Consider the following 72,089-nt stretch of genomic DNA (forward strand, 5'->3'; position numbering starts at 1 on the left):
AATCTCAAGTAAAGGAGAGGTGCATATAGGTAGGAATTCAGAAAACGTTGTAGGTCCACCATGAAAATGTAGCCATACTGTGGAGCCATGCGGGTACCCATGGCTATGTCTGAAGTAGCTGTGGATGAGAACAAGCGTGCAGAGTTCAGTGGCAAGATCAGCTGTGGTCTTGTTGGGGATGATGTTTCTAATGGCTTGCAGTCCATCCTGATGGGGGATGTTGATGTACAAGGACTCAACATCCATGGTGGCTAGAATGCTATTTTCTGGAAGATAGTCAATGGACAGCAGTTTTCTCAGGAAGTGTGTGGTATCAGGGACATAGCTGGGGGTAGTGATAACGTATGATCTCAGGATGGAGTCCATATCCCAGTACTTCTTCAGTGATGGTGCCTATGCTCAAGACAATGGGATGTCCAGGGTTGCCAGGTTTGTGTATATTTGGCAAAAGGTAGAAGGTGCCCAGTCAAGGTTGCCTGGGTGTATCCATATAAACTTGTTTCTGTATGTATGTTGGGACTTCATGATTTTGTTGCATTTCGCTGAGTTCAAAAGGAGATTAGAAATATCTCCTTTTGAGTTCCCTTAGAGTTCAAAGGGAGATTAGAGAGACTGCTGAATTGCAACTGATACTGAAGCTCAAGACAGTGCATTCCTCAGGATTGAATCGAGACCTAGGCTTCCCGTCTAATTACCAATGCTAATTTCTCCACACCCACTACCCCTCTGCATACCCCACCCTATCCAATCACACCTATTTTCATTCACTGGCTTTTGTCATTTACCTTCTATTGTCATTTGGCATCTGAAATCACTCCACTCACCAAGATATAAGGACAGATGGACTCACATTCTAGCTGTACCTAAAGAAGTGAGCTCATACCCTACTATAAATTTTGTTAGTGTTATAGGTGCTACTGGACTCATTTTTTTCTACACAGCATGATCAGGTATACATTGGGGATATTTTTCTACAAACCCCAGGGGAACCCCCCTCCCACATTTGAAGAAAGATCAGGACTCTGCTTTTTAACTAAAAAAAAGAATACAACAAAAATACCTATTGCTATCTTGCAATGGTTATCTCAGCTGCAACTTGGCTGTGAGTGGCTCAGAGGCAAATGTGGCCAGCACACTTCAGGCCCAGAAAAACACACTGTAACCAATTAATCAGTGGTGACTAGGGGTGGGAAGCATTTCAGCTTGAAGGACTAACAAATGGCATTGGCTTTGTCACTGGAGACTATCTAAAAGAGGTTCTCACTTTGGATTCACCAACCAACCCAAACATAGTTCATCAGTTAGTTAACCTTTCAGGGACTCAATGGAAGGATACAAACCATAGCTAGTAAGCTGTATTCATCTTGATAGATCAGATTTATGCAGTCTAAGATGTCTACATAAATTTGTCTAGTAGCCTCACAATATAAAAGAGAAAATGAGACAATACTTCACAATGATGCCATTACTACCTTATGGGGAGTCCCTCAAGAACAGTCCTAGAAATCCATAGTTACATCAAGGTGATGAAATTTGCTGCTATACATTTGGAAGGTATAAAGGAACACACAGTGAGCCCACAAAATAAAAATCAGAAAAAGTGCATTATGGGCATGCCCTGATTCGCATGCATGGTCAGACTTCTGCTGTGCATCAGTTTATTTGGGTTCCTTTACTCTAATAAACTTTTTTACTTTGCCAATATTTCTGCATTGGTTAGTTGGGGTGATGACTCTTGTTAAGCGGCCTCCCTCTATTGGGATACTGATGAGTCTCCTCTCATGTATATTAAAGCAGAAATCAGACTCACAGCCTCAAGGTTGCGGCATTTGGTCTCTGTTTTCCTCTTAAGAGCGATTCCAAATACTAAGCATCTGAACTAATTATGCCCCTTAGGCAGATGGCAACGAGGAGAGAGTGCATGGGAAAGAAGGCAGGTGAGAAAGAGAGAGATCAATAACTACCATTCCTGAGGTACAACAGAGAGCCAAGCACTGATGTTGGGGTCCAGACAGCATGTCATGCAAAAAGGCAAAGAGCAAGATGATATAATGTGCACCAAAAGGGCTCAAACAGCTCACAAAACACAGGTGGGTCTCAGGCCAAACAAAAGTGATGTGGGTTTTCCTGAAAATCTGATTCAAATTGAAATAATTTAAACGAAAGCAAAATATAAATAACTTTAGCAAAAGAAGGTAAATGGGATATGTACAAGCACTGAGGGTTGTCCATGCTTCATGCCCCACATTTAGTCCATCTAATATGATTGATTTGCATCACAACAACCCTGACAACTGTAGAGATTGTGTTTACACATGTAAGGCAGAACTTTGTCCATGGAAAAATTTAGCACCAGAAATTTTTTCAGCCCACATCACTGCCTCTTACATGACAAGCAAGCAGATCAAATAAGGAAATTATTCTTTCCCTTCTGACCTTGTAAACATATGGTGGGGAGGTAGTGACAAGGGCCAAGCATGCATTAAAACTGTACCAATACATGGAACTGGTCAATCTTTTTTTATTGTAGAAAAGTTAAAAGATAAAAGAAGGAAAATAAGACACAAAAACACAGCTACAAAGAGCCAACAGTGGACTACATATCAATCTAAAAAGTAAAAAAAAAGTAAACAACATAATAAGCATATTGTTAATCCATTATAGTTTTTCCCTACAACACTTCCTCCTTTAGTATCAATCAGCTTGTGGTATAATTTATATATCTTAATATCCCAAATCCTTATTCTTAAAAATCAAAACCACAAATCATTAATTCATTTTTCTTTGTCTCTCGCAGATAGTCCATAACTGGTCAGTCCTAAGAGGGAAGAAGCTAGGAGCAAACTAACATTGTAGGGAAGGTAGCTTGGAAATGTGGTTGGCCCAAACATAGGCATGGCATCCAGGTGATCTAATGGATACACCAGAATGAAGGCTTACTATTCAAAATGGAAACGGTGAAGTAACAAAGTAAAGTTGCCAGCTGAAAACTTGATAGTTCAGAGATAAAATAGATGGTAAAAGAGCCTTGTTGTAAATATAAAATATAAAATATAAAATATGAAGCAAAATTAAACAATTTATCAGGGAACCAGCTCATTAAGTTGCCTGATGTACTATGGAATCAAAGTGCAATTAGTCCAATATTAATATAGGACAAAATTGGTGTGTTCACAACACCAAGTTGAATCTTCTTCTGTATACCATACGTAGAGGTTTATATGAAAATATTATTTGGCTATAAACCATCTAGCACCACTGAAAATAGAATGAATAGGTACTCTGCATATTATGCCACTCTCAAACCAATGTAATTCACATTAAAAAATGAACCAAATTGCTACACGGTTAAACACTTTGTGTAGACTTGATCAAAAAGAATTCTCTTTATTAGAAATGTACACCTGTACAAATCAAGCTACAATTACCATAAAATTATATTCTTGGCATTTATGTTAAAAGTTTTGTTAAGAGATACAACAAAAATTCCTGCAAGACACAGTTCTGGCATATCTTGCTTGTATTTCTTTTTTCTTGCATTCAGAAACACTAAATGTAGAAATATAGAAGCTCAACAGCTGCTCTACTAAAGACCATGCCCACTGCAACTCTTTTCATGCCAGATGTTTGAGAGTTTTTCAGAATAGTACACTATACATGAATATAAAGTCATCAATTATGGTTTCAGTTATTTACATATTTTCCAGACCTGAAAAGAATCAGTCATAAACAGGATGTACATAAATGTAACTCTATGAAACTGTATACTTTACAACTTGTATAAATGAACATAAATAGCAAAATTACCCCAAATTTTAAAAAACGTAATGTACCAAGAATTAGCTGTATGACCCATATGGAAGGGGTTTATCTTTTGACTAAATTAAAGAAGAGTTCAGTATCTGCTGAAGATGGGCAGCTTCAGCCCATGGCATTTCATTATCTGCAGACAGTTACTTCGGTCAGACTAACACATTAAGTAAATCTCTTTTGAGCCTGCCACCTTCCATGCTTACAAACGTAACAAAACCAAGTAGTTCCTAGACAATCCTACTTTTAAAATGCAGATGGAAGAGTAGATGTGCTTACTTTGGATCTCAAGTTCTAGCCTAAAAATTTTATCTTAATTCCAGATTTTTGAAGGCAAAATTTCTACAACAGAATTTCTGAGAATAGGACACCGAATCAGCAAAAATTCACACTGGCATTCGTGAACTATGGAAGAAGGTATACTGATATTATAGTAATACATGCCAAATATTTTTCTACACAGTCCAAGTAATTTGGCTAAAAGTGGCCCAGTTTTACATAGATGGACACTTTATAAAATCTATACTGAAGGGAGAAAAAAACATGATTCAACCAGGCAACCAACCACCAGAAAGGTTTTTTAGTGTTATCCACTAGTTCTGGATTCACTAGTGAGTCTAGACTACTACATGGCTATATACTGAACAAGGATAATTAACTGCTCCAGGCAGAAAGAAATACGGTAGAAAAAAGTGAATTAAAATGGCATTATTGTATGCTGATTCTGAAGTTTGTCACCAGAAGTAAATACTGACCTTACACGTCCTCATATAAGGCTAAAAAATTAAAGGCAAAAGAGTGCACATATGCTTGTTGCATATAGCAACATCTGCACATTATATAAATACAAAGCAAAAAATTAGGTTGGCAAATTCAAATCACATAGCTTTTAAAAAACATAATCATTGGTAATTTTTAATGAAGGCATTGCCTCATTAACATTTTGATCTAAACGATGATATCCAACTGTTCTGGAGCAAAGTCCATCTCGCCATCTTCTACCCTGAACCAACAGAATGATCTGGAAAGGGAAAAGAAAAGATTTAGCTAAGAAATTCAAATGTAGTTAACAGTAGTAACAATCTTCCACATTAGTTTCCCAGTCTGCCAGCCGCCCACCTCCAACTATCACACAGTCATTGCCCCATTTTCTTGGTTGCCTCTACTGCGCAAAAACAGCATTTTACTTATGAATGACTGCATTTACCTTCAGACGTCAATGAGAGCCGCTCAGAAATCTGAAACACACTCAGTTGGGATCACTTTTAAAAAAAATCTTATCTCTGCCCATGACGTGGAAAGACCCTGTTACTCCAACAAGAAGCAACATGTTGTAATTCATTTCACTTCTAAAGGAGAGGAGACCACACTGCAGAGGAAAACCTGCTCAAGTTGTATGTGCATCAACCTCTTAAAGGTCCATACAAAATTATATCATGAGTTCATATAACACAGCTGCAACAACTGGACAATTGCCTGTTTTTCAACATGAAGTATAGCTCATTTTAAAGACTGCACTGTGCCTTCATGATCTCTAGTTAACAGTCTTGCAGGGAAGTCTCTTCCTGCATGTGCTGACTCCAGCAGCAGTGACTGTTCCAAACAGGCCAATCTGATTCATGGGATGGAATACTAGATTTGGACTTAGGATCTTTTTCAGATTGTAGAGCAAGACATAAGCTTTACAACTTTCCCCAGATAGGAAGGGAGAAATCTAAAAGACACAAGGAATTAGTATCACAAATTGACCACATTTATTACAGATCCACTGAAAACAAAGAAAAACAGTGACTAGAAAACAAAGCACATTTGCAAAGAAGGGATGGAGGAAAGGGATTTACACTTCTCAGAACATTAAGCTAAAAAGAAAAAAAACTATTTTTATTTAACTGCACTCTGCATCATAGCATACTAGCACAACTACTCCCCAGAGCTGTTTGTCAAGTATTACTTCATTCTTTTCAGCTTATTTACATTATCAAATCTTCTTTCCTACTTTTGCTCACATGCAAAAGTGCTAATTAACAATGGGTTATATTGTCGAAGGCTTTCACAGCCGGAGAACGATGGTTGCTGTATAGCCGTGGTCTTGGAATTGTAGTTCCTGACGTTTCACCAGCAGCTGTGACTGGCATCTTCAGAGGTGTAGCACCAAAAGACAGAGATCTCTCAGTGTCACAGTGTGGAAAAGAAGTTGGCAGGTAATTTATATCTACTCAGGAAGGTGGGTTTGGGCTGAGTCATGACACCTCTGAAGATGCCAGTCACAGCTGCTGGCGAAACATCAGGAACTACAATGCCAAGACCACGGCTATACAGCCCTGAAAATCCACAACAACCAACAATGGGTTAGATCTAAAGAACCATGAGAATTCCACTCACGGATCAGATATTTCCTGTTCTCCCTTACAGCTGCAGCCTCCACCACCACATCCATTTCCCAAATGTCAGTGCCCTTTGGGAATGGTATAGAAGATTGCAGAGAGAATGGTCAGAAACTGATCCTTCTCTTGCATGAGTAGTGCCCTTTTATTTGCAATGCAGGGGGGGGGGTGGATCCAACCCAATAAGTGATAAAGGGTTGGGTGGACAGAGTCACACATTCCAGATGTTAATTCAATTGTTTGTATTATTTATTGAAAACTTTTTTGACCTGCTTTATTTCCTGGACTCAAAAGCAATTGCTATATTGGTGGTGGCGGAAAATGCTGTCAAGCAGCAGCTGACTTATGGTGATCTATGAAGGGGTTTTCAAGACAAGAGAGTAAGAGAGATGGTTTGTCATTGCCTGCCTCTGTAGAACAACTCTGGTCTTCCTTGGTGGTTTCTGTAGAAGCCATTTTGCAATCTATTAAGGAGGGAGGAAGGAGGGGGGGAGTGAAAGTTGCATAGACAGCAGTATGAGAAAGTTTGAGATAAGCAGATGGATGGAGACCACATATGGTGTTGCTGTTTTCCCTTTCTGTGCCTCTCTAGTGACAAAGTATTAAAGATGCACATAAGCAGGCATCAGAAATGTATGCTGCCAGTTAAGTTTGCTGTATTGTGAATGAACTAACCATGTATAAACAAGATTTGCCTTCCTACTTTGATAAACTAATGACTACTACCTTCTTTATCCTGCAACTTAATAAAAGTTAACTGCACCATAAAACAGGGTTAACATACCTGTAACTTATGTTCATCGAGTTCTTCTGTGCTGACACACATGGGGACTGCGCAGGCGCAGGCCAGCCGCCGGAGAATTTTCTAGAGCTTCCATGGCTCCGAAGGGGCCGTTTGTCGCGCGCCTCAGCAACCGTTTTCCCGCCCAAACGGTCACGTGATCCTCCAGTGACCAACGGCCCCTTCCCTCAGTTCTCCCTTGCCGCCGCTTGACCAACACACTTCAGCCATAACACCTTAAAAACACCAATTTCCGTTACAGCCATCACCTTATCGTGCATTGGAGTTCACAGCGGGGTAGGAGGGAGGGTTGTGTGTCAGCACAGAAGAACTCGATGAACATAAGTTACAGGTATGTTAACCCTGTTTTCATCTTCGTTCTTCTGTGCCTCCACACATGGGAGTGTACCAAGCTTCACACAATAAGGAAGGCGGGGGTGAAGTCCAACACAATTTTATTGAACAAACAAGAACAACAACAATAGATATGCATATATACATCTATGCAAAAAAAACTGTGTAAGGACACATAAATACTCAATATTTACATATATATACACCCCAAAGTACACATATACACTCTATCACTCAAGGGTACCCAGCAGGTACGCCAAGAAAGTCATCCCAAGACTCCCTCAGGAAAAAAGGGAGTGTAGGACAGCCCTGGCCACAGATACATCCTGCTCCGCATTGACATCAACGGCGTAATGCCTGACAAAGGTGTCTGCAGAGGACCATGTGGCTGCTTTACAAATGTTAATCAGGGGCACCCCCCTGAGGAGTGCCGAAGAGGATGCTTGGGACCGCGTGGAGTGGGCCCTGACACGAAGCGGGCAAGCCACCCCTGCCAGGGAATAGGCCTTGCTAATGGCCGTCACAATCCACCTAGACAGGGTCTGTGAGGAAGCCCTGTTACCCTTGTCCTTGGCCCCAAAACATACAAACAGGTGAGGACTGGAGCGGAATCCCTTCGTCCTATCCAGGTAATAGGCTAGGGCCCTCTTCAAGTCTAGGGAATGAAGGGCCTTTTCCCCCTTAGAGGAAGGTTGAGGAAAGAATGCAGGCAGTGAGATATCCTGCGAGAGGTGGAAGGCGGACACCACCTTGGGCAGGAACCCGAGGCAGGGACGCAGGACCACCTTGTTGGGATGAAACACAAGAAAGGGAGGGTCAGACCGCAGTGCAGACAGCTCACTGACCCTTCTGGCCGATGTGACGGCCACCAAGAATGCTACCTTGTAGGATAGCATATCCAAGGGGCATGTAGCCATAGGTTCAAATGGAGGCAACATGAGACGTGAGAGCACCAAGGACAGTGACCACTGAGGCACTGGCGCCGACACAGGTGGGTAAAGATTGTACATGCCCTTAAGGAACTGGCGGGATTGTGGGTGAGAAAACACCGTAGCACCCCCAACTCGGGCGTGAACAGCCGATATCGCTGCCAGGTGGACCTTGAGGGAGGACACCTTCAAGCCCAGGCCACGCAAGTGGCACAAATACTCAAATACAACCCCCAAGGGACTGCTGTCAGGCACCACTCCTTTAGCAAGTGCCCAAAGTTCAAACCTGCGCCACTTGGCCGCATAAGCGCGCCTAGTGGATGGCCGACGAGCATTCAGGAGGACCCTCTGTACCTCGTCAGTAAAGCCTACCGGGGAGGAACGATCCGCCAAGCCGTTAGGTGCAGCTTCCTGGGATCGTGGTGGACTAGGCTCCCGTTTAGGAGAAGGTCTTGCCGAGGGGGCACACTCACACATGTCCGTTGGGACATCCGCAGGAGCTTCGGGAACCAAACCTGCCGTGGCCAGAAGGGGGCCACCAGGATGCAATCCGTCCCGTCCTCCTCTATCTTGCACAGGACCCTGGGAATCAAGGGGAATGGAGGAAACATGTAGTGCAAGCCCTGCGTCCACGTAAACTGGAAGGCATCCCCAATAGAGAGGGGGTCGCTCCCTGCCCTGGAACAGAACGTGTGGGCCTTGGTGGTCGCCGCAGTGGCGAACACGTCTATCACTGGATGACCCCACATCCGGAAGATCGGCCCAACGCACTCTACGTTCAGTTCCCACTCGTGGTCCAGCAAAGGGACCCTGCTGAGGGCATCCGCCCGGGCATTGTCTGACCCAGCCACGTGTATAGCACGAAGCGACACGCCGTTCCTGATAGCCCACTGCCAAGTGAGCGTGGCTTCCCGGCACAGGGCCATGGACACTGTGCCCCCCTGCTGATTCACGTAGTACATGGCAGTCGTGTTGTCCGTCTGCACCAAGACCTGACGATTTCTCAGCAGTGCTGTAAGAGACACAAGTGCGAAACGAATGGCCCTTAGTTCAAGCACATTGATATGGAGGGTCTTTTTGAGGGACGGAGGGTGCAGCAGAGCATCGTACCTCCGCACAAACCAGTTCTGGAGCGGACGCATACGCAGCCTAGCAAAGGGCACCACAGAGGTGGCCGCTGCCATATGCCCTAGTAAGCACTGGATAGTGCGCACAGACTGGAATCGGTTTCTTTTAAACATGGACACTAGACCCCTTAGGGACCGAGCCCTCTCCAAGGGGAGCAGGGCCTTACCCTCCACAGAGTCTAACAGTGCACCAATGTAGGACACCTTGCAGTTGGGCACCAGTTTGGATTTCTCAAAGTTCACCAGGAGCCCCAGGCGTTGGCAAGTGCTAAGTACCAAGCCAATGTCCTGCATCAGCCTAGACTCCGATTCAGCCACGATGAGCCAGTCATCGAGGTACGGAAAGATGGTACAGCCTTCTTCCCGCAGGAAGGAAACCACAGGGGCCACACATTTCGTGAACACTCGTGGGGCAGTGGACAGGCCAAAAGGGAGCACCTTATACCGGAAAACCCTTTGCCGGTAAACGAAGCTCAGGTATTTCCTGTGCTCCTCCCGTATCCCCACGTGAAAATATGCGTCCTTTAAGTCAAGAACCGCAAACCAATCCCCTTGTTTCAGCAAGGCGATCACAGCCGCCAATGTAACCATTTTGAATTTGGTCACCTTGAGGAAGGCATTAAGGCCCCTCAGATCTAAAATGGGACGTAAGCCCCCATCCTTCTTAGGGACCAGGAAGAACCTAGAGAAGAATCCCTTCACAGAGTCCTCATAGGGCAATTCTTCCACAGCACCCTTGGCCAAGAGCGACACGATCTCCGCATCCAGCTCGGCCATAGTGTTATTGACAGCTGTCAGGGGTGAACTGCATCTAGGCAGTTCAACGAACTCCAGCCCGTATCCCAGTTCAACAATAGTTAAGACCCATGAGTCAGATGTTATTGACTCCCACTCAGAGAGGAGTGGACTCAGTCTGTCTGAAAAGTTCGGGGATACGGCTGGCGTGACCCGTCAGTACTGCCTCCCGGTGCCCTGCTGATCCCTCTGCTGGGCCGGTTGTTGTGCCGGACGAGGCTTGAAGGGCCGACGCCTCCTTTGCTGTTGTGCGGGAGGGTAAGGCCGCTGCTGGTAGGCAGGATACTGTTGGTAGCCCGGCCGCTGCTGTTGGTATCTGCCCTGGTAGTGGTAAGGGCTGGATCGGGGAGCGTACCGTGGCCTGGAGGAGGGCTTGTCTGCAGGAGCCAGACCCAAGGATCGCGCCATCTGCCTGTCCTCTTTTTTCTTTTTCAGGGTCTCGTCGGTGGACTTGGAGAACAGCGAGTCCCCTTCAAAGGGCATGCTCTCCACCCTGGAACGCACCTCCTGAGACAGGGCGGTCGACCGCAACCAGGAATGGCGCCTGAGGACCACCGCCGAAGCCATCCCCCGAGCGGCAGTGTCGGCAGCATGGCTCCCAGCATTCATTTGCTGTTTAGACAGCCTGACAGCCTCCGTTTGTAGTAGGGACACCACAGCCTTCTGCTCAGGTGGGAGGTCTCGGGTATAGGACGCCAACTTCTCCCAGAGGTACAGTTGGTACCCTGCCATGATGGTCTGGTAGTTGGCAATCCTCAGACCCAGCGAAGCGACGATGTACTGGCGCCTGCCCATGGCATCAAGCTTTCTGCCCTCTTTATCGGCAGGCACCGAGGAGTGACCCGATCGTCGGGGGTTGAATTCCTCCGTGACCAAGGAGGAAGGTGGAGGGTGCTTCACCAACGCCGGCCAGGTGCCCTGCTTGATTTTGTAAAGCTGCTCAATCCTCTTAGATGTTGGAGGCTGGTCACAGGGCACCTTCCACACCTTCTCCACGATCTCCTCAATACCCTCGAGCATGGGGAAGCCAATGGACGCCGGGTTGTCACCGTATATCCGCTTGAGCAGCTTGTCTTTGGTCTGTGGGGTCGCTGAGGAGATGTCCATCTCGAGGGCCTGGGCCATCCTCGCCATCTGGTCGGCGTAGATGCGGAGGTCCTCGAATGGGGAGCCCGTAGATGGCACCAGATCATCAGCCGGCGATGGTTCAGACCAGGATTCCGACTGGTACTCGGCCAGGCTCTCAACTTCTCCCTCCTCGGACCCGAGCTGGGAGTCCTCACCCTGGACTGGAGGGGGAAACCACGTTCGCCTCGACGTCGATGGCCCCGGTTCCGACTCGGAGAAACCAGCAGGTGCCCCTTCCCACTGGCAACGGTATGGCGAGGGAAGGTAGGAGGCTTGACGATGCCGGGATGCAGTGGATCGGGCAGATCGAATGCTGTCCCCGGAACGGCGTCGCTCACGACCGACCGCAGGTGGAGATGGACGGGCAGGAGATGGACGGCTCCGACGAGGAGACGGGCTTGGTTCCAACCTCGGCGACCGAAGGGCAGGTGATGGTCGGCTCCGACGGCGCGGGCTGGGCTCCGGCCCCGACGAAAACTCTGCTGGCACCATTTCGAAGGCCATCGGATCCGGCACCGGCACGGAGAGTTCCTCTGGTTCGGGGGAACCCAGATGAGGGGAAGGCGTGTGAGGAAGCACGATGACCTCCTCCTGGGGAGCGGGATGCGGCGACCGATGATGTTTAGTCTTCTTCTTCTTCTTTGCCGGTTCCGAAGAAGACCTCGGAACCGACGCACTCCTCGCCTTCGAAGGGGACCTCGGTTTCGACCTCTTAGACTTTATTGGAATTTAGCCGGTCGTCGGTTCCGACCGGGGACTCGGTACCAGGATCCTCGGTCCCGATGTCGGTCTCGGATCCGACCTGGTGGATGACGCGCTACGGGGCGGCCACGCCGGTCCCTGCGCTGGGGAGGCCACTCTCGACGCCGAGGTACTCGGGGGACGCGGTTTCGACCCCAACCTCGCGGAGGCCACAGAGCCAGCTCTTGAGCGCCTTTCGGCAGAGGGGCTAGGGCCGGCCTTAGGTAACAGGGTCCCCTCGGACATGACCGACTGCCACAAAGATGAATTCAGTCGGGCCCTCCGATCCTGCCGGGCCTTGTTGGTGAAGCCCTGGCAGATCTTGCAGGCCGACACGTTATGGGTCTCCCCCAAACAAAACAGGCACAGTTCATGGCCATCGGTCTTGGCCATCTTGGTGTGGCATTGGAGGCAATGCTTGAAGAGAGCCGTTGAGGCCATCTTCAGGGGCACGCGAAAGAAGGGTCAAAAACAGTCCGAGTCAAATTACCGAGTCCACGTCAAAGTCCAAAGCGAGATCCGAAGAATAGTCGAGGTCACGAAGTCCGAAGTCAAAAGCCAAGCAATCAGTTAGAGAAAGGCACGAAGCACAAAAGCACAGAGCAACGAAGCTCACGTTCTCTCCAAGCGGCGGCAAGAAGAGAACTGAGGGAAGGGGCCGTTGGTCGCTGGAGGATCACGTGACCGTTTGGGCGGGAAAACGGTCGCTGAGGCGTGCGACAAATGGCCCCTTCGGAGCCATGGAAGCTCTAGAAAATTCTCCGGCGGCTGGCCTGCGCCTGCGCAGTCCCCATGTGTGGAGGCACAGAAGAACGAAGATGAACTGAAGGTCTCTATTTTGGTAGAACAACAGCTGCTTAAATAAAGCTTTTTAGCTTCTTTTAACCTGGATTGAGTGATTATTTGCCACAACATCTCCCATCCAATTACTAACCAAGGCTAACTTTGCTTAGCTTTCAAGATCTGATGGATCAGGCTATCCCAGGCATAAATCAACAAAATTAAACAAATTAAAATTCACAATTAACCAATTTAAAAGCATTCAGACTTAATACACTCCAGAGTAAAATACATACAAGAATAACAAAGTCATACCACAACAAAGTCATACCCAGATTTGTTGGAAAAGTTCACCTGCTACCAAATGCTTGCTGGAAAAGGACTATCTACCTAAACGTAGCAAGGGAAGTTGTTCCAAAGGACTAGGCCCACCACAGAAAAGGCCTGTGATCTTGGTGTGGCTATGTGAACAGTCTTAAGGGAGAGGCTCCTCCTTAAAGTGCTATTTGAACAGCATATAATCTGTAGCCTGGAGCCCATATTAATCTGAGATTTTCTAATCTTTGCAAGCCTACATTTCATAATTCAGCTCTCCCTTGGTCTTCCATTAATCACTAAGAAAATTATAGAGCATTTTAATGCTAGTCAAATTAGTAGCTTTGCATATGATCAAATACAAAACAAAATTCAAGTGCCAATGTGTAATGAAAGGTAGAAATATATTACTTCTTCATGTAGCTATAACGTGTTTCAATTTTAAAAATTTTGATAAAATACCACAGCCAGATAGTTTAAAATGCTCAACTTACCTTTCTTTTATTATGATACATGATGTAAACCACAGCTACCAAAAAGGCAACAACCACCAGATGGAAAAAGAAATGACTATCTTCTTCTAGCCCTGAGATAGAGTCCTTCATCTCGTCAGCAAATTGCTTTCCATAGCTGTGTGTGCTTGCCCAATCTGCTTCTTCATCTTGGGAATTCAATACCACTTCAATTTGATTGTCATCTTCTTGAGAATCACCAGGATCTACAGTTTCTTTTGCAGTAGATAGTGAATTTGGCAATAAGTTATCTACAATGTCATCATCAATATCATCATCATCAGTGTCTTCACCAATATCAGTATTAAATATGAAAGACACTGGCGTAGGAGATGTGGCTGATTTATCCTCTGCTACAGTCAGGTCAGGTACAACAGAAGGATCCACTTCCAAAGTTGCTGAGAGGATTTCACTTTTTGTTGAAATCTTTGTAGTGATCTGGCTGGCTGCTGAAATTATGGGTGGTGAATTAGTGTTTTGTAGCAAAGTAGTTCTCTTCTGAGATGGCTCTCTCTGAAGGGCAGTATCTAGAAGACAATTAAAACCATGGTTATCTAAGGTTTAAAACAAATATTCATTCTCATATGAACTTTGATTTTATACAGAGAGCCATTAAATATTTTCTTATTTAAGAACACTGTATACTGCCTCAAAGTCAATGTGTTCAAGGTGGTTGAAAACAACAAAGAAATCAGTAGCAGACCAAATACAGTATAACTACCATGAAAGCATGATTCACCAAAATTATTATTTAAAAGGATTCAGCAAATAATGTAATTATGGGGATAAAGCAAAACTACTATTTGTTATTACATGAAATTTCAGAATTTTGTTTGCTATTATTCATTAAAAGCAGGTACCCTTCGGAACTCACATGGGAAGTGGTCATTTCATTCCCCACACACACACCCAAACCGGTTTCCTCACCTCTTCCCCCACTCCTCTTCTCTCTTTCTCTCTCTCCCCCTCCCTCCCCACTTCTCTCACAGTCTTCCTCTTTCCCACTTAGGTCCACGCTTCGAGGGTGGGGCTGGCTCCTTGTCAGCCTGTCTACAGCCTCCAATCAGGATGCAGTGGCAGATGAACATGGTGGATGCCACATCACCTCCCTGACCTGCCCACCTGGCTCCAGTAGGAAAACCTGATGTGATGGAAACCAGGTGGTTTCCATCACAGTACTTCTCCTCTTTTGCTTGCCATCAGTCAGGGAAAGTGCCAGCTCCTCCCATCTGCTTCCCTTCATCAATCAGCCAGAATGTTGCAAGGGCTCCTGCTCTTCCCCCACCTGCCTGAAGCAGAGCTATCCAGGGGGACAGTGGCAGCTCCTGCTTCTGTACCCCCTGTCCACCTTGAGCAGAGAGGTGACAGTCCCTGAGTCAGCACCTCTGCTGTGACTGGGTGCAGGATTGGCTGACTTCTTCCCTCCCATCTCATGGTAAATGAATGTTGTCTGCAGAAGCATAGAAAATGGTCCTCCATTTATGGGGGATTTAACCTCCCCTTCCTTTTCAGATTTTTCTGCAAAACCTAGTCTGTACCTCATTCCCATCCATGGTTTTAAGAATCCTCAAATAAGGCCACATTGATTATTAGATATATTGATTATGAAATTAAGAGAATCTTGGTGATCAATGGTCATCTAGTCCAACCCTCTGCACAATGCAGGAAATTCATAGCTATGTCCCCATCTCACACCCCAGTGACTCCTGCTCTATGGCCAGAGGAAGGCAAACAAATTTACAGGATCCCTGACCAATCTGGCCTGGAGGAAAATTCCTTACTGACCCCAAAGTGGCAATCGGCATTATCATGGGCATCTGTGAAAGAGCTACAAGAGCCTAGCACCATCTCATCCCTTCATGCCCTCCTTCTCCCAATCTGCATACCATTGTATTGAGTCATAGAATCATCATTGCTGACAGTGGTGGCCATCTAGTCTCTCCTTAAATACCTCCAAGGAAGGAGAGTGCATCACCTCCCAAGGAAGCCTGTTCCACTGAGGAACTGCTCTGTCAGGAAGTTCTTAATATTTAACCCAACACTTTTTTGCTTTAATTTTAACCTACGGTTTGTGGTCTGACCCCGCTCCATCCTCTATGTAACAGTCCTTCAAGTAGTTGAAGGATTATCATATCACCTCTCAGTCACCTCTTCTCCAAACTAAACATACACAGCTCTTTCAACCTTTCTTCACAGGTCTTGGTCTCCAGACCCCTCACCATCTTTGTTGCCCTCCTTTAGACATATTCTAGCTTGTCAACATCCTTCTTCAACTGTGCCCAAAACTGAACACAGTACTCCAAGTGAGGTCTAACCAGAGCAATGTGATAACATTACTTCACATGATCTGGACACTATCCTTTTGTTGATACTGCTTAAAATCACATTTGTCTTTTTAGCCACCACATCACACTGCTGACTCATGTTCAGTGTTTGATCTACTAAGACCCTAGATTCTTTTCACATGTACTACTGCCAAGACAAGTCTCCCCCATCTTATAATTATGCCTTTGATTTTTCCTAGCTAAATGCAAAGCTTTACATTTATTTCTGCTGAAATTCATTTTGTTAATTTTAGGTCAGTCTGTCTTAACAAGAAGTCACTGAATAGGGACTGTAGTTAATATGTGATAGAGTCAAGCATGACTACAGATAAAATCTTTCTCTATTAAGTTAACTGTGCAGAATTAGATCAGAAACTAACACGCCACATGGATAACAATGTTTCTATATCTTTCATCATGACTGTCATATGAAATATCATGGTCAATAAACAACTCCTTTGCCTGGCCAGCATGCTACAGCAGATCATGACCACAGCTTGGATATAATCCTTGTTTTCTGCTGGGTGTGTGTGTCCGCAATTTTTGGCAGTCTCCCCTGCAAAATATGGAACACCCCCCCACACACACAGTGCACCCACCACTGCTTGGAGGGGTCTGCTGACCACTTGATGTCGTTTTTTGGGGGGGGGGGATAATATATTCTTCTTGCTGAGCTCCCCTTGTGATACATTACATCCAAGTCTATCTAAGAAGCAGTAATTTACAGACTCTGAGAGGAACTGAAGAACAGCAATCATGACATGAACTGGAGAAATCTCAAGAGATGCATACATTCTTAAAAACAACTGATGCTGAAATTTAGAATTTTAGTTTCAGTTTAATGCCCAATTAACACTTAAAAGATAGGTGCTGACTTTTACTCTCATAAGAGATTCTCCATTTCAGGTAGTAAGGTGACAATCCAATTTAGCAACAGTATGTTCATTTCTGTAATAAGGAAAACAGTATATAATTAGAAACACTGCTCATATGAATTATAAAATGAGAGCAAAAAAGTCACAAGAATGCAATACAGTATGAGCAGAAACTGTAAGGTCTTCTTTATCACAACTTTGGCCTAGCTAATCAATTTGTGATGACATTAACAAAATAAAAACTAAATTTAAGAAACTTTTTCCCATTGCACTACTCAAAATAAAATTGATGTTAAAGAAAACAGTATTTGACATACCAAAACATGATTTTAAAATGGGGTAACACTACCACTAGTAATAGCAGCTCTGTACCGTAATTATGGGAGGAAGCATTTCAGACTGAAAAATGATTAAGGCTAGCACTCCAAATATCGGAGTCGTACACAGAAAAACATTCACTTGATTCCAGCTACTCATGGAATAAAAAAAGTTAAATCAGTCAAGCCATTCATTGTGTCATGGCCATGTAGAAGAAAGTAACAGCCTAACAGACTATTCCTTGTTCATATAGCAGATATTTTTCCCTAAAATAAACAGACATTAGAATTTAAAACACAACTAAAAATACATCTAGTTTGATTTATCAGAATATAATATAATCTTCCAAATCCCCAAATAAGTTTATATCACAGATATAGAATTCTGCCTGAAGATCACTATTTAATAACAAAGTTATTTTAACTACTTGGTTAGGGCAGTGGCTTTAGACAGAAAAAATGGTGTACAACTCTCTTGTAGGCAGGTTGTGAGGTCAGATAAAGGAAAGAAGAACAGGGTGACCTGTATAAGAATATGTTAAGTTTTGTACTTAACAGTTGTTATGGTACAATGACAACAAAATTACTTTACAATATATTGTTTTCATCTTTCAGTCACCTGTCACTAAGTTTTGTTTTGCCTGTAAATGATACAGTAATTGCATATAAAACTTAATATAGAATTCTGGCATCTAGTAGACTGGGAGAAACATATGGTTAACACTAGGATAAAGCAATACCTCATTAAATTAGGCTATTAAGTAAAGCAATAGGCCAACCAGATGATCATTAAATAGAGCTTCTGGCTCTCTGCTACAGAATATAGTCAGTTTGGAAAGTTTGCAAGCATAAGTTTTGAAGAGATTCTCAAATGATTTGCCAAGACAGCAGTGCAATATATTTTTATGATGTGTTTTAAAACTGCATTCAAAGAAACTATTTTTGAATTTAAAAAACCCTTTGGCTGCTGCATTATATAAGAAACGCAATGGGAACCTCCATGAATACAATTGTTCCACCATCAGACTGACCTATAGAAATCATTTGTAATCCCTTTTAAAATATTGTCTTTCTAAAAAACAATGAGCGTCTCATTATGGAACAGAATTCAAACAATTTTACTATTGGCAATATTGGGAGACCCAAGTAGAAACCCCCACTCGGCCATGGAAGCTCACTGAGTGACCTTGGGCTAGTCACACACACATGCAGCTTAACTTACCTCACAAGGTTGCTGTGAGGATAAAGTGGAGGAGGGGAGAACATTATAAGCCACTTTGGGGGCCCTCTGGGGTAAAGTAGATAAATAATAAGGTTAGTTACAAAAACATAATAACTCTGTTGCCTAGGGGTTATACTGGATACAGCATTGCTGTTAGAAAAACAAGTTAATGCAACTGCAGAAACAGCCTTCTCTCCCACCTCAGTCTAGCCTGGAAGATGGCCCCCTACCTTGACACAGCCAATCTGGCTACCTGGAGTCATACCACAGTAACATCACAAATAAATTACTGTAATGCACTTTACATTGGTATCCACTCAAGAGACCAAAGTTGCCACAGAATGCCTGAGTTTGGCTATCATAAGGAGCTAGGTGGAACATGCATATCACTCCCATTCTGCAGTCATTCCACTGGCTACCCATCAGTTACCAGATTCAAGTCAAGGTATTGGCTATCACATACAAAGCCCTTCATAGCCTTGCACTCCCTCATATCTATGGGACCACTTTGCTGTCTATGCTTCACAACAGCAGCTTTGCTCATCTGAATTGGGCCTTCTGCAGATCTCACCCTGCCAATAGGCAAAATCAGCAGCTGCCCATACATGCACATTTTCTGTGGTGGCTCCCATCTTATAGAATGGCCTGCTTGAAGAGATCAGGAAAACACCCACTATCCTGACTTTCCTTCAGAACTGAATTATTCAGGGCTGTGCTGTAAGAAATGGCTGAGAGAGATGCTTTGATAAAGGGACAGGGACTGTAGACTATACTTTTGGGTACTGTCTTTTGATATTCCTACTGGGAGCTTCTGCATCATTTAATAAATCATACTATACTACTTATGTTTTGTTTCAGCAATATTTCATCTCTGTCTTTCAGATCTATGCTTTTCAAATGTGCAGCCATTGATCATATTGACTTATACTGTGTAATCCACCTAGAGTCTCAGTGAAAAAGGCCAATTACAAATAATATAGATAAAATAAAGTCAATTAATCTTTACACAGCAAACCACAATCTGCTAATAAAGGATATCTAGACAGCAGAGGCCTGAATAACAGATTTGAAGATCCAAGAGCCAACAAAATCCGTGCAGCCAACTTTGTGCAGCATGATTTGTGTCCAGTGGCATCTTACAGACGAACAAGATTTTCAGAGTGTAAGCTTTTGAGAGTCAAAGCTCCCTTCTTCAGACAATCATGTTAGTCTCTAAGGTGCCACTGGACTCAAATTCTACTGTTCTACTGTAGACCAACATAGCTACCCATCTAAAACTATACTCAAGTGCAGCCACTAATAAATTAACCCCTACAGGATGCTGTGAACAGGAATGCAGATAGGAGAAAACATGCTCTCCAGTATCTTAAGATAAATGATCAAATATTATAACAACATTCAATTTATATACTGCCCTTCAGGATGACTTAACACCCGCTCAGAGCAGTTTACAAAGTATGTCATTATTATCCCCACAACAAAACACCCTGTGAGGTGGGTGGGGCTGAGAGAGCTAGAATCTGTGACTGACTCAAGGTCACCCAGCTGGCTTCAAGTGGAGGAGGCAAATCAGGAAGCAAACTGGCAACTGGTGTACCTTCTTAAAAATTGGTGTTTCATAGTCTAACCAGCTGATATCAGAAACGAATATGGTTGAGCCTCCATATTCTGAACTGTACCTTCTAAATCACATATAAAGACAACCCCACATAAAGTGCATCACTGCAGTCTAAACAAGTGGTTACCAGGGCACATGCCACATAAGTCAAATCCTTCTCTTCCAGACTATATTAATGAGCTAGTGATGTTTACTGAAATTATTTTGATACCTTTCAGTTGCTGAATCTGAAACATGTTCAGTGTAAATACGCAGAATGTAAAATACAACTTTCTTTTACCAACTATGATGGTAGCGGCAGCCGCTAAAGGACGTGGCCCGCCCACCATTCACAGACGCTGATAGGCAACGACGTTCCACAGAACAAGCAACAAGTGTACAACAAATTGCAGTTTTCATGTCCTCTTGACAGCTGTGCTATGAAGAGCACTGCTACAGGCCAAAATTCAACAGGGACAGTCAGTCAGTATGGAGATGGAGAGTCATGAAGAACTACACCTGTTGGATTCTGCTCACCACAGAGTTGTAAACAGTATCAAAATAGTAAAGAGTTCAGTAGCACCTTTAAGACTAACCAACTTTACTGTAGCATAAGCTTTCGAGAACCACAGTTCTCTTAGTCAGATGCATCCTCTGGATCTGTAAACAGTATAATAACTTCTGTCAAGAAAAATACAGGATTCGGCTTGATTATGTTTCTATTTGTTTCACTTTGACTCAAATGTACCAGCACTTGAAGCAAGGAGACTATGCGGTCCACATGGACACAATATAGCCAACAACGTGCTGACAGGGCTACTTTCAGTAACAGACACACAAAAGGGGGAATACACACAAACACACGTACGAGGGGGAAATAAAACTCCTAACCTTGGAGGAGCAAAGGTCTTAAGGCCTGGAGAGGAGAGTGAAAGTTATTCCTGAGAGCCCCTGTAAAAGCGCGCAGCCCCGCCTTTCTAAAGTATAAAACAGCGAGGGGTTCTCGGGAAGGTTAGGCTACCTAGTCTAGGAAGATGGGGGAAGAAAGCTGCTAGCCGCAGCGTCATATTTTTCCCTATTTGACTCGAACAACGCAGAGGGAAAGACGGGAGGAGCACGTCACACCAAGCACAGGCACTTCCTCGGGGAGCAGACTTAATCCGTCAAGCCCTTAAAGGCGACTCTCCAGCGGGCCCCACAACCTGCCCTGCCCCGCCTTCCCTCCCAGGCTCTCGCCCGCTCGCCATTGATCAGCCTCTCCGTCCTCACCGTTCCCCTCCTGGCCCCAGGCCAGCAGGGCCATGTCCAGCAGCACAAAGAGAAGCAAGAGGGACGTCCGCCGGATCGACGACGGCGATGCGTGTCCCACCGCAGTGGCCCTTATCTTTTGCCCGGCAGCAGCCATGTTTGCTGACAAGCGGCAGCCGCTAAAGGACGTGGCCGCGGCTCCACCCGCCCACCATTCACAGACGCTGCTAGGCAACGACGTTCCGCGGAACACGCCCGTGCCGTCAATTTCCGCTTTTAGACTTGGCGCTAGTGACTCTCGGAGAGTCAGACATTTCCGTCGGCCGTAATTCCGTCACCGCACCAATAAGGCGTCGCTGTTAGCCCCGGAATCTTTGACGTGTTGCTGGCCTTGCGCGCCAAGAGAGGAGGATCCATTCAGTTCAGCACCGTGAGCGCGAAGGCGTCTGTTACTACCCCGTTGTCATGAGCTAGACAATTGGAACGAGTAAAATACCTGCTCGGGAACCGGTAGCGGGACTGTGGTAGTGTTTGTCCAGCATCAGTGTAGAGAAGACTGCGCATGCGCAGCAAAAGGGGGCCGTTTTAGCTGAAATCTGCCTCGTCGGATAGCTTGGTGGATTCAGGTTTGGTGTGGATTGTCCATTTATTTTACTAGGTGAACTCTCAGTGGCTGCTGCTGCTCTGGAACAGAGCCTGACAGCTAGGAGGAACTTGGTTGTGCCGGGCTTCACCTTGTGCTGACCTAGGTGTGGTGAGTAAGGAGGAATGCAGAGACGCCAGGCTGCACCCTGTGCTGATTGAGATGTGGTGCAGCTAGAATGCAAACCTGCACTGCTAGACTTTGTACAGCCAGCCACAGAAACACCCACCAACACAGGCTCAGGCATGGTGGAGCATGGCATGCCAGTGGCCAGCTGCAACACACCAGATCATGTGCTATGTGACTGGCTACAAGAGTCACAGCAGTGCTGAGCTTTGCTCCAGCAGCCTGAGCACAGTGAGGCTGGTGAGGAGGAGCACTGGTATGGCAGCACCTAGTTTCACCCAATGCCAGCCTGGACACGATGTGGCTGTTGAGGAGGGATGAAGTAGCACCTGGCTTGAGCTGTAGCCACAGTGCTGCTAGTGACAAGGAGCACTTTGGCAATTGACTTCACCCTGTGCCAGGCCACAGTGTGGCTAACGAAGTATGAAAATGGTGGCACCTGGCTTCACCCAGTGATAGCTTGGGTGCATAGTGGTTAGCACAGAGGAGCACAAAGGTACCCCATTTTATCCCACTCCTGTTCACATGCAGCACAGCTAGAAAGAAAAAGTGCTCACATTGCAGCAGCCAACATCTCAGGCATGACAGTGCATGGCTTTCTATCACCAGCCTGGCATGGGGTGGTTGACAAGTACAGCCAGCTTCCAGGCTAGCCCTGTGGTGCTTTTCTTCTTTACCCTTCTAGCAGGGGTAGGCTCTAGCAGAGGGCAGTCCTCCAACTCACTAAAATTTCACTAGTAATTCTTGTGAGACAGCCTCATTTTGAAGATCAGTTTTCTAGTGGTCCCTAAGCCTTAGAATACAAAAAAGAACTTGTTTTTGGTCACTCGTCTTTTTTTTTTTGGCATCCTGAGTTGGAACTTAATTTATGAAGAAGAAAAGCTAAAATTAAGCACCTGTCAGTTGTCCTCAAAAATTTATTAGGACCAGCCAAAATATCACAAACTCATTGTGTAGACTTGAGTTCTCCAGAGGTCTTCATCAGGCTAGATGTATAAATAAAAAGATGTTTGAGGTCATAAGGTTAAAACCTCTGGACTGTATCTTAAACAGGATGTGGAGAAAGGTTAATTACTCTGGATGATGTTGGGTAAAGTGGGTTCCAAGTTGTGCTGTAGTCTTCTGAGAATATAAAAGCTAGCGGGAGCAGTAGCTCATAGAGGATGGTGCAGGGAATATCCCAACACCCAACTCCATGCTGTGTTGCTGAAGTGGTGGAAATGGCAGTAGTAGTACTGGCGAGGAACAGAAGCTGGTGATGGAGTTGCTGGCTCCATTGCTGCAGCACCTTGGAGGCATAAGCTGCTGAGAAGCAATTGGACGCTGGCATCACCACAATGACATAATTCACTAGCACCAATTCCACTAGCCATCAAGAAGCTATGCAATCTGCATGGTGCTTGAGCCATGATGCCAGTGATTCTGTCACTATCTCTCAGCATCCAGGAAGGGCACCACCTTTTCTATCACCTCCTTCAGCTGCATACAGTCTTGGAGACTGCAATATTCCCATCTCACAAGCCACCTTTTCTTCAGTACTGAACAGAGTGCATAGGTCAGTCACTTAAAAGATCAAAAGCAATGGGGAAGTGCAGTGCTCTTTTTTTTTTAACAAACATGAATATTACTGTAGCAGATGCACTAGATAAAACATCAGGGGAATTCAAATCAGGCAGAAGCAAGAAATACTCCCCAAAAGCAGTCATTACACCAGAATTTTTGTTTACTTCATTTATATCCCCCTCCCCTTTTGTCCCCAATGGGAATCCAAAGTGGCTTACAACATTCTCCACTCTCCATTTTATCCTCATAACAAGCCTGTGAGGCAGGTTAGGCTGAGTGTGCATGGCTGACCCAGGATCTCCAAGCAAGTTTCCATGGGCAGAGTGGGGATAGGAATGAGGGTCTCCCAGATCCGAGTAGTAGGCAGGCAGGCAGGCAGGCAAAAATAAAGTCGTAGGAGAAAACTTCACAGGAAAAGCTACTGAGCTGGAATTAAAACACTTCCAACTACCTTCTGCATACCCTGTAGAAATTACTGGGGGAAGGAGACATTAATTTCACTTTCATCAATGTTTTGCTTCGGCTGTACACAAAACAATGCACTACAGTCCACAAAATCAGCACAGAAACCTAGCCTAGAGATTAGATCGATACAGGGTCATTGCAGCAGCAGTTTTTTTTACACAATTTGCACTTCATTGTAATGGTACTGATTATGGTTCCAGTTCAGGAGCTTTTTTCCTTCAAAGATGGTATATTTACTTATAAGGAAATCAAACTAGGAATATATAACAGCCTTTATTTAAATCACAAAATGCCAGCTGAAGCAACTTGTTTGTAAATTATTTCTATGCTGCCTTTTGCCTTATGTTACTCTCCACATATATGCATGCTGCATACACAAAACTTTAAAAAGTGTCTTAGAAACATCCACTGGTGCAGATATGGTATGAGGGTAGGAAATGGGGGGGGGGTCTAGTAATGTCTACAGATACATCATATCCTTACTAGCAATAGAGCCCATTGTAAAAATAAATACAACGGGCTCTAGCAGTGGAGCCAAGGCCCGAGTGCTGCCACGGAGGCAGCAGGAAGGGTGTGCAGGGGGAGGGGCTTCCCTGTGCTGCACTTCAGTTGCCGCTGGTTCCATGGGCCCATAGCCACCACAGAGACAGTGGGAAGGCCACACAGGGGAGCTGCACCTGCCCACCAGCTCCACAAGCAGGACTCTGAGGGGCCGCAAAGCCAGCGGGGAGGTATAGCATGGTCCCGCAGCCGCCGTAGAGCCAGAGGGAAGGACGTGCAGGGGGGCTCGCCAGCACTGTGCCTCCCCACTGGCTCTGCAAGCAAGCCTCTGAGGGGGTGGGGAGGCACAGCATGGCTTCCCCATGCTGCGCCTCCCCATTCGCTCCGCAGCCCCTCGGGGGCCTGCCGCCAATAACTCTCCTTTTATCGTGGCACAGGTGCACCACAGGGTCCTCAATGCGCTTGCGCCAAAATAAGAGGTGTGTCATCAGGAATACGGCTCACCTTTTATTTTTAAGGATTCATATCCCAATCTTGCATAAACTTACATGTTTTCTATTATGAAATATGGTAATGCAAAGGGTTCCCAGGGAGTCTCCCAACCAGTTAGTAACTGGACCCTGACCTATTTAGCTTCATCAAGGTTTCTGCATCAAGTCCTAGAAACCTTGAACTAACTGCACCAGTACTTTTAACTTAAGGTTGGTCTCAAACTTTCTCAACAATATCTTTTAATCGGTCATTCTGTACCACCATTTATGGTGCAATCCTAAGCAGAGTTACTTCAGTCTAAACCCACTGAAATCAGTAGGTTTAGACTGGTGTAACTCTGCTTAGGATTGCACTGTTAAAGTGTGTTTGGTAGCTCTATCATTTGTGGGACCGAAGCACTGAGTTTACTACACCCACCAAGTCAGTAAGATACCATAGCAAGCCCAAAGGTTCAAATCTAAATCCATACTATGTAGTTACCACAGCTTACCCCGTGGCAAGTATACAGCATCTACATTTAAATTTATATATGCATAAAATTATAGTAACCAGATGACAGTGACAGATTTTTTCCTTTCTAAGAAACTGAACCAAAACTCTTGACTCACAAAAGCTTATGCTAGAATAGTATTTTCTGTCTTTATGGTGTCAATAGACTCTGGTTTTATTTTTCTGCCAGAGAACCTGAACTTTAAAGGGCTATTATTTTCAGTGGAGGTAGACTTGGCTTCTGGCCAACCAAAGGTCTAAATACACAACTCAAATTAATACCTTATTTTTCACATGGAGGGAATTGCCCTTGTGACAAATTCAACTCAACTTTCTATCTTAAATCTTCCTCCTGAGAGGGTGCTTTAGGGTTTCCCATAACCCTTTTATTTCTACCACCCATGCTTCTAAAAATTTAACTGGAAAGATAAGGATGTTCCACAGAAAGCTCTTAAACACACCGAGTACATATTTATAAAGAGATGGCACAATATACAGTGTATGCTGAATGTATCACTATTTCCTCCTTACTCTAAAAAAGCATTTTTGTTCTTTTCAATAGCGAATATTTTGACCTAGTTTAACATACTAATCAGATATGCAAATGCAAAACTGCAAAGAGAACAAAACACATTAATATAACCTTGACAGATTATCTGTACATTATGTTAAACAATGACAAATGTCTTCAAAATTCAAAAATCTACTGATAAAGAGAATAAAAGAAGTTTTGTCATATGCAGGTAGTTTACCCTCTGTAATTGAAGAGCATGGGGAAAGACATCTAAACCTGACAGGCCAAGACAAAGAAAATCTGAGCATGAAGGAACTCAAACATTTCATGCCATTCAGCTTCCGATTCTTCCCTCTCTGTGTCTTCCCTGCTCTGGGACCTGGGCATGTGCAGCTCATTGTACCAGCCCTCCAATGAGGCCAGTAAGGAGAACAATAGAAGCTCTCTCCTCTTCGTATCTGAGCGCCCCCGCCCCCCTAGGTGGCCTTCTCAAGCAAAGGGTGGAAGAAGGAGATTCCTGATGGACAGGGACTGGACACCCTCTAGCTCCATAACAGTAAAGTTTACCCATATCTTAACTGGTTTTGTTCAGTTTTAAGTAGATGTCAAATGGAAATACCAAACCTACACATCGCCAAGAAAAATATCCCAACAGTATTTTTGTAAGAGCCCACTCAGGTAAGCTAGACTATTTTAAAAGCACAGAAACAATCAGATATGAAGTTTCAATGTTTTATTCAAGTCGGGTTTTTTCAATTTTAAGTGGTGTCCAGTACAGCATGGGGGAGGGGTCTACTTCCACACACACATACACACAAATGGAAGACTGAAAATGTACTCATTACTGCTAAAAAAAAAAAAAAAGATAAAACAAAGTCCATTTCGTTTAATGCAATGCCACTAGGTGATTACGATTACAAAGACTTCCTTGTTCAGGGCTGTGTCGTTCAAGCTTTTCCATAATTAGTACAAGGGAAAGGAACCACAACACAGGATGTGAATTTTATTGGCTGAATCACATCATACTTTCTACACGCTAAAGTTATACAAAGTGAACACTCTAATGCACTCCAAGGACAAGCTGTTGGTGTAAAAAGAGCTGTAGGTGTAAGAGGGAGTACTAAAGTAAGACTTAAACAGTGTATGATGCATCAGCCTAAGCAGTCCCTTTTCAAACCAATTTGCACACTCCATCACAGAACAAAGCCTGATCATTCAATGGCAGGAAAGTGCATTTCCTAGACGCTGTAGTGGATTGACATTTTTATAGCATGAACTTCTTTTACAGCAACTGTTATCCTCAGCAAAGGACAGAAGCAGACCTTCATATAATAGTTACATCCCACAAACATTCCCAAGAAGTCTGGAACCACAGAAAACATATTATTCTTCCCCGGAAACACACATTTTGAAACTTAGCTATCTTTAACCAGGTTCAACAGGACTGATACATGGCAATAATTGCATCCCGGACATAAAACATTGAAAAGTACACTAAATTCAGAAGGTAGCTATGCTGTAAAGCATCTCAGAATTACCAGTGGTATAATCCCTTTTTTATGCTTCAAATTCCAGTCCTAGACCTAGTTTGTGGCCACCTGCATTGACATTCTTCCCATCCAACAACGCTGACAATGTCAATTTGATACCTGTACAGCAAACAGTAGGAGAAAGGGGATAAGTATTCATAGGAAAGAAAAACAATTTACATAATCTGGACAGGAAGCACTTTGAGATTTTGGATTGATTTAGTTTGCTTGTGACTGTTTATAAGCGGACAGAAGCCTGGGGCTGGGTACTGTCAGTTTGTTTTCTCTGCTTCCCCCACCCCCTGCCCCCAGCTTCTTTTCAGTGACCTTTTTCTTTTTTTCCTGATGGAGAGGTTGTCATAATTTCATTAAGACTAGTAAAAGAATACTGATGGTCAATAAAGAATTAATTTCCCATTCTTTAACATTAGAAACAATCAAATGATAAACTGCCACTTAAGTAAACTTCCCAAGCAGTTCACAGATAATACATATTTTTGTATGATATATTTTAATAAAACTCCAACAATTAATAAAACAGTACTACAATAAACATCAATAAAGAAGTTAAATTTTAAAATGTTATAATACTAAAAGCAGCATTCAGTGAACAAACCACCAGTTAAACACAAACAGTGAAGTCTGAGTAGACCAGCTCTGTAATTGTTTTGGATGCCTGGGAGCACAAAAATGTCTTTACCTACTGTTCAAAAGTGTAGGTAACCTGGTGAATTTCTGCAGAAAGGAGTTCCAAAGGAGAGGTGCCACTGCAGAAAAGACCCTGTCCCTTTTGGCCTTCAGAAGGTGAAGGAACACAAAGAAGGGCTTCTGTTCCTGACCGTAACATCCAGGCACGTTCATACAACATTAACAAATCTCTCCTTTGACTCACTCTATTTGATATTCTTGGTTTCGTCCACAACCAGTTAAAAATTGGGGTGACAGCAATATGGTTTTATCTAATGTCCTGTAGATTCTACATAATTGGGAATTCCAGCAGTAACATCATGAATTTAAAGGAAACAGAATTCAGCGCCCCTCACTAGGGACCAGGTGAACAAGCATAGGCAAAAAAATAGTCTTAGTATGCTGGATACAATTTGAACCAGGTCAGGAACAACCATCTCCTGAAGATTCTGCTCAGTTGCATAAATACTAATACAAAAAAATACTTCCTATTTTCAGTTTTTATATTCCAGGAGCTTATGCTCTAAAGATTTGGGAGAGGGTTGATAGGACTTGTAAGATTTAATAAACTGGAAGTTATCTTAATGTTAGTGTTAATATTCTGTATGACTATTATTTGTCTCAGTTGTAAAGATACAGCTCCCACTTCTCTAGAGAACCACAGCACATCTTACAGGTAAGGAGTTTCCTTTACACATGATGTTGTCTAGAGAAAGATAATCTTCTCTACTTTAAGTGGTTCAAAAAGTGGTGAAAGAGGTACAGTGTTCTCTTTACTATTCAGTTGCCAAGGAAAATATGATCCTTACCTTGTCTAACCTATTACTGTAGGCTAATAATTTATAGTGATCAGACAACTTCCAGCCAACAATGGTTGGGAGATACTAGGCTTCCTACAAAGCTTGCCTCATTTGCTGTCATCATCATCATCATGGAGAATTTCCATTTTGTCAGGCACTGGTGCAATTAGGACTGCTCATTTCTCACAATACAAGGGAAACCCTCCATGTACCAACAGTGGTGTCAAGTAACACCACCACATGTTAAGTGACGTGGCATTACGCTTTATCTGCACACTTTCCAAGGAGCTCAAGGAAGTATAGATGATTCTTTCCTTTTCCATTTTATCATCACAACAGCCCTGTGAGGTAGGTTTGACCAAGAGATTTGTCCAGTTGCTTAGGACACTTCATTGCTGAATGGGGGAATGGAATCTTTGTCCTAGTCTGATACTGACTACTATACCACACTGGCTCTCAGATGAGTTTTTAAAAATATGTATTACCAGAACTAGAGATAATACATCCTGAAAGAGCTGGACAGTAGTTTTGAGAATAAACAGCTTTCCACACAACACAATACACAAGTAATTTATTTATGGGGGGAAATTAACATTTGGATTTTTTAAGAAGACAGTTTTGCTTGATTCGCTTACCTGGTTTTAAAGTCTGAGTATATCCTAAACCAACCAAGCTGGAATTATTCACTTTAGCCTGCAAAACAATTAATGGATTTCAAAATTATTGTTTCAAAATTTGGGCTGCTTAGCCCAAATAGAATTGCCAGTTTATTTGGTTGGGGAGGGTGGAGAGTACAGTTTGATCCTATGTACATTTACTTGGAAACAAATTCCACTGAGTCCAGTGAGGCTTAGTTTGAGTAAGGCCTGCAGTCTTAGTGACATTTAAGCACCTTTATCAGAACAGAATGCTTTCAAAACAAGAAAGGCACCTAATATGCAGACTTCATGGATTTGGGATGAAGCATTCTTCTCTTCTTCTGCTAAGCAATATTCTGTAAATTTAGTCCAAGATAACTGGATCAGTAGGAACTGTATTTTTAGTAGTCCAAACTGCACAAGCAGAAGCCAGCCTAAGGTGTTGGTCTGCTTTACAGGGGTAGCCATATTAATCTATGGTAGCAAAATAAAACAGAAGTCCCATGGCACCTTAGACTCAAAGCATTTTTTCGAGCATGAGTTTTCATGAGTAAGAGCTCACTTCTTCAGATCCTGCACAATAAAATCTCTCCTATTTCCCCCCTCTGATCTCTCAACCAGACAACAAGCCACAAGAATAAGGACGATTATTAATATATTAATGTTAATTTTAATCCAGATTAATTATAATAATGATACTGACAAAAACTGATTTTTCAGTCATTATCTGATTAGTTACCATTTGAACATATATTGCTGCAAGTTCATGTCCTTAGAATCAGTATTTTTTATATACTCCAAGTATTTGGAATTCAAGCAGAGTAAATACTGAGCAAAGTTCAGAAAATCATTTTCAGTTATAGAATTAGTCTTAAATAAAACATGTCCGCATATTACTTACTGAGAAAGATGCATCTGGGTCAATTTGATATTTGGCAGCTATTCCAAAGCGAGTGTTGCTGTTTCCAGCTGTCCAAGCAAGATTGACAGCAGTTTCCAATTTATCGTTCACCTTTTGATAAATAGAACCTCCAAATTCTGTACCATCATTCCTGTAAGGATAATAAACAGTTACATTTTATGACAATCTTACTAATGATGTATTACAATGAGTATCTTTTGGAGAGCACCTGTGAAGTCACTAGTGGTGACTGTTCAATCTTTAAAAGAACCATTAAAAAGCTACCAGTGGCCAATAATGCCATACCACCACCTGTGCCCAACAGCAATGCTGTGTCATTTCATTACCATTGTGCTTCTGTATCTGCTAGTTCTTCCCAGAGCTGTTGTGGGCTCCCAGTTTCACTAGGGTTTGTATGTGTTAGAACTTCACAGCCAGAAAAATGCTTGTATACATACATCCCAACTCCAACTGCTACATACATTACCACTAGAGATTCTCTCTGCTTTTTCTGATTTGGCTGCTCTTAAAGAGCACTATATCATGAGAAAGTTTAACTTTCCTGAAACAGGTCATGACAGAAGAGTGGGTAACAAAATAGAACTCTCAAGAAAAGAGCAGCTCTCAAGAAGTCATTGAACTATCTTCTTCCCAACAAGAACAGCAACATATTCATAAAAATAAACTGGTGTGAAAGGACAGATATAATGGAAAACTACAACTGCTCAGGATTCTAGAATGTCTTTAATGCTGTTATTTTTTTAAAAAAATAAGAAAATAACTATAGTGTTTCATAATGAAAGGGGAAAGGAACAAATGTCAACAAAACTGTATTGCTTTATTCTACCTTCAACGAAATCAGCTACTTTTCTAAGACTGTGACTGGTGCAGTTCCGTGGGGACTGGGTTCCATTGGGATGGTGCCATCACTGAACAGGCCCAATATCTAAAGTTTTTTGTTTGTATTTTCAGAAACAAAGCCACACACAGCTGAGCCTTTTCCAAAGACATGAGAGCTGGTGGAAAGCATACTTTCCGTACTAGATGTTAGGTGATATGATAGGGGAATTAGATTTTTGATAGTTCAAAAATCAACACCAAATAAGGCCACAAGATAAACTGGCCATCAGTACAGGTCACAACAGTTTCTTAACAGCAAGTTAGTATGATCACATCAGCAAGCACCCATCAAGAGTCTAGCAACTACAATGCATTTCCCAAACACTTTTCAAATGCCACTCCAAGTACAACACAAAAGGCTACCATAGCATGAAACTAGGTGGCCAGTTCTCTTATGAAAGGGTGCATCAAGAAACACGAACCTGGTAAAACACATGGCCACTGGAAGTAGCAAGGCTGCACCCTCATGATCCATACCTGTTCTTACGGGATCTATATCATATGCTCCCCATCTAATCCCCAGTATACAAATCCTTTTCATTGGACAAAGACAAAAGAAACCACATACTAACATTTAAGCCATCCAATTCACAATTGCTCTCTGCAGCCATTTTTAAACAGGAAAGAATTTGTGTGAAGTAGTTCCTCCGTCCTTTTCAATACTAATTGCCTTTTCTATTTGCTATATTTGTACTGTCCAGCACACAAACTTACACATTGGTGTGAAGCTGAAATTCATCAGTCTTATAGCCTACAGCAAAGTTACTCTGAGTTATTCTGGATTTCGCTGTTTCAAAAGTCATTTGGTAGCCGGCCAGCCAACCTTCATAGCCAAAGACAAAGGCACCACGTATTGATGGACCTGCAATATCAAAATCCATGTCGCATCCCAAGTTGATATGTTCTCGTTTGTATCCAGACTTAACTTTAGCATTCTTCTTTCTAAAACAAAGCAAAGCTTTACATTAATCACAATTTACTTTTCCTTGTTCCTGTATCACACTTCCTGGCCAGGGGCTTTAATGCCTTTAATAGCTGCAGGTCAGGTTTAAAAAAACAAATCAACTGGTGCAGTTTCCAGCATGTCATAGCAGTCTAGATGAGGGAAAGCTGGATCTTTGAACTGGCTTGTCATTCTGCTCTTCAGGGCACAGTGCTTCTGTTTACAAAAAAACCTCTGCAATTATAAAAATAAGATCAATTTTTTTATCAACACATCAGATGGCAAACAGACAGATAGTGATCCATCGCTCACCAGATTCCAATACATACTGCAATGTCCACTGGCAGACCATTGTATCCCAAACATAGCAACTCTACCACCCCACAGCCAGAACGTGTCTCCTCAACAGCTTGTCTCCAATACCCCATTCTTGACTCACAAATGGAATTTATGCACAGCTGCTATTCTATGTTAAGTCTCTCTCAGTCTCAACCATGTCTTTTCCTCCTCTAACAGCTTCCTATGCCTACTGAGGGAAACTACACACTAATTCCTACAACATAATTCTCCATTTCAGTAGCTCAGGAAACCACTTTCTAAGGCAGTTCTGACACACTAAAACACTTGTGATGGTCAGTACCTGGATGTCACTTCTGTTATATTTTGTGACTGTGCAGCACATCCCTGCCCAAAGGAAAATGTATCAAATCTCTGTACACACATCAACTGGGAAACTGACTGGGATGCCTCAAAAAAAAAAGTACAAAACAGAGAGCCCAGATTATGGGTGACTGAAGGGGGAAGCAAGCAATTAAGTACGATATAGTAGTCTGAGGACCTAACCAAATGTGATAATTTCCATGTCTACACTTATAGATAACTCTTAAGTCTAGTGTCCAACTGGTTAATTATACAATTCCCTCCAGATTGAGGCACAGACATGATGCCAGGGAACTGCAGAAGTGGGCTGAAGATGTGCAAATGGCACTGAGCGATGTGGAGGGAGAATGGAGGGACTTCATGATGGCTGAAGCAGAAACAATGACAGCAGGGATATCCTGTGAATGGAGGCAGAGTGGCTTCCTGGTCCTGAAATCTGTCCCTCCCTCTCAGTGTCACCTGCATATTCACATATTCCACACTCCTCCAGCTGCTGGTTTTCTCCACCAGCTCAACTGCTTTACCCAGGAAATAATGTGTCTTGTTGCTCCCTGGCAACCCACACAACTCAATCAACAGTATCACATCTTAGGAAGGAAGCAGTAAGTAACTGGTCAGAACCCACACTGATGAGTTTCCTTGCAAGTGTACATGTTGAAAGTGCCACATCTCTAACCTGAGAGAAGGTTAGAATGAAGAGTCAGAAAGTTAAAGAAAACCCTTTGGAGATGTGGACTAGGAAATTAAAAGAGCCTAAAGCTGCCAGGCCTGAACACTGACAGACCCCCTATACCTTCAAGCAGTGCATAAGAGGAAGAACTATGCCAGCTATCACTGCATGCATTGCATCTTGGTAATCTTAAGCAGCAGCATGGTGAGATACTGAATTCTGCTTATCAACTGGAACCAATTAATCAGTCCTTTGGCTGCAGGCTTCTACTAATATGTGAAGCAGCAGTATTATGGCATGGAAACATTCTTCTCTCACTAACTAGTGTTGCGACTTCAAGTTTGGAAAAGAGACAAACTTTAAGAGCAGTCTTCAGAAATACAAGTTCAAGAGTCATCACCTACAAATGCTATCTGTAACACACAGTGTGCCTTATCAGTTCTAATCAAGCAACACTTTCACTACTCCATGTAACTAAAAGATGTCACAACCTCATAATTAATTAAAGGGTTGTTGGCTTACCTGCAATTTCACTGTGATAAAGCAAGAGGACATGTTTATCTGACTGAACTAAATCATTCTGGCTACTGAACAGAGCTTTTTAAAAGTGGTTTGTGTGTGTAAAAATAAACATACACACACGTGTGGAGGAGAGGGAAAGGGTTTATCATCTCTCCTGTGCTCACACATTCTCCCCTGTAAGTCCCAGGGTGATTTTTCAGTTTTGAAGTTCAGTGGGGGGGGAGTGTTTTAAAGGGTTAAAGGGAAATAATTTGAAAGGGAGAATCAGAAGAAGGGTAAGAGGTGTGCAAAACGGAACAAACAAGCCAGAAATACACCCAGAAATCACTGGTTCAATTAATTAAAGTGGCTTCTGGAATGGTGAAACAAATTCCAGAAATGAAGCCACACTTACTCTGTTGGCAGAAAGGGGAATGTGCACATTGGCGCATAAGTGCATAACTTCCTCAGCACTTCTCAAGCAGTAGAACTGGCATTAAGCGGCTCCACTTCACAAAAGGCTGGCTTTGTGCAGGGGAGGGGAGAAGAAGACGGCAGAGCATCATCGGTGTCACTTCACCAATTCCTTTCCATGCACTTTTACATACAATGCAAGGAAAGCACAGAAAGCAAGCAACCAGTGCCCAACTACTTTTGAGGAGAGAGGGGTCTCCTCCAGCCTATGAGTCACAGGCTGCTGCAAAGGCAGATTAGGGTGAAAATTAGAAATAATAAAGAGTTATTAAAGGAAAGCCACACTGAGGCAGACCCAGGTATGTGTAGAACAGGTTGCCCATTCAGTGGCCTTCTGCTCCTGCTGTCTTTCTTTTAGGTGCCACCACTGTGATTAAAGAAGTCCTCTGAAGGTAATGGGTCAAGAAACACCAGGAGAAACTTTGCCATGCCTAGAGAGACCTGACTTTTCTAGGTTCTTCTGATTAAACTGTTAACCTGGCATTGTATTATGCAGAGAACAGCAGTGCTGTGCACAGCTGTACACACAAACCCAAGTCTTTGATTACTGGTATTCATTTTTACCAAGTGTTTGGCATTCACTTTGCCTCCTCCTATGTCCTTCAGCTCTGGGTTAACGGTTTTAGTCGGAACAAGAGACTGGTGACCTGTCCAGACTCCCACTTTTACTAGTTAAAAAGAGAGAAAAGACATCCCTCTATTTCCCTTCCTGAGAAGGAAACCAAAGATTGATCCCTACCTTTCTGTGCTCTTTTACACACAATGCAAGGAAACATCGGCGGCTGGTGGCAACCATTAAGTAGGGCAAGCATCTCTTCATGTGCATTTAAAGAGGGAGAGGTTCTAAGTCCCAGGCTGCTGCAAAGGCTCATGTTATGGAGATTAGGGGGAAAATTGACAGTAATAAATTATTAATGGAGAGCTGCACTGAAGGGGACCAGGAACGTGGACCAGGTTGCTGCCCATTCAGTGAGCTTCTACTGCTGCTGTCCTTCACTTAGCTGCCACCACAAACCAACTACAACTGTAGAAGTCAACCAAAGATAATGGTTCAAGCAGCACCAGGAGATGCTTCATCTTGACTTTCTTGGCTTTTCTGGGCCTGATTAAAACGTTTAACCTAGTATTAAATAAGAAAAGACAGTAGGGCTATGTGCACTGTGCACAGTTCCACGTGGACACTGATGTCTTTTCAGCTCAGTATTCCACGTGGACCAGTCTGGTTGAAAACTTGGCTCCTTTCATTTTCTTTATTGAGATTGTGGCTTTGGCTTCAATTTAACTTCCTGTCCTTCATCCTTCAATTATGGGTTAATGGTTATAGTCAGAAAAGGGAGGCTGGGCGATCTGCCCCAACTCCTACCTTTATTTGTAAAAAAAATAGAGAAAAGAGTGAAGATCATCCCTCATTTCCTCAATGTCACATTAATAAAACCGAACAACCCCTGCCCTCCCTCCCCCAACACTCCCAATCTCACTGTGGTGGACTGCTTTAGGAAGGAGAGGAATCACTGGTGTAGGAGGCTATGAGTGAAACTTAACACTGACTTCCATGTTGATGACATGGCAGCATCCCCCAACATTTCTCTGCCTGCGTTCTATCACTTTTGGGTATGGCATGAAACAACATTATGGCCCTCTCAAGTCAAGATAGATCGACGGCTAAATGCCCTTACGGTAATGTGGCATGCATGGTCCACTTGGGTCAAGAACACAGTAACTGTAGAAGGCGTTCAAAGGTAGAGGGCATCAAGTTAAGAGCCAGTCACAGTTCCAGCAGGTCTCTCCACTGTGACAGCAGGTCCACTGTAAAGAAATCTGATGCTGAGAAGAAGGCATTTATGGAACACTTTGCTCATAATTTTTAAGGCTGGAAAGAGCTCTACAACAATGCTCTTTCTGTTTTTTTCAGTTCTAGAGTTCAGATCAGAACTGAGGATGGAGCTTGGTCACCTACATCTACTCTGAACGGCAGTTCCTTCTGAGCATCAAAAAGAATTCATGCCTCATTCTGCAAATACATCTACAAATCACAGGAAAATATGACATCAACAGGAAACAGAAGGACTCAAAGGCAATTTATTGGCACTATCATAAAGCAGGATTTTTTTCAAAAAATTGCACTGCACTGGTGGCAATGGAGCACTCTTCTGCTTGGACACTGGCCCACCACTGCCATGTTCTCAGCCAGTTTCCCGCCATTGTGTGTGCCCACTGATATTTGTATTCCTTAGGATCCATTGGTATGTGTGTGTGTGTTTTGTACTTGAGGAAAAAACCTGTTGGATCAATGAGTTTTTGAACTAGGGGTGGGGGGGACAAACGGTGGGTAACAATGCCGTTTTGGGTTAAGCATAAACAGAGCTTTGTTTCCCCATTGAAAAGAACACTGTGTGCATGTGCAGCCCCCCCCCCCCCACACACACACACCTTGATGCCTTTCCCAAAACATTCTTTGGGATCCATAAACACAGAACATTGCTGTTGTTGTGTATGTGCTCAGACTCAGCGGTCGATGAGGACTGGATTCTCTGCAATTCTGGTGATGTTACATGCAAAAACAGTTGCCCCAGAGCCTTGTTTCCCATCCCCCTTGAAAAGAACAGCATTAGTGTACACATGCACAGCCAATACCTGCCTTCTGTATGCACAGTGGGCAAAAACTCAAGATAATGAAAAAAAACAAATGGGTTAGATCCAAGCTGGCACCAGTGCACCCAGAACAAACCAATACCAGAACAGAGTTTGTTCTGAAACACTGGATTAGAAACTAAAATGGAAATGTTTTCAGTGCACACTACTAGCTATTATACCCTCTCAATAAATGATACTCTCCTGTCCCTGCACAAGCATTAGAAGACAAGCATGGTACTGGTAATACCATTTTTCCTTTGTGACATATATACCATTCTAAGAACTGTTATATATTCTAAACAGAATGAACAAATGGTGGCAACTACTTTTGAATACTGAATGAGAATCCCTTCTCAACCCATCATGGAATTGGAAACATTCTGCAGTTTAGGTGGACTACACCAGTGGTTCCCAGCTTGGGGATCAGGAACCCATGAGAGGTCATGGAGTTACTGCAAGGGGTCCACAAATACGTATGCACACTAAGCACTGTCATCTTTATTTGTCTGTCAATATGTACCTTTTTAATCAACAGATACTAGTAGTAGAACTACTGTCACATTGGGAGAAGGGTGTCCGCAACATCTTTTTATGTAAAAAGGGGTCCTCATATACAAAAAGGTTGGGAACCACTGGGCTAAACATTAACAATATTGCTTGTGTTGGTGAGTTCAATATATTCTACTTACAGTAATATGCAAACAATAAGTAAATTGCCAGTGAGAAATCTAGTTTGAAGTAAATGAAATTCAAAGCAGCCCAACTCAGCTACTAGGGCATAATGTTATCTGATATGTTGCATTTATGTACTGTGAATTACATGTATTTCTATTTTGCCTTTTTAGGGACAGTATATGCAGCTGAAGCCAATACTAGCACAACTACAAAATGTTCAAATGTTGACTATTTAAAATAGCATTTCTCATAAAGCCTCTACTTGCTATCATTCACAAACAAAGCCCTTAGAAGAGACATGATTTGATCACATGCAAAAAATAGCTACTAGCCATATCTCAGATTGGAAAGGATAAGAGAATTAACTAGCATTCTAGAAAACTAATTTTAAAAAATTATTCTGCTATATGAAGTGATTCACTTCTTACCCAGTGTTAGGAGAAAATGAGGAGTCAAAGGTCAGCTTCAGTCCACGTGCAAGCTGAACAGAAAAAGAAATTCACCAGTTGCATTTATAGTTTTAAAGAGGAAGGAGACTGCTCTCAATTGATAAATTACACTCTTTTAACCCAATGCTCACCTGATCTTCTAAAGTTATCTCTGTGCCTAGTGTGTTGTCAGTATTCCATTTCTCTATGAAAGTCAAGCCATATTCTGTCCATCTGTACTTGGTTTCCAAACTTCCAGTAACTTTGCTTGTTTCTGTGTTTGCTGAACCTGAACTTGTGAATTCCTAAAGGAAAAAATATGAATATGCATATATGTACAGGAAATCCTGTTTGCATACCCACAAAGGTTTACATTGCTGTTCTGCTAATTTTGAAACTGCTAGAAATGAAGCATGCATGATCTATATTAAACTATACACAAGTATTTCAACTTTTACCTAATTTAGTAAAGGAAGACACTATGTAAAGATTCCCTTAGAGGAAGACTTTATACAGAAAATCCAAATGTCTTCATTAAATTACTGTAAACGGTAACTATATTATAATGTGTGCTAAAGAATTTGGTAGCATTTGTAGTGGTTATAGCAGTCATGACAGCAATGATACTTTTGAACTTGTGGCTGAGCAAACATAATGTCTTTTTTAATATATATAATGTCTTGAAGAGTTCAAGAACCTTCCACCTTATGTGGAAAGTTGTCAACTATAAAATTTTCACATCTTGAATGTTTATGAGCTGAAGTAAAAAGTAAAAAGGCTGCAAAGTTTCAACAGGAAGCTTTCCAAGGGATTAGGGAAACTAAAAAGGAGGGTATCATGATATAAGGGAGCTAGTCAAAGGGAGAAGAACAAATAATCGACTAAATGTGAGAACTTTAAGGGAAAAGTTATAGAGGAGACAGGGCCTGAGGAGAAGGATGTCAAAAAAAAAGGAGGCACTAATGAAAGAGGATACTTCACAGGGCCTAAAGACTTCAGCATGTGTGCTGTTGACTGGAGGAGGGCACTAAAAGCAGAGGGGAAGACCGGGGCTTTGGGGCAAGTCAGATGTAATAACAAAAGGAAATCATACAAGTTACTATAGCTCCAATTTTAAAAGTAAAGACAAATAAGAGCTCTTCATTACTAACAATGACAATGAAAATGACTGCTGAAAAATCATGCTCATTACTTGTTTACTTACCAAACCATTTTCAGATTTTGTTTTTAAATCCAACTTTATTAACCCAAATCCTAATAAAATTAAAAACAAAGACACAACTGTTACTACCAAAGTGAAAAAAATAAGAACAGACAAACACTGTTGCTGATTTTTCTTTTACAGAACTTGGGTTTTCTGGGAATATTCAAGAAATAAGACTGGCTGTATTTTAAAACGAACCAGATTATCTCCCTTTATTCACATGGGCTACTAGTTTGAGAACAGATCTAGGAGTTAGCCATGTTAGTCTGTAGTTGCAAAATAGTAGAGTCCAGTAGCACTTTTAAGACTAACCAACTTTATTGTAGTATTAGCTTTCGAGAACCACAGCTCTCTTCCTCAGATGCATGCATAGTTTGAGAAGGTTGCTGCTGCATGGTCTAAGCAGCTGCTTAGACCATGGGCGCCAGTAACCCTAGATCCAGCCCTGCTGCCCTCCTCCCAACTCTCCAGCAGTGAAAGAGTGGCATGTAGGGATAACTCTACACAGAAAGCTTACAGAGAGAAGCCACTGGAACTAGCTTCTGGAACTCAGGGAACAATCCTAAGCATGTCTGCACAGGAGTCTCAATTTATTCAGTGGGTCTTCCTCTCAGGAGGGACAGGCGAATGGCACAGGCAGCTTCCGAGCCCAGCCCCGCACTGCCTCTGCCAACTCGTGGCACGCCGTGGCACTGGACTTGGGTTGCCCTGGGCACCAGCAACCGTAGATCCAGCCCTGCTGCCCTCCTCCCAACTCTCCATTGGAATGTCTTCTCACACATCCCCACTAATTTTTCCTGGCTTGGATAGATGGGGTGGGCTATGCTGCCAGGAGGAGCAGGTGTCAAGTGGTACCCTGTCTGGCTCCCCTGCCCCCCTTCCCTCCCCTCAATATAAGTTCTGGCAGCGGGGTGGGAATTGAACTGTGGCCCATGAATATCTGGCAGTGCGGGGGGTGGGGGATGCTCCACTGAGGACGTTCATTCTCTGATGGACTGAGCTTCTAGCGTCTGATAAGCCAGGCAGAGGGGAAGGAAGAAGTTACTGCAGGGAGGTGGTGGTTGCAGAGAGACATCTTTGGATCACCTCCTCCTGCAGAAGGATGGACCACCCTCCATTTTGCTGTTTGTGGAAGCAGGGATGGACTTGGAAAATCTGGGCCGGGGAGGGGGTGAATGGTGGCCCCTGGAGCAGTTTCTCTGCTCCTGCAGGCTGTCAGTTCATGGGGCGGGGGGTGAGCTGGACTGGGGCATGGTTCTCAAGGTCCAACCTGCAATCCCACATCATTGTGATGCAGTGCTTGTTCAAATGGTGCCGGCACAAGTCTGTGAGTACTTTGCACTCCCTTCTGGCCTCTCACGTGGTTTCCAATGGGCATTCCTGTCACTCATTGTAGAACCCGCCCCCCCCACCTGCCTCTCCGGATCCTGGGGGCTGCTCCCAAGTGCTTTCTGGGTCCACTTTTCAGGGAGGGGGAACCTATTTCTCGTGGCAGCGGCCCTCATCGGAAATGGGGGCTGCATGGGCGAGAGGGTGAGTGTTTGATCTGAACCTTCACTGTCTCCTCTGCCCCCCTCCCTGGCAGGGGAAGGGTGTGGCCATTGGCTGGTGTGAGCAGGGTTGTCATGGGAATGGTGAGTGGGCGTTCCTGGCAGCAGCCACACTTTGCCTTGCTGTGCTCGGGTGCCAGGGGGACTCTTCTGCAAAACTCCGCCATGGAGCAGCACCCCATTTACGTTGACACACGAGCAACAACAAGTCACATACAAAGCTTCCCGTGAACCGAATTGTCCACAGTTGTGGGGGGGGGGCAGGGATCCAACCATACTCTAAACAGCCTTCCTCCAACTTATGTGGCTCTTCCTCCAACAAAAGAGATGTTAGAGGAAGACTCTTTAGACTGGAGGAAGATTTCAAACTTGAGCTAAAATGTAAGGTGTGGCATAAATATTTTGATAAATGAATTAATAAACTTTGCTCAGTGGAATGGTAGGATCAGGGTATGATCCACCCACTAGGATTAAGTCCATCTTTCTCAGATGAGCAACAACTAGAATCCCTTACTAATAACCCACAGTGAAAGAGAAATAGTGTTTTCATGATGGAAGTAAGGAATACAGTGCTGAAGAGACAATTTAAAAAGAAAATCCCAAATAAACAGCACAATACACAAGTTAGAGCCTATGTTTCTTCTCTGAAACAGAATGAAGTAAATAAATAAACACAAACATTTTCATACTGTGTATTCTGATAGAGTAAAGCCTTCATCACAGGATGAAGACTGAGTTCCTGGGCTGATTACTCTAGCTGAAATAAATGGATAATTTAATCAGGAGCTCTTAAAATGGTGTAATAAATATGCTGATTAATTGCTTCCTAAATCTACTACATCATTGCATTTTCCTTGTTCTTGACTCTGACAGCAAGTTTTTAAAAAATAGATATATTTCTGGAGGCAGACTTAGGCTCAGGTTTTCAGAATCTGACAGCTACGACTGAGAATAAGGATATTAACTACGGTCCTAAATACAGACTGAGAGAGATGCTGCCAGCAGCATATTGACCAACGGGCAAGAGGAGGCCAGTTTCTAAGGGCACAGTTTGACCTACGTATATTGATAGTATGCTGCAGCACATCCAGAATACAATAACATTTATGTACAATCCTAGGAATCAAAGACCCAAGTGTAAGATATCCATTTCCCCTTGGCAATAATTACCATATCCCTTGGTAAAGATGTCTCGGGCAGATTTTCCTAAGTCAGCATAAGCAGGAGGAACAGCCATTTTCTGCCAAAAGAAAGACATTAGAATTATTTCTTTTGCCAATAAGGCTAATGCCACAACCCCTCTTTTTCCCCCCTGAAATCCAGCCATCAATTAACTTCAGAGTAAGGTACAATCATATTTTAATCTTGTATCAGTAAGACCACAATACAACACAATTAAAATTGCTTATGTTACCTGAAATCAAGGGACTCAAGCATATTTGGCCATGCTGGATTGTGGTCAAAGGCATTGTTTATGATGTTTGATCAAAGAGAAAAATTAGAAAACACTGCAGAAAACAATGAGATAAAATGTTCTCTGACTCTGAGATATGGCTATATTCTAAATATCAGCACCAAGAACCAAGCTGCCATGTACCTGCAAAATACAGCCACAGGAAGAGATGTGAAGGCCCAAGAGAAAAATAGGGGGGGGGGGGTGAACAGGGGTTTTTTTCCAGTTTTTGAGGCTTTCCTCTCTAATATTTCCAAAGGAAAATTTGGAAACGTTGGAGAGCATTGCAAATAAACTTTCTGTGAAATATTTTCTCAATTGGGGTAAGTGAAATGCTTTTCAAGACAAGGCTTTACTCTCTCAGAATGCATAGTATGAAAATATTTGTTTATTTACTTCATATATACCCTGCTTTTCCCCCAATGAGACCCAAAGTATCGCATATCATTTTTTCCTCCTCCATTTCATCCTCACAACAACCCCCTGAGGTAGATTAGGCTGAGAGTGGGTGACTGGTCCAAGGTCACCCAGCAAGCTCCCATGGCAGAGTGGGGGGATTGAACCTCGAACATCCAGATCCTAATCTGACACACTAACCAGGACACACCTCTGGTTCTCTTATATAAGACAATATGCAACATTAAAAAATGATCATTACTATGTACACTGTAGTATATATAGACAACATAATTTCAAGGATATATTCCACGGTTCAAGGGAGCAAACAACTCCATTAATGAAGCCATCTTCTCCAGTGTCAGGGAGAAACACGAGCATCATGGTCTTATGATAGGGCTGCCTTACATTTAAAATCTATAAATAGACATTTCTCTACTATTTTGTATGAAACTAAGTTATATATGATGCATTTTATTAGGTTTGATATAAAAAATAAGTATTGTTCGTTTTCCCCCAAAAGGTCTGCTTTTCCATGAAAAAAAGAGAAAATAAATGCTCCCCCCTCACATCAAAACATTCCAGAAATTTTACTCAAATACTGTATCTAAAGATGTATCAGCTGATTTATTACTTCTCCCTACCTAGAATTCACTCATCACAAATCTCCCTTTATTGTTTATTTAAATTTTATTATCTCAATTTGGAAAGGGAAGCCACCAAGAAAAAAAATAAACACAAAAAAAGGAAACCCACAAAAATAGGCAGTTTAGGGATCAGATCTAGCCATCAGTACATTTCTGTGCCAAAAAACAGTAATTCTATAGAAATAGGATTGTCACAGTTTTGCCCCTAAGCAACCAAGACTATGACCACACTTACCATCTTGGTGGTGATGGAGAGTGCTCTCAAGTTAGTTTATACAACATATTTCTTGTGCCAAAGTTCATAGTTGTGTCTTCTGTGCAGTCCCACATGGGAACTGCACATGTGCAGGCTAGCCGCAGACATTCCAAAGCTCCTAAAGGTGAGACACACTCACCTAGCCTTTTCAAGTGCTTTTCTCCCAGGCACAACTATAAAAGTTGGAGCGAGCAGCTCCCTCCCTCAGTTCTTTTGCTGCTGCTGAAGAGGAAGGTATCTTTTCTCCACTCCTTGGTTACATCATGCAAGTTAGGGCCTTTGGTTCCATGGCATCGAAGGCCCTTTTCAAGAAGTGTTCCCATTGTGGGACAAAGATGGCTCCATCGGATGGGCATGATAAATGCCTTCTCTGTCTTGGTGAAAGCCATGGCATCTTGTGGTGTGTGCAGTCTGTAAGCAATTCATGCCAAAAGCGAGCCACGAAAGCGTGTCATGGCTTAAAGCAGCTCTTTGGGACTCAGCCCTGAAGGGCTCTTCTGACTCCAAATCATAACGCAGCAGATAAAGAACTGCAGCACTCAGAAAAGGCCTCCTTGGTTCCACCAACTTGTTCGGCACCTAACACTGCTTAGAATGACCAGTCCATTCCAGCCACATCTTTGTCAGTTCCATTTCAGTGCCAGTCAGAGCCTCCTGCTAAAAAGGCTAAGCTCAAGTCAAAACATGCCAATAAGCTATCGCCCTCTAAGTCACACAAGAGGAGGAAATTCTCTTCTTCTGGTTCAACTACTTCAGTAGCATCAATCCCACCCAAGGTTCTGAGAACTCTATCCAACTCCCAGGCGTCATTCCGCTTTGGTTCCATCTCTCTCTGAGGGTGAGATTCCTGAAGTCATAGAACCATCTACAGCCATTTCCTCACTTCCGCTGTCACCAATACAGCCTGTGAAAGGGCAAAGGGGTTCCTTGATTCCATCTGAAAATGACAATTGCTTGGAACTGACTCCTCATCATAGAAACCATTGGTTCCATTACTCTCCATATGGGCCCCCCCTACAATTACTACACTTAGGGATTTGAATGCTCACCAGGTACGTACCTGCCCTCTCATTACTTCTTCCATGATGAAGTCTCTTATGTTTCAGTTAACTCAGAACCAAGGGGTAAAACTAACCTACACTGATTTCGACCACAGTTCCAGAATACGATGATCTGAAACCAATGTTGAACTACACTACACAATCTGATGACGTCTCCAACATCATGTCAGATTTTGCATCAGAACCATCTCCACCAGAATTCATTACTAAGGAATCTGCTGTGTCTCCACAGCAGAGGATCTGCTGAGGGTCTCCACTTGTACACTAAGCAGTTAGTTCGGATGGCAAGGTCTTTGGACACTGAGGTGACCAGCTCGGCTCCAACCTCTTCAGATCCTGTCTTCAGGGTCTTACATTCAGAAGCAGATGAATCATGCAAGGGATGCCTGACGTGACCAAAGATGTGCGGTCCAAACCAGCTTCGACTCCACCAATATCAAAAAAGCTGGATGAGATGTATAAGACCAAGCAAGAAGGGTTTGGTTTTCTCTTTACTCACCCCCTGCCAATTCTATTGTCACTAAGTCCCTCCCAAGGGAAAGGCCTCCAAAAAACCATGGGCCATTCAGCTCCAATCGATAAGAAGAGCAGGAAACTGGACAAACTGGGTAGAAAGGTTTATGCTTCCACAGCTTTAATCTTTAGAATCTGTAATTATGAGGCCATCAGGCCTGCTACCAGATTCATATTTGATCCTAATTCCTGATGACAAGCAAAGTCTTGCAAAGATTTTGCAAGGAGAAGTTCTAAGGCTCTCCAAACAGCAGATTAATATGGCCAGACATTGGAGATTGCTCTTCAATGGCTCAGAACCATAGCCCTAGCCCCCGCCCCCATAGAATGAGGGTGGAAGAGCTTCCCTTTGAAGGTACAGACCTATTTTCGTCCACTATGGACAAAGCACTAAAAATATTAAGGACGATAAAGTGACAATGAAAGCACTTGAGTACACACTTCTCTACCCAAATCCAGTCAGAGATCTCCTCCAAGGTCATATTCATGTTATAATAATAAGTTCAATCTGTTCCATTCCCAAAACTGAGGGAGGGAGCTACTCGCCTCATCTTTTATAGCTGCACCTAGAAGGAAAGTATGCACCTGAGGGAATAGCACATGAAAAGGCTAGGCAAGCGTTTTGCGTCTCTAGGAGCTTTGGAATGTCTACAGCTGGCCTGTGCATATGCAGTTTCCTGCACAGAAGACCACTCGATAAACAACAGTTACAGGTAAGTGCCCCTCTGTTTTCTTCTCCCCTCTGAACAACAGATGCTGATAATTCCAGAAGCCTTATGATACATGACATTAATTACCATAAAGAATGTAAATGAAAAGTAGATACATCTGAATCACTTGACAAATGCATCCCAGATAGCAAATTTCAATACCTTAATGCACAGCAACCATGAAACTTCTCAAAGTGAGCATCAGTGATTAAATTGCTGCTTATTTCAGCTGCAGACTGGAGCACAATTTATTCTTACACTAAAGACACCATGCATGGATGTCATACAGGTAATGCAAAACTATTTCTAGCTTGAAGCACTAATTTTAAACAAGAACTAGATGTGATGAATGTTAGATAACTTAAGATCAAAAACCATAACATAATCCATGTAATAATTTTTATTAGGACCAACCAAATGATAGAACAATGTACAAATTTTTGAATTAATGTAAGTTAAGAGCTGGCTTCGATTGCCCTTTTAATTCAAGCAGACATAAAACATGCTACAAGTAAGCTAAATAAGGATACTGTCAGAGCTGAGTATCCTGAGGCTACAATAGATGACAGAAACAAACACCAATTATACTGACTGTTCAATGTCTCTCTCTTTCATAGTATTCATGCTGATCAGCTTCTCTCCCCACTGTAAAATTAAAACTCTAAATTAATCAGTTCTTTTGGGAAGACAGAGATTGGACAAGGAGTGGGCTAGAGAGCCAAGCAAACTCATTCACCTAGGGGGATTATCTTTGACTTTCCAAAATCCCAGTCAGCAACTGCAGCACTAACACATACAGTTTGAAAGTCTAAAAGTAAGCTTACATATTAAGTGTGAAAGAGAACGAGGAACAGCAAAGCACTCAAGCGAGCAATCTTCCTGTAAGAACAATGTAATAATAATGAAGGAAGGACTGCTCAGGATTCTACAGATCAGCGTCCATAAACTGCATGCTTCAAAATCAAAAGCTCCAGTTCACACACTAACCTCAGAGCAGCCACTCTTCCGATTTTATGTCATTTAAGCAAAAAATCAAATGTGCAAGTTGGACAAAGTATTATATAAATCATATCCTAGCTTTTCAAGGCCAGCATTATAGGTCAGCCACTCAGATGTTTTACGCTGTTAATAATGCTTCTCTGCCCCTCTGTTGCAATGCTAGGCAGTCAGTCACTCTGTGCTGTATCCAGTCATTTGCAAAATCTGTCCAAAAACATAGAACTGAAGCAAGCCAAATCCCAAGTACCAGTACTGAGGTTTTGCAAGCAAACTATCATGGTATGGAAATTTCAGCTGCAGAAGAATGATGAACTATGAGCAGTACTGAACAAGGAGAAATGTCTAAATCTCTTCTTATGCAATGCTCGTTATTATGGGAAAAGTCATTAAAAGCCAAGCAAATGTCCAACAGGCCTCTAGTTCAAGACATCTCTCTTAACTTCTTCCAGGATCAAATGTTTGAAACCATGATCTTAAAAGCACAGTGCAAAATGTGATTTGTTTTCTTCCGTTGATAAGGATTATCCAGAAAATACAGGAGTCCTTTTGCATGAGCTGATCTATCACCCTTGGGCCTCAAAAGACTCAAGTAAAATCCACTGGCCTTCAGAACCTGCAAGACCAATATGTTTAATGGATATAAAATCCTAACTGGGCAGAAGCAAAGTTTTCTCTGTGAACTCAGGATATGAACTCTGTCTGGGTCACAAGTGAAACTGAATGGTGATGCCTTGACCCAGCTTTGTAGGTGATAAAGCTATCACATGACTCAATCCCAGTTCAAGGACGACCAAGACTGAAATAGAAGGACAAAATGCAAGTCAGGACTAAGAGTTCCTGTCATAGCAACACCAAACTCTGATGGAGAAATTTACTGAATCTCGTGTACATTCTCATTCTGAAATCTGTGAGGTATGAAGTTTAAAATCCTTACATGGAGGACTTGTGCCCTGGATTGTTGCCCATCCTGGCTGCTAAAGCCAGGTAAGGACCACATCTATGGACCCTTAGTATCTATCCTAAATTGTAAGCAGTCAGCCCGGCCTCTGCCATCTTTGATAGCCATTTTAACATGGCTGCTTGTGATATCAAAAATCACCAGGCCTCTGGAGCTAAAATGGCAGCCTCTGTTGCAGCCAGAGGACCTCCAGCTAACAGTTGCTGAATCCCGCCTGGGAGATCCAGGCATGAATGGAATGCCACACAGGAGTACGGAGGTGATTGGATTTGCAGTTCTTCCAGCTCCTAAGGAATCCAGTGCAACAAAGGTCTCTCAGAATCATCCCCAACACATTCCTCCCCTCCTTCCGTGATGAGATCTCCTGTCCTTGATTGAGGAGCTAATCAAATGACATTCATAAGTATTTACAGTGTTCCTGGGAAGATACATTCCCCCAACTAAATTCATAAACTTAGCTCCGGTGGACTTCATTAACAAACTGCCCCTTTGTGCAGCACTAGAACAAATTTTGCATTTGCCTTCACACGCCCCGGCAGCTACCAATCAAGGTAATCAAACCTTTTGTCAATCCCAGGAACTGACCACTGGAGTCTTTGTTCTAATGGCTAGGTGGGTTCTCCCACCTCAGGGCACATTTTACCTATAAAGGTAGGGCCCTGGCCTCATTCAAATTGTACAAGCTTACTGGATCCAAAGCGCTGTTCCCTTGAGGTTTGCCCTAAGCCTCTTGCTCCCTTGGCCAAGAACGCTGGCGTTTGAAGCTCTCCCTCCATGGACTTCCCTGCTCTCCAAATAGGTAATTATCGCTTTGCAATCCCTCAAATCTATCCCACCTTCACCACTGCTTTTCCTAGGCCTCTTGTGTGTCTCTGTGTGTATGCATTTGCCCCTTGAATAAAGACCACCCTTTAATTAAGAACACTGGCTTCGAGTGTATATATCCTTGGGAAAGGACTCTATAAATTATTGGTGATAAGATCCCGCGGTTACCAGCCTCTCGTATAGCTGTCTTCCTTGCTTGCTAATTCCACCCCCCCATTCTATATACTCGCAAGGAGACCAGTTCAGGTAACACTAACTCATGACATCTTCCTCCAGCCAATCAAAAAAACCCTAAAAAACAATCCTTACAGAAAAATGATGTGGCCAGTTATCACTCAGTTTCTAATCTGTCCATTTGCAAAGTGATTTAGAGAACGGTTGCAGATCAACTCCAGGTCTTCTTGGATAACTCATCTGCTCTAGATACTTTTCAGTCTGGCTTCAGTCTGGGCTATGGGACAGAGATGGTCCTGCTAGCTTTAGTCAATGACCTCCATCTGAGTGCAGACCAAGGCCATACCTCTTTGTTACTCCTACTGCAGTCTTTGATACAGTGGACCATGCCATCTTGTTGAGGCACTTGGAGGCAAAAGTAGGCATCAGGGGTTATGGGTTTGAATCATTCTTCGTAGACTGGGTCCAAAGGGTTGCCACTGGAGACAAGTTATCATCAGTGCGGGACCTATCCTGTGGGGATGTGCAGGGTGAAATCCTGTCGTCGTCCCCACCATGCTTTTCTTTCTATATATAAAGCCCTTAGGACAAACCATTCATAGTTTGGAGGTTGGTTGTCATCAATATACCAATGATATCCTGCTCTACATATCATTACCTAAATTTATTTATTTAAATATTTATTTATTTTAAGTTATTTATAATCCACCTTTCTCTCTCAGACTCAGACAAATTACAATTCTTCCAGTGATGTGGTACAGGTCCTAAAATGCCACCTGGCTACTGTGGTTAATCGGCTAAGTGTGAACAAACTGAAATTAACCTGTGAAAAGACAGAGGTAATACTGACTGGGAAAGTGGAGATCTTGAAGGATATTATGCTCTGCCCTTTTGATGGAGTTCACTTGACCCCTGTTGACTCAGATAAGACCCTTGGTGTTATACTGAATCCAACAGTACTGCTGGAGAAGCAAGTTAATGCAGCTGAAAAAAGTGCTTTCTTCCAACTCAGTCTAGCCCACAAAATGGCCCACTACCTTGACTTGGCCAATATGGCCACCTGGATCCCCACCACAGTAACATCCAGACTAGATTACTTGAAGACACTTTACATTGGTCTCCCTTAAAATCAAAATGGAGAGGGCAGTTGGCACAGAACACTGTGGCTCTGTTATTATCAGGAGCTAGATGAAGCATGTATATTACTCCCTTTCTGCAGACACTCCATTGCCTACCTATCAGTTACCAAACTCAGTTTAAGGTACTGGCTATCACATGCAAATCCCTTCAGCACCTTCATCCCTCATATCTGTGGGACCACTTGTCCCCCAATGCTTTGCCACAACAACTTTGCTCATCTGAGCAGGGCTTTCTTCTGCAGGAACCGACCTGCAAATGACCAAAATCAACAATTGCCAGTACACATGCTTTCTCCATTGTGGCCCCCACCTTATGGAACAACCAGCCTGATGTGATCAAGAAGCCTCCCACTTACCTGGATTTCTACAAACTACGCAAAACTGGATTATTCAAGAGAGATTTTCTGCACAGGTAGTAAGGTAATGTACAGAATGGTTTAGAAAGCTACTTGGGTAAAGTTTTAGGGTATATGGTCTATACTACTGCATATAGCTTATGCTGCCCATTGCTATAAGCAGGAATCTGCTATGTAATTTTTGCATGGTTTAATATATCACATTAATACTTATGCTTTGGTTCAGTTCTCTTTCCAGATTTCTGGCTGGTTCCAGATTTCTATAATACAAATCCTATTGCACTGATTACTGGATGTCCCATCCTGTTAATTTTACTGACTTACTCTGTGTAATCTGCCTTGATTCCCAGTGAGAAAGGCAGACTATAAATAATGTAAATAAATAAAATAAATTAAAACATGAAAATTTGGGCCCAGACATTTTCCTGTTACCACTGCTACCATTTTTAGTTCATAGGATGGACCATATGATAGCCCATTATTACTAATACTCTGAAAAACTTAGTCCAAATCATTAATAAAAACAAACATAAGACCACTTCATAACTTAATCATCTTTGGTATGAACTTAAGAAGTATACAGCTAAAACATAATGGGTACATACATCAATGAATCATGCAAATGCATGATTGCAAGTACACTGGTGATAAGATAGAATTGGATGTTGCTCTTTCTTGAGTATATTCTTGGATGGAAACCCAAGTTTCTCCATGAGTAATACATGAAACATTTCTTAATGTGACTGTACTCTTAAGCAATTTCTGAACTATAGATGTTGAGACTGAATAAAACACTAATATTCAAGGATCTCTCCCCATCCTCATTTCAGCAACCACTAAATTTTTCCTAGGTTGTAAAGGATACTAAATTTGCAAAGAGGGAAAAATTAGTATAAAAATATAAACCTCTAGGCAGGCAAAGCCTAAAGACATAATTCAAGAACCAAAACTGTTCTCAGAAGAGTCCACTGCCTTAACAAGGTTGAACAAATCTAGCAACTCTTCAAACTAATAATTTTAAATGCTTGAAATTAATTTAAGAAAATGTGTATCTTCAGTTATCTAAGAAGGGATTTTGTCAAAGCAAGTGACAAAATATACAATGTAATCTAACCTGAAGGAGTTCTGACCTATTCATCCAGCCACAGATTAGAAGTCCCTGTATAAGAAAAGGTCATCCCTACATGTTCTGGCTTTGAAGATGCAAAGGCTTAAGGACTTTGATTTAAAATAAAGATGAACCTGCATAGCTACAGGAGCATGATATCTTGAAACTGGAATCTTGGATCCAGAATATTTAATTTTTTTTAAAAAAGGCAATTTAAACTTTAAAAAAAAGCTTTGTATATCCTCTTTACTGTAAAGAAAAATGTCTACACATCAATATAGTCAGCATAAAGATGTCTCTTCTTAACATAAACTAAGGCATGGAACATTAAGTAACTGAAAGCTAATCAGTACCAAGCTGCAATGTTCTATATCATATATATTGAGAACTTAAAAGCAACAAAGTACACAGGATTCTACTCTTCTAACTCTGATAACAATTGTAGCTACAAGTAACCTTCGAAGTAAGCACTGCAGGATGATTTGGACAAAAGGTATGGAGGAAATACGAGAACAATTGATTAGAATTTCTTAGGTTCTGTCTGGTGATTAGGGATATGGGTTAGTCTGAAGTTGTAAGATCACTTAGAAAAAGGATGATTGAGTTTGACTCGCCTGAACACAGGCTCATGTAAGGCACGTATGCTCCACCTTTGCAACAAGGATTTCCCCTCTCTTTGATCTCCTCCCCTCCCCCATAGCTAAGCCTCCTTATAACTGCTGGTCATAGGCACCCTTTCATGTTAGGTAAACTAAATGTCTTGCCAATTGCAAAACTCAGGCAGCACTTCATCCCCCAAAATGTATGTGGTTCTGTTCAGCCATCTAAAGTGCAGGTGCATCATTCAGCTGCATCATATTTTATGCCTACAGTAAGCTCCTTCTCTGTCCTTCAAGCCTTGTCCATATCCCCCACACTCACTCTCTTTCCTTCTGAACAGCCATTCCTAACATCTCCTGAATCACCTTCTCGTCTAGTGGACAAGGATCTTATCAGGGACGGCGCATCCATAGAGGCAGGTCTGGCAGCCGCCTCGAGCACTGAGGCGCCAGAGGGGGTGCCAGGGGTGGGGGCATGTGCTGCGGAGCTGGCAGCGGCAGCACTGGAGGGCTGGGAAGCCACCCGTGCACCACCCCAGCCACCTGCCGTGCTTGGCCCGCAGCTGCTGCAGCCTCCCAGCCCTCCCATTCAGCTGCCCCGTGCTGCCGCCACCACCACCAGCACACACTCCCAGCCGGACGCAGCAGCTGTGGGCCAGGCGCAGCAGGCGGCCGGAGCGGCGCATGGAGCAACTGAGCAGGACGGCTGGGAGGACGCACGCACGCTGTCCCAGCTGCGTGCCACGTGACATCATCACGCAGTCCAGGTACGCTTTGCGCACGTGCATGGGAGCAACAACAGTGCTGAAGCTGCCCCCAGCCTCAGATGCCAGAAAACCTGGCACCGGGCCTGGACCTTGTCACCATCATGTTCAACAGAACACCTAAAAATTGTCTTACGAGTTGTCCATATTAAAAAGACACAAGGAATGGCTCTTCCTCCAAGACTAGCTTTTTAACAGGATTTCCCCTCAAATTAGATTATATTAGAATAGTCCTAATTTGCTTCCAGAGATTTTGTAAAATTTATAGCTCCCTTTATATTATAAATTATTCAAAATTTTCTCAGGTTACCAACGGGGTAGCTAGGGAAAAGGCAAAGCGTACTTTTTGGGGGTTACTCTTGATAGCCTGTAAGACACCTTCCAATGCTATGATTCTAAATCTACTTGGATACATTATTAAAGACCATCTGCATTAACACAGACCATATGGGACAGGTCTCCTAAAAGGATTGTATGGTTTGGTACTAAAAGCACATCATCACCACTGGTGCAAGACCTGCTGGAAGAGCAGAGGCTTGGAGCGTGCCTTCTGAGCTGGCAAAGGTGCTCTCAGACACGGTCATGGAGACACCTAGACTGATAGTTCTAGGTGACTTCAATATCCATGCTGAATGTTCTACATCAGGGCCAGCCCAAGACTGCATAGCTTCCTTGGCAGCCCTAGGTCTCTCAAATAGTGAAAGGACCCACGCATGAAAACGGCCTCACCTTGGACTTAAATCTTTTGCTCTAAGCCTTTGAGAGAATGTCTTCTTTTGATACTGGAGATTCAGCCTGAACTGTGGTCTGACAATTACCTGATAAAGTCAAGGGTAGATAGGACCCTGACATCCCACAAAATGGGAGGACCAGCTCAAATGGCCCACCCACGAAGGCTCATGGATTCCAAAATGCTCTGGGGGATTTTAGAATTCCAAACATAGTCCCTGTTAAGGCTGTGGTGGAAGTACAGAATGTGAAGCGCCTTAAAACTACTGACAAGATTGCTCCTCACCAACCCCTCCCTCCCTTGCAGTGGAAGCCAGACTTGTGGTTCACTACAGAGCTGGGTGACCTAAAGAAGGCTGGAAGATGTCTGGAAAGACATGGGTGGAAAACTTGTGCTGAATCTGATAGAGCAGGCTACAGAGCCCATCAGAAGACTTACGAAGCAGCAGTGATTGCAGCAAAGAAAGATTACTTTTCTGCAACTGTTGCATCAACAGGATCACATCCATCCCAATTGTTCAAGGTGTCTTGACATCTTTTGACCCCCTAAATCAGAGCCTTCACTGGTTCAAGAACAGACAATGAGCTTTGCAAAGTTTTTTGCGGATAAACTAGTTCAAATATGCTGAATTCCATTGTGAGGCAGAAGTAATGCTGAACATGCCGTACAGCGTTTCTTAATCATTTTGACCCAGTGACAGTGATGGACATTGATAGAATTCTAGCATCTGTGAAGGCCGCTACTTTTACCCTGGATCCTTGCCCATCCTGGCTGCTAAAATTTTGTAAAGACCACATAAAAGAGCCCTTGATGTCTATCATAAATCAGTCACTAACTCAAGTCACCCTCCTTCAGCTTCTCAAAGAGGAGGTCATCTACCAACTACTTAAAAAAACATCCTTAGACAAAAATTATGTAGCCAATTATTGCCCAGTCTCTAATCTATCCTTCGGGAGGCAGTGACTGAGAGAGCAGCAGCAGACCAACCCCAAGTCTTCTTGGACAACTCTTATGCTCTGGACCCTTTTCAGCCTGGTTTTAGGCCAGGCTATGGGACAGAGATGGCTCTGGAGGCTCTAGCTGATGACCTCCACCAGAATGTAGATAAAAGCTATGCTTTATTGCGGCTCCTCCTGGATCTGTCTTCAGCCTTTGATAATGTAGACCATCCCATCCTGTTTAACCAGTTGGAGGTAGAAGTAGGTATCAGGGGAAGTGCCTTGAAATGGTTCAAATTGTTCCTTATGGGACATACTCAATGGGTTGCTATTGGAGACCAGCCATCCTCAGTGTGGGAATTATCTTGTGGTGTTCCACAAGGCACAATCTTAACCACCATGTTTTTCAACCTCCATATAAAGCCTTTAAGAAAAATCATTTGCAGCTACGTAATTGGATGCCATCAATATGCAGATGTTCCCCAGCTCTGTATCTTGTTGTCCAAATCCCCCTCCTACTGGGGAGTTTCAATGTTGCGAAAGGTGACCTGTTAATTAATTATGCTTTTTTTCCCAGAAAGATTTCATTTCTGCGCTCAACTTTAAGCCTGTTGAGTGCAGAATTTTCTTCTACCACATTCTATTTTATCTGTTCGCGGAATGTCCTAACTATTCAATTATATTGTATTTTATATTTTACTCAGTGAACGTCCTACCTGTTGGCTATATTGCATTTCGCTTGCACTGCACAATCTGCCTTGGGTTTCCATGAGAATAAATACCTGATCTCAGTGCCACTTCATACAGAAATGAAGAGCTGTGTCTGGAAAACCACAGCTGCATGAGTTTGGTTCTGAGAAGCATCTTTTAAAAAACATTTGTATTGAAAGCCAACACAATCATTTGCAAGAATGTTTATTCATTATAGCTTCTTTCATATAACTAAACCATGGTTTGGAATCTCAGTTTGCAGAAGAGACTGCAAACCATCCTCTGTGGTTTGGATACAATGACACACTATGGTTTGTTTGCTGTGAACCTGGAAATCCTTTATTAACTGGAAGCCATGAGATACAGCCAAAGTTAAGCACTTTTCATCCCACTGAAATCAATGGGAGAGCCAAGCACATGCTTAAAATCTTTCCTATTGGAATCACTGGGAATTTAACAGTACTTACTTTTGTCTTTGTTGTATGCTTTGCATCTTGAAGAACAGCTGCTGTTTAAAATAAACTCACTAAAAGGGCACAATTCAATGCAAACTGAGCCCTTCTAAATCCCAGACTCCAATGGGAGACTTAAGGAGATGTTTAATTCTCCCATTTGAATCAAGGGGGCGAAATGGCTAACTCTTCCTGGATTATGCGTTTAGATTTTAAGCAACAAACAAAAAAAATCCATATTTTACTTTCAGATACCTTTTAACATCCTCCGCCCTAAAATTCATTACATCAATCTGAACACACACAAAGCCACAGAAATTACATGGGGAAACCTCTCAATGCCTCTGGCCTCTCAACCACTTGTTTCCTTCCACCAGATATAAGGACAAGCAAGGGCATTTGGAGGGCAAGCAGCTGAAGAGAAGAAGCTGGGGGAAACAGTGTTTCAGCCTAACAGGTAACCAGGAATTGCATCAGTGAAGTAAGCAAGACACTGAACCTAGACCTTGCCAGCCAGCCATGCATTTTCTGCGACCTGCTTCCAGTCCCTACGTGGTTGCACGACCCTGTGCCTGCGACCCATGAGTGGAGTAGGTATGCTGCCTGAAGGCTCCTCAGCCACATGGAGTCATATGACGGCTCCAGAACCCACAAAGGAGGTCACTTAGAGCTCCATGGAGATGAGGAGCGGGGAAGGAAGCGACGGGGCCTCCTGGAAAAGCCCTTCCCCAAACCCGTGTGGGGATGGGCAGCAAGACAGATGGAGCGGCTAAAAATAGGTGCCCCAGTGGCCAGAGGGGAAGGGAAGCCTCCCGAGAGAGAAGGCTGAAGTTAGGGGCGGTGTTCTGGCTTCAGGAAGCAGGCGCCCCGAGGGGGATACGTTCGCAGGCTTCTCCTTGTTCCCCGGCCGACGAAGGGAGGCGGCGGCTGCGAGGGCCTCTGGCGTGCTGCTCAGACAGCATGCGCGGCCTTGAAACAGAAAGGGTCGGGCGCCAAAGGTCGCCCCAGAGGTCAAGCCTGTTTCTCCTCGCCGCCATCCAAGCCCGCCGTCTCCAAGGGTCACAGCCTGGCACTCGCCTCCCCTGCAGCCGCTGCCGCAGTCATTTCGTGGCGCAGCGGCGGCTCGATGGGCCCCACCGCCGCCCCCTACAGCCTGGCATCCTTGCAAGGGCCTCGGCTCCCTTCCTCTCCTGATCCCTGCGGCTCAAGCGATCGCCTCTCAAGGCCGCGGCTTCGTCCCTGGAAGGAAGGAGCCAGTCAGCCGCCGCGCCGCGCCGCGCCTTACCTCGCTCTCCCGGCTTTTTCCGTGGCTGCAGCAAGGCGTCTGATGAGTGGCAGCTGGCGCGGCGGCGGGGGAGGACTGGAACGGGGCGGATCTTCCCTGCGCGGAGGCCAGCATAGCGAGCGCAGCCAAGCCCGGCACTGGCACTCAGGCAGACGGACGCTCCCGGGCGGTCACAGGGACGTGACTGAGCCGCCGCCGCTCGCTCGCTTGCCCCCCCGGCTGCGGATAGGCTGAGCGCCAGGGAGGGTGGCACGCGCGAGGCCGGGCTCTTGCGCATAAGCAGCGGCTCCGCCAATCCCGAGGCGGCGGCTCTGGCGTCTCCTCAGCACGCGCGGGAGGGGATGAGGGATGCTAAGCGCGCCCGGAGGTTCGGGTGGCGGCGGCCCGGGAATCTCCCAGTAATTCGCGGTTACCCATCGCAGAGAACCACAAGGTGCTGCAGTCATGGAGAGACTAGCGCCCGTCGCTTCGAAGGGAGGCCAACTGAAATCGCGTTTCTTTGCTTCCGAGCAAATAGGCTTAGCGCTGTGGTGCTGGAGAGCGCCTACGCAATATGGTGACTCTGGACCTTGTTCTCTGTGGCCTAGTACACCGTTGCACGACGGCTCAGGAAAGGAAAGGAAACGACTGACAAGAATGCGAGACACGAAAGTCATTTGGCTTGACGGGCACCACTGAAATCCAAGTATTGCAAAAGTGTGAATAAAACGAGGGAAAGGATCAAGAGAATAACGGACCTTGGAAGTAGAATAAGATCCTTTTTAATAGCATGAGAGCTCTAGGATCCTGGGAACGGAGTGACGGTCCCTGGGACTAGAATGGCAGCCCCCAAAATCGGTTACTGTTCCTGGGAGTAGAAGTCATGCAGTAAGTCTGGCATGATGGATCCGGCACTGGACAGCAATCTAACTGCAGGGCCGTTTTGTTCTATTTTGGGGTCCTTACAGTAGCGCTGTTTTCAGGAGTATCTACCCGATGTTATCTTCTTTTCATCTTGTGTTATCTTTTGCTCACTTTGCTGCAATCTTTCCCAAACCTGGTTTGGTACAATCTTTTTGGGAAAATTGCAAAGTACTTTTAGATGCCGTGTGGAAGGGAAGGTTTGCATTATTTTAAGACCTACCCACATCTATACCATTTTGTTTGCCTTGCCCCTGTCCAGCCGCCATTTTCCTACACTCCAAACATCCCAGAGGGCTTTTTCTTTTTAAAAAGCAAATCAGGAACTGCTAGATTGCTATAAATTTATACAGGGCTTTTTTTCTGGGAAAAGTGGTGGTGGAACTCAGGACCGCACAATGAGGTCACTTTGGGTCAGCTGGAACAGGGGGGGGGTTAAAGTTTAAATCACCCTTGGCGAAAATGGTCACATGGCCGGTGGCCCCACCCCCTGATCTCCAGACAGCGGGGAGTTTATCCGCTCCGCCAAGCGGCACCGCCAATCTAAACTTTTCCCCTCTGTCTGGAGATCAAGGGGCGGGGCCACTGGCCATGTGACCAGTTTTAAGAGGTGCCAGAACTCTGTTCCACCGTGTTCCTTCTGAAAAAAAGCCCTCAATTTATAGCATTATAACTGCTGGTTGTCATGATCAATTACTGCCTGTTTATTTTAAAGCAATAAGTTTGTAGCCCTTTCACTTATGGAGTTATAAGGGGAAATACTCAGGATGCACAGAGTGGTATATTGTCAACTTCCTTAGCCTTTCTAGCCCTGGGCACACCTCTGTTGCTATCTTTATAACTACCTTCCAAGCCTAGAACCTGACCAGCATGATTCCTGTTGCCATGCTGTGAGGTTGCTAATGTGTTTGTTGTCTCCTAGTTCTCACACCACTGCAAGCTGCATAACATACAGTTGTATGGCCAGCACAGTTGTCCTTCTCATGATCCTGAGGTTTTGCCAGTGTAGTCTTCAAGGACCCTTTTTGAAGCAAGAAAATTAGCAGCCCTATTCATCTGGTTTGTTTTAAGTATTCCTGATGCTGCTCAAAAAATGTGTGGATTACAGTACCTCTGTATCTCTCTTTAGGATTTGATAGCTAGCTATTTACTGGCTTCAGCTATCTTCAACATGCAGCTCACACTGGGAGGGGACTGAGGGGTTAATCCAATGTGTGCACATGTATTCTTTTGCAAGGAGGAGGAGAAGGATCTCAAGGCTGCATACTCTCCCAAATCCCTGCTGACATATGATAAGCCACGCAGCTTTCATGAGGGAGCAGGGAGGAATGAAGCATAAAAGGTTGTTGGGGTGAGTAGATGCAGGTGGTGGCAATGCACCTGTGGAGTGCAGCGCAGAGAGAGTGCATGGGTGTTTGCCAGCCAAAACGATGGCAGCCAGTCATCATGAGAAGCCCGTTCTAAGTGGTTATTTGATGTGTCAGTGTCTCGGCTGTATTTTTCTTTCTAGGCATACATGGAACTTGAATCAAGGATTGGAGTATGCTTTCGGTGGGTAGCCATGTTAGTCTGCAGTGGTAGTAGTAGTCTTCATATGCTTCGGAGAATACATTAAGCAGTTACTCAGACTAGCAATCTGGCATGAATTGTTCTAGTTAAAAAAAGAATGGAGAATACCAGCTGAGCCCTTATGTGTCTTATTAGATTCTTTGAAAGCTATTGTTAATAATAACAGCATGAAATTAGTACTGGATCTTTTCTTGCCAACTACAAGGTCTTATGATTGGAAAAAAGAGATCTCTCGTGCTTTGCAGAGATGGTTTTATAATGTGTGGTATATGACTATGTCAGTGCAATTGACTTACTATTTATGGTTTTGGGAAAGTGTTCAGTGACAAATGTTTGTGGTTTATTTATGATACAATGGAATGATAGATTTCATGATAATATAAGAGCTTATGCACTATTTTCTCATTTGTACATGTGTTTAGTTTTTTTAAAAAAACATGCTATAGAAAAGTAACAAAGAACTTTGTGTAATATCTAGTTTGGCCTTCTGTTATATATTCTTAGGATTAATTTTTATAGGTGGTGAGAATTTAAGGGAGTATGCCAATGGCTTCATAGGAGAGGTGAGTTTTGAGCAGGGATCCGAAAGAAGAGAGAAAGGGGGCATCATGTTTGCATTTCAGATGGGAATTGCAGCCTGAAACGGTGGTAGAGGAGAAAAGGCAGAGTTGTTTGAAGGAGCAAAAGACTCTTGGACAGCTGTGATGATAGAACTGGAGAAGCAAAGATCAAAGAGAGGAATATAACAGGATATGAGGGTAGTGAAAGGAAGGGGGACAGGCCATGGAGGAGTTTGTGTTGGATATAGAAGTAGACTGGAAACCAAGGAGAGGCATGTCATAGGTTGAATTGCTAGAGAAGTGGGTTGTTTTGGCAGCAGTGTGCTGGACAGAGTTGAGTGGGTTGAGATGTGACAACAAATGGCTAGAGAGGAGGCTGTGATAATCAGTGCAGGAAATGACCAGAGCATGAATAAGAGTTTTTGCTGAGAGGGTGGGGAGGAAGGGTCATACTTTCACAGCATTGTACAGAGAGAGATTATTTGACCATAGATGGACTGAATTTGAGGGAGAAAGAAGCAAATTAGAGGAGTAGATAGTAATATCAATGGTACAGAGAGTATTCACAAGAAAGAAGGCTTGGGGGAAGTTCAGTTATGGGTGTCTTGGACTTTGAGACAACAATACAATATTAACGAAGAAATGTCAGACAGGCATCTAGAGATGCGGAATTTCATTGAGGAGGAAATATTCTGGGATAGAGAGTTAAAGCTGGGCGTCACTGGTATATGGGGGATACTGAAAGCTCATGAGTTCACTGCAGAGCAGTGGTTCTCAAACTGTAGGTCAGGATTAAAAGTGGGTCACAATCTTTTTGCAGAAGGGTTGCAAGATCAGGAGCAAGAAGGAGAAAAAGAGTAGGCTGGTTGGAGGAGGCTCTTGGGAGTCTGGATGGCAAGTTTGTGTCTTGTGTTGTGTCAAAATGGTCATGAATTACAGCCTACTTGTTCAGTAATGTGATGAATCTACAAATACTAAACATGAAAAATAAAATATAAACTTGTTCACTATTAATTGATTTCCTATGTTTTTGTTTTTGAGCAGGGGGGAATTATCATGGAGCTATCTTGCAAGTGGTCCCCAAAAGTACAGAAGTGAAAATGTTTGAGGACAGAGAATATCAGGTGCTGAGATTAGATCCCTAAGAGACTCCTATGAATAGGGAGAAAGCAGAGGAGAAACTTCTCCCTGAGGAAATGTTGAATAACCAGTTAACAAGGTAGGACTAAAAAAAACCAGCTGATGGCAAAGCTCTGAGTGCCTAGGGTAGGGAAGCCAAAGTGGAAGAGAGTGGTTAATAATGCAGCAGCAGCAGAGGGTTCAAGGGAAGTGAAGACAGTAGAGGCTAATCATCAGTTTTTCCAGAATTCTAGTTCAAATTTTGTTAATAGGTGAGGGTGGGGAAATCGTAGGGGATGGAATTTTAACCATAGCACTGAAGTGTTTTCCCGCTCAGTCCCATGGATGCATCCTGAGAGGAAGGTGAATCATAAATCTCTGGGTGTTGGAAGTTAAAAAAAGATTTCCTCCTGGTCTGAGCTCTGGGAAGTGGGCAATGGCAAAAGACCTGCATCCTAGGAGGTTACAGGCCAGGAGCAGTGGAGAAACGGGCTGATAACCCACCTGGGGATTTGTGGTTAGAGACTCTAGGAAGACTAAAGAGGAAGAGCCCTTCTGTAGTGATGGGATCAGGGCTTTTTTTCAGCAGGAACGCAGTGGAATGGAGTTCCAGAACCTCTTAAAAATGGTCACATAGCTGGTGGCCCCACCCCCTGATCTCCAGACAGAGGGGAGTTTAGATTGCCCTGGCGGTGCGGAGGGCAATCTAAACTCCCCTCTGTCTGGAGATCAGGGGGCGGGGCCACCAGCCATGTGACCATATTCTCTGAGGGCAACCCACTGAGTTCCACCACCCCTTTTCCCAGAAAAAAAGCCCTGGATGGGATAGGTGGCCACAAGAAACAAATAAATATTCAGAGAGTTTTATCCATAGCATCTGATGAAGAGAGCTGTGGTTCTCAAAAGCTTATGCTACAATAAAGTTGATTAGTCTTAAAGGTACTACTGGACACTTTACTATTTTGCAACTTCAGACTAACATGGCTAACTCCTCTGGATCTTATCCATAGCATTGTTGTGATTTTTATCTCACTTGGTTGGCATGTACTCAGGGGTGGGGGTTAAGATACCATAAACTTTGGGGGTAAAGAAGCCAAAGATTCATCCCCCCAGGGAAATTAGGATGGAGAAGGCCATAGAAAGCCAGCACTGTGTAGCAGTTAGCATCTCAGCTAAAATCTGAAAGACCCAGACTTGAATCCTCACCCTGCTATGGAAGTGTGCTGAGTGACTATGAGACCGTCCCACACTCTCCACCCAACCTACTTCACAAGGTTGTTGTGAGGATACAATGGAGGAGAGGAGAATTATTTAAGCCATTTTGGGTCCCCAGTAGGGAGAAAGGCAGGATATGAATGAAGTAAATACTTAAATAGGGAATATGGTAGCAGAACTTCCCTTTTCTGGCCAGAGAGCCTGGTGTAATGAAATCATAACCCCTTCCCAGAAGCATGAGGCTAAATGACTTGAAGGACAGGGGATGACCCTGGTTAAATTAACAAAGGATAAATTCATTCTCTAGTTCATGTGTAGTAAAGCTAGAGAGGAGCAATCACACTGGAAAGAGTGGTAGTGAATTGTTACTGCCCTACTCTGGCATGGCCTCTTAGTGATTTTGTGGCAGATAAGAGATCTGAAATGAAGATTTCCTGATTCACTGCCTGCACCCTTAACCTCTGCATAACACAACTACTCTCCTTAGAGATTTGCCACATAAACCTGCCCTTGCTTTATTTGTTTTAAATTGTCCTAACTGTAAGCCCAGAACTATCCAAATCACAATTCTGGGGATGTGCATTTTCAAACCAGTTCTCAAAATATGTGCCACATGCCTGGTACAGTAATATCAAAGATGTGTTCTGTGAGTTCATGGCAAGTAAAAATTAGTCTGATACTGAATTTATTATTACAGATATCAGCCAGATGATGGCAGCAAATCACTATTTTAACTGCAAGTGGTGGTGGAGAGTGCACTCCCATAATAGCTGACTTATGGTGATCTGTGGTCGGGTTCTCTCTCTCTCTCAGAACCGAACTCACAGAGTGGTTGTTGAGAGGGTAACATAGAGGAGGGGAGAATGTTCCTGTAAGCCATTATGGGTTCCCAGTTGAGAGAAGTAGAGCAAAAATGTGTAAATGCATAAATTATGATTCCTGAAATTTTAAATGGAAAAATAAACTAGGATTGCCACCTTTTTACCAGTTTCCAGAGAAAAACTAAAATGTAAAAAAGCAAACAAGCTATATTACAAAGGTAATACATATAGCCAACATTTGATTAAGAAAAATGACAGAGAAGCCCAGCTGACATGATTCTTTTCGTTTTCCATCCTTTCAGTTATATGCTGGCTTTGCGTCTGGCAGTGATCAAAGTCAATTTCAGTCAATTTATGTTTTCTTTTTCACCAAAAACTCAGGTTGTGAAGGTTGAAAACACTTCATCTCTCACAAACTTTGGACCATTAGCCAACCTCAAATAAAACTTTTTTTTAAAGCATAGATTCCTGTGTGCTCACACTTCAAAGGCAAATGTATGCAACTTGAATACAACTGGAATATGCATATAGAACATCCCTACAGCACAAGACTTGAATTACTCTTGGAAATATTAGAAGGATAGAGGGAGCTGTTGCCTTTGTACAGAAGGAGAGAAAGGCCATACTGGTATCCTTGGTGGGAGCTCAGTAAGACATACGTGACCACTATTGAGAAATATATGGATATGATAGAATCAGAATGGGAGCTTGCTGCAGGTGCAGGAAATCTTCAGATAACGAATAAATACTACTAAGGGAAAGGAAAGGAAAACAGACCAACTGGGTTCTAGGACTGAACCAAGAGTTGGGTATATTTTGCTGGGCTTAATGATACACAGAAATATCCAGCATTGTTTAATTGCTAGAGTATTAAACTAGGATCTAGGACAAGCAGGTCTGAATCCCTGCTCTGCAATGGGAGCCTAGCTGGGTGGCCTTGTCCAGTTGCACTCTCTCAGCCTAACCTACCTCACAGAGTTGTTGTGAGGACAGGGCTCATTTGGGGCCAGAACGCACAAGAACAGAGTTCCGGTAGTTCTAAAAAGATGTCAGTGGGTTTTGGCCCCGCCCACGTGATTTCCTCCGAGTGCAGGCCGCGTGGTGCTGGGCTCCAAAGGAACAGTAAGCTGCTTGGATTCCTTCTGCTCTTTTACTTTGGGGGGGGGGGAGAAAATGAGTGAATGCCAAGTGGTGCTGGGCTCCAAAGGAGCGCAAGCTGCTTGGATTCATTCTGCTCTGCTCCCTTACTTTCATTTGTGCCGGGGGGGGGGAGAGAAAATGAGTGAGTGAGTACAAGTCAAGTGGTGCTGAGCTCCAAAGGAACACAAACTGCTTGAGAGAGTGAGTGAGTGGGTGCAAGCAGGGCTGGCTTTCCAGAGGAGGGTAAGCTGCTTTGAGTTCATTCTGCTTTAAGGAAATACCTGGAGACTTTTGCAGAAAGGGGCCTGAGGGGTGGATGTTGCCTTCTGACACACTTCCGGTTATGTCAGGGGGTGTGGCATATGCTAATGAGTTATGCTAATGAGTTCCTGTAGTTCTTTTTATAGGAAATGACCCCCGTGTGAGGATAAAATGGAACAGAGGAGAATGATGTAAGCCAATTTGGGTCTTTTTTTGTTCAAGGATTTTAAAAATTGTGATGAAAAGAATTTCAAAATTTGGAGGAACTCTAAGAAAAAAACCTCCTATGAAATATTTTCTTACATTCCAAATGTACGGCTTGACTGTCCCACTTTTTCCAATGAGAAGCACCATTGCTATTGTTTAAATGTAAATAATTTTGGCAACAATCAATATACTATATTTTTTATAATGGTAATACATTATTTAAAAGGTCATTGTTTTCAATGTTAAGAGGTTTAGCTTAATATCTAAACATGCTCGTAGTCCTACCTATTGTGACTCTGAAACAGTTTCTGTTCAAATAATACACTTTCTTTTGTTTCTACCTTCAACTTTTAATTTTGCCCACCTCTCAGATGGCAAACATTTAAAATACATGTGCTATGATAACATAAAAGTGCAGCAATCTGCAACTCTTTCTCAAGTATTGAGTAGACTTGTAATTTTTCTTATAAAAATGAAAATATTTATACATTTAAATGCCATAAATATACTAAATAGTACAATTTTACAGGCTAATTAAGTTATAAATAATGTGTTTTATGTAGTTCAGTCAGTCAACTAAGTTTTAGTTTTATAGAAATAATGCATATATTTCCATTTTTTCCAACATTTGTTTCTTCCCTTCAAAAACAAAAAAGAGGTGAAAAAATCATTTTTCCCCATGGCTTCAAAATTTCCAGAAATTTTACATTTCTAATTACAGCATAATTGACAAAATTGCTCTTTCACAACTGCCACCCACTTCAGTAGAGTCTGCATCAGTGGGTTACACATTTAGTACCAATCTATGGAGTTATAAAGATTTATTCTTGTGTCTCTTTATATTTGCAACAATTTTCACTGCCCTCTACTCATATGTACACATATGGCAGTTGTTAAGGTTTTCTTTTGTGCAACTCTTGGTTGGATCCATAGAATGAGATCATAAAACAGATCCCTCTCTCATCCCTTTGCGGTCTCCTGCATCCTTCAAGGAGATTGCTGCGGGGAGGGGGGGTGGATTTCTACCAATTTCCCTTTGAGCTGCAGCAGTGCAGCACCCCTCCCCCAATGCTCCCCATACTGTTTCTAAGGGCCATCTATATTAAGTTCTGGGACTTGGCCCATAGTGATTTCAGCCAGACAGTGATTTCAGCTCATAAGAACATCTTTATTGCCAAATACAACCAGTTTGCACTCCCAAAGGAGCCAGATATATGCACCCAAAATATGCCCCCTTTCAGTTACCCACCAATAATCACACATGCAACTAGGAGCCTTCATTTGCATGCACTGGATACAACACATCGTATTTACCAAAGCAGCAATTGGCCCATATCCCGGAGGATCGATTGGCTGCTGCTAATTTACTACCCAATAGGTCCCTGCGCTTTCAAACAATGCCAACAGCTTTACTTACAGGAAGATACCATCAAACCCCAATGGCTCTTCGTCACTGCATATGCGGTGCCTCAGTTCCTGAGGATCTTCTACATTACACCTTATTTTGTCCCATGTATGCAGAGGTTAGAGCTAAATTTCTTGCCATCTTATTAGTGGGGCGTAACTTTACCTATGATATTGACAAATTAGTTTTTTTGTTATCTGATACTGATTCTTTTGTCACTAGCAGAGTATCCCTGTTTGCCTTAGCTGCAAAAAAGATTAGGGCCAAGATTGTTTCCTTAGAAACCTAATTTTCCCATAACTGTCTGGTATTTATTAAGGTCCCATTTTAATTGTATTCTATTTTTATTATTTTAATAACTGTATTTTATGCCTGTAAGATAGATTTCTATTTTTACTGTTTTTAACTTTGTATTGCGACGGCCTTTGGCCATATACAATTAAACCTTCTTACTCTTACTACCCAATAGGATTTCAGACCTGAGGAGCCTTGCTTTACCTGAAGCTAGCCCGACACATAACAATCTAAGGCACAGGAGTGTTTAAGGGTGCAGAAAAGGAAGAGGTTCATGTTATAAATTCATTCTATTCATTCTAATTCATTCTATTCGTGCTTTGTCAACTCTAACCCTATATTTTCATTCATATACATTTATAATCAATTATTACACATTAAAGAAAACAAAAAAGACTAGCTCATTTCACTATTTTAAATACTTTAACATTTAAGAAACTAGATATTTTTTTTTTGCCCCTGAAAGCAAAATCAGTTAAAATGTCTTGTTTTTTGAAAACATTAACCCAGCTTGCATGTTTCCTTGGCACAACTGTAATTACAGTCAAAACCTGAGTGAACACTACCTTATTTCCTTTGAAGTTTATAATTTGTAAACAGATCGATTTCTAAGGGCCCCACTCAAAATGCTGCCTGAAGGTTGTAGAGATGGGGACATGGCTCAGTTGTGGAATACATGCTTTGCATGCTCTTGGGACTCCCCATGAGCTAAACCCTGGAACGGACTCCTTATCTGAGGTGAAGTGGGAGGTCCTGGGAACAGAGGCCTCCTCTGAAGAAGACCAGGGACTTGGAAGACCTCAGACTTTGCCAAGCCTCCCCAGTTTCTGAGCCCTTAAATCTAGAGGCATTGGCAGAGAAACTTGCTCTGAGACCAGCCCCACCAGAGGGTTCAGGAGACAATCAGCTGCTCTTCCCTCCTGCTGCAGCTTCCCTCCTGACCACCAATATCACCAGCGATGCCGTGCCCATGAGGAGCTAGCCCAGCATTAGGAAGAGTGTCTGACTTGCAGCCAGTACCACCAAGCAAGTCTGCTCTCCTTACATCCACAACTCCTTGCAGTGGAAAGAATAGGGCTGCTCCCCTCTCAGCCCAGCCTAGGATCCTGGCTAGTTCAATTGCTGCAACAGTCAGTTCCTGATCTTTCCCTGGCTGCTTCCTGATGCTAACCAAACACAATGGAAACTAACTAAATCACAAGTCAAAAGACTATATTCAATAATAATACAAAATAATACATAATTCAAAAACAATAAAATTTAAATTTGTGTGTATTTAATCAGTTACAAAGCGTTTTTAATAGCTAACAACGTGATTCCAACTGCAACCACAATGGGTAATCCAGTTCATTGTCCTCATTTCCAGAAATCTTCCTGAGGGCATTCACAAATTCATGAATCCAAACTATCGCATCCTCATCTTCTCTTTAATAAGGTGTCAAATATCAATTTGGATTATTCCCGGTATAGCAGGACAGTTCACAAGTGCACTGGCACTTTAAAGAGTTGGAAAAATTTGTTTCCTGCTATATTTGGATTTAATAGATTGTGAAATACTGTCTAGGGAGGCTTGTGCAATATATTGACTGTGAATGAAATTGATTGTGCTATATTTTCTGAATGGTTTCAATGCACTGGCACTTTAAGGATCTGGGATACTCCCTCTGGGAGTATATGATTGAGATACTTTGTTTACAAAACTATAGAGGCTTGTGTAATATTCTGAGTGGGTCTGATATTGATGTTGCCTGTGCTGTTACGTTAATGAATTGTTTTGTTAAATCTTTGATGAGTGTTGTTAGCTATTAAAAAGCTTTGTAACTGATTAAATACACACATATTTAAATATTGTTTTGTATTCTTAAGAACTTTATTGAATATAATCTTTTGACTTGTGATTTAGTTAGTTTCCACGGCTTATTATGTTTGTTTAGCTTTGTTCCGTGCTACTCTCTTTTGTGAATGCTTCCTGGTGCTGACAGAAACTGCACTAAGCCCTTCCTAAAAATTTCTGCTCATGAAGAGCCCTTTCCTTGTTGCTGTAGAACAGAATAAATACAAACCGTCCCAAGTTTAGTCCCTGTCACCTCCAATAAAGGACACAGGTGCTGGGAAAGACCTTTCTCTTCTTGAGATCTCAGAGAGCTACTGTTTATCAGAGTAAACAATGGCATACCAATAGACTGACTTGGTATAAAGCAGGTTTATATGTACCTCCTGTTTCTATTTTTGTCCTGTCTTCCACTGACTGCTGAATTGTTCAGACATTTTAAACCTTGCTGCCTTCTCCTGATCTGAAAGGGGCAGTTTAGTGAGTATGCAAGACACATACTGCCAACAACAACACCATTAGTGTCCCAGGAATAACTGTGGGGAAACTGTCCACAGCCGTCTTTCCTCAGGCAGTCTCTTTCATTGGTGAGGCCTAGCAGGGGACTCTTGACTTTTCTACATGTTTTGACCGCAGGATCCATGGTCCTGAAGTTGAAACAGTGCCCCCAAGGACCCAAATAAGTGCCACTCCACCATGCCTTTACTGTATTTAGAAGATGACAGGCAAATTGAAGCCAATGTCCTTGACTGCTTCCTTGCCCTCAGCAAATGGCTCATCTGTTGTTCTTAAAACTAATCACAAACTCCTCCTCAAGAATCATTCATCTGCCATCAGACATGATTTTGCAATCAGCAGAGACAGTGACAAGCAGTAATTAGCAGCCTGCCTGATTTGGTTATTTAAGGACAGATTCTTCAATGCAAATATGAATTGAGCTAATAATTGATGATGAGAGGTAGCTGGTGTACAGGATGCAAAGTGGGTCAACTGCTTCATTGAGAAGAATTGCCATCTATAAACTGGAGACTAACATTGATTTGCTGCATAAAAAAGAGATTTATCAAAAAGATTGTTTTCTGTGATTTCTTGGTTTTGCAAATGAGTGTGCATGTGAGTGTACATGAGAATCTAGGCTCCATGAACTTCTTTTAAGTCTTCACAAAGAACATATCAAGGTTTTTGCAGTATCTTCCCATTGAGTCTGAGGTCAGTGTCCAGGGGCAGAACATATGAGAAGATCAAAGCCTTAAAACAGCATAGAACTTCTAGCACAAAAACCCTCCACTGGAAACAATAAAGGCTCTCAGTCTGATTACCATTTTAATTACTGAAAGCTGGATCTGAAGGCACAGAATATGAGGCAATCCCTGAGCACAGTTTAAAGACAGATGTGTTAATTAGCATTAAAGGAAAATGGAAATGACTCATACTGGCATTATTATCTTTCTAGCTGCAATTCGTGTGTAACTAGGACATATGGTGCATCCCGTCTGAGCAGGAGGTGGTGTCTTTCTGAAAGATTCCTGGAGTAGTTGGAGAAAATGTGCTTTCTTGGCGTAGATCCCACGCTGCAGTTCTTGCCATTTATAAAGCAATAACAAAACCAGCAACAATTTACCTGTGAATAAGTAATGGCTAAATAATGCTTCAATAGTGGAATTAATTGGTTCCTCCACCAGAAAAAAAAGACTTGTGCACACATCAGTTAACATCTAAGGTACCTTTCATTTGGATGAGGATATAACTTCCTGCCATTCATGGTGGGTGGAATACGGTTGAATTTGCATCAGACTTTGGCAACCTAGGATCATATAGCTGGAAGAGGCCCCAAGGCTCATCTATTCCTCCCCCCTGCACAATGCAGGAAATTCACAGTAACTCCACCCACCCACCCACTCTCCCAGTAACCATGCTGAATACCCAGAAGAGGGCACAGACCCTCAAGGATCCCTGGCTAATCTGGCAAGTGGTAATCACCATTACTCTGAGCACATAAGAAAGGGCCGCGGGAGCTGAGCCCTGGGTCATCTCTTCTTGCCCTCTATAGTGGCAGTTTAACTTAAGAAGCCAAAGCAGTTATTTGTGGAAAAGTTTTTATTCGAGAACAGGAGCAAGTTCAGGTGATATGATGGCCATCTTGAAATATTTGAAGGGCTGTCTCATAGAAGATGGGGTGGAGTTGTTTTCTGTTACTCCAGTGGGTCAGACCAGAACCAACAGGTTAAAATGATACCAAAGGAGCTTCCAGCTAAACATTAGGAAGAACTGCTCGACAGTTAGAGCGGTTCCTCAGTGGAACAGGCTTCCCTGGGAGGTGGTGTGGGGTCTCCTCCTTTGGAGATTTTAAACTGGAGGCTAGATGGCCATCTGTCAGTGAAGCTGATTCTATGACTCAGTATGAACTTAAGCGGACTGTGAGATGGAAGTGACATACCCAGTTTATTACAATGCATTCTCTTTCTCTCTACCATGTTCTTTGTTCTGTAAAATGTTTATGCTGGAGCTAGGCCGTAAGCTTATACAGAGCTGCTATTTGCTGCTGCCTTTCAGAAGGTCAGGTGTTAGTGCACATGTGTGCCACCCCTCCTCCTTCTCCCAGAGAAGAAGCAAGTCTATGAGAAGGGCATACTTAGGTATAATCGGGAAAGGATCATATCCTGTGGGAGTATCTTTGAAACAGACTGACTTGCAAAAACAGCTGCCTAATATTGTGAGTCCCACAGTTAAGCCTCCATTGGTGTTGCTTTAGGCTTTCCAAATGTCCTAGAATTTCTAGAAACCACACAATGTTTCGATATTTTTAAAATACAAGTACGCCACATGGAAAAATATTTGCTTTTTCGCCAAACCTCTGTTTCCTGCCATCATATGCTTTCTACATGTGGAAGGGACACATTGTGAGAAATCATATATCATGTGATGGGCATTTTCCCCAGAAACAAATGTGGGTCACTGTCAGATTAGAGGACATCTCCATAATAACATAAATAGGTCCAAGTCTACTCCTAACCACTGAATGTAAGTTTCAATGTATAACTATAAATTAATGCATTCGCTCAAAAGTAAGTCAAACCGATTTCAATAGGGCTTGCTTTGAAGTACATGTGCATGGGCTTGCAATTGTATAACCAGAATATAGCTCAGTGGGCAGGGAATGGGATGGTTACACATACAGAGGTAAGGCAGCTTCTGTATCTGAGGGAATCCACCTTGTTGTCAGAAGAATAAATAGCATTAAGAAAGTAAAGCTTTGGGTGTGCATCTCATACCCGATATTTGCCTTCAGTCTGTTAAAGAGATTCATAGAATGGTTGTAATTGTCACTGATTATTTAAGTTCATTGGGTGTTGTTATGAGTATGGCTTAACCATACAATTCAAATTCAGTTTTCTTTTCCATGGACAATACTAAAAGTTGAAGGGATTTTTCCCACTGACCAAGAGCAGAGATTTATATGGCCTGCA

The 72,089-nt window shown here is 43.2% G+C and overlaps 2 protein-coding genes across 2 annotated transcripts; both read right to left on the reverse strand.

Moving 5' to 3' along the window:
• Positions 1-3,356: 3,356 nt before the first annotated feature.
• C4H5orf15 (chromosome 4 C5orf15 homolog) lies at positions 3,357-21,468 on the reverse strand. Its single transcript, XM_054978775.1, has 3 exons — positions 21,261-21,468; positions 13,639-14,183; positions 3,357-4,831 (listed from the first exon to the last, which is right to left on the reverse strand). The coding sequence occupies exons 1-3, from the start codon at positions 21,394-21,396 to the stop codon at positions 4,700-4,702; spliced, it is 813 nt and encodes a 270-aa protein (XP_054834750.1). The 5' UTR covers positions 21,397-21,468; the 3' UTR covers positions 3,357-4,699.
• Positions 21,469-26,750: 5,282 nt separating this feature from the next.
• VDAC1 (voltage dependent anion channel 1) lies at positions 26,751-57,574 on the reverse strand. Its single transcript, XM_054976969.1, has 9 exons — positions 57,301-57,574; positions 42,397-42,466; positions 39,677-39,726; positions 38,625-38,777; positions 38,473-38,525; positions 32,202-32,429; positions 30,588-30,738; positions 29,684-29,741; positions 26,751-27,681 (listed from the first exon to the last, which is right to left on the reverse strand). The coding sequence occupies exons 1-9, from the start codon at positions 57,412-57,414 to the stop codon at positions 27,590-27,592; spliced, it is 969 nt and encodes a 322-aa protein (XP_054832944.1). The 5' UTR covers positions 57,415-57,574; the 3' UTR covers positions 26,751-27,589.
• Positions 57,575-72,089: the final 14,515 nt, after the last annotated feature.

The sequence above is a fragment of the Eublepharis macularius genome, chromosome 4 (genome assembly GCF_028583425.1).
Source record: "Eublepharis macularius isolate TG4126 chromosome 4, MPM_Emac_v1.0, whole genome shotgun sequence".
In the NCBI taxonomy this organism is placed as follows: Eukaryota; Metazoa; Chordata; class Lepidosauria; order Squamata; family Eublepharidae; genus Eublepharis; species Eublepharis macularius.

What these genes read in the sequence shown, in the direction of transcription:
- C4H5orf15 (XM_054978775.1), bottom strand. Translation starts at nt 21,396, where the DNA reads ATGGCTGCTGCCGGGCAAAAGATAAGGGCCACTGCGGTGGGACACGCA. An exon ending in CTGGGGCCAGGAGGGGAACG is followed by an intron (nt 14,184 to 21,260) that starts GTGAGGACGGAG and finishes ATTGTCTTCTAG; the next exon opens with ATACTGCCCTTCAGAGAGAG. An exon ending in TGTATCATAATAAAAGAAAG is followed by an intron (nt 4,832 to 13,638) that starts GTAAGTTGAGCA and finishes TTCCCTTTCCAG; the next exon opens with ATCATTCTGTTGGTTCAGGG.
- VDAC1 (XM_054976969.1), bottom strand. Translation starts at nt 57,414, where the DNA reads ATGCTGGCCTCCGCGCAGGGAAGATCCGCCCCGTTCCAGTCCTCCCCC. An exon ending in CATCTTTACCAAGGGATATG is followed by an intron (nt 39,727 to 42,396) that starts GTAATTATTGCC and finishes TAATTTTATTAG; the next exon opens with GATTTGGGTTAATAAAGTTG. An exon ending in AGATAACTTTAGAAGATCAG is followed by an intron (nt 38,526 to 38,624) that starts GTGAGCATTGGG and finishes TTTTCTGTTCAG; the next exon opens with CTTGCACGTGGACTGAAGCT.